The sequence below is a fragment of the Malus domestica genome, chromosome 11, assembly GCF_042453785.1.
Source record: "Malus domestica chromosome 11, GDT2T_hap1".
Classification (NCBI taxonomy): domain Eukaryota; kingdom Viridiplantae; phylum Streptophyta; class Magnoliopsida; order Rosales; family Rosaceae; genus Malus; species Malus domestica.
In genome coordinates, this window is record NC_091671.1 from 18,455,669 (window position 1) to 18,527,757 (window position 72,089).

The 72,089-nt window shown below is 38.3% G+C and overlaps 4 protein-coding genes and 1 long non-coding RNA gene across 6 annotated transcripts; all 5 read left to right on the forward strand.

The window, feature by feature from the left end:
* Positions 1-2,070: 2,070 nt before the first annotated feature.
* Positions 2,071-4,322, forward strand: LOC139189117 (uncharacterized). Of its 2 annotated transcripts, XR_011572649.1 has the most exons (4): positions 2,071-2,230; positions 2,354-2,404; positions 3,112-3,170; positions 4,064-4,322. It is a non-coding gene; the product is annotated as an uncharacterized lncRNA (long non-coding RNA). The 2 variants fall into 2 exon arrangements; XR_011572648.1 differs by lacking the exon at positions 2,071-2,230 and having other exon boundaries at positions 2,277-2,404.
* Positions 4,323-35,842: 31,520 nt separating this feature from the next.
* Positions 35,843-36,394, forward strand: LOC139189465 (leucine aminopeptidase 1-like). Its single transcript, XM_070808421.1, has one exon. The coding sequence runs from the start codon at positions 35,843-35,845 to the stop codon at positions 36,392-36,394; it is 552 nt and encodes a 183-aa protein (XP_070664522.1).
* On the forward strand, positions 35,928-37,355 carry LOC103439241 (leucine aminopeptidase 2, chloroplastic-like). Its single transcript, XM_070808614.1, has one exon. It carries the CDS (start codon positions 36,491-36,493, stop codon positions 37,016-37,018), a length of 528 nt encoding a protein of 175 aa, XP_070664715.1. The 5' UTR covers positions 35,928-36,490; the 3' UTR covers positions 37,019-37,355.
* A 7,694-nt stretch (positions 37,356-45,049) lies between these two features.
* LOC103439183 (uncharacterized) lies at positions 45,050-49,293 on the forward strand. Its single transcript, XM_008377729.4, has 4 exons — positions 45,050-45,628; positions 47,149-47,405; positions 47,667-48,118; positions 48,834-49,293. Exons 1-4 carry the CDS (start codon positions 45,507-45,509, stop codon positions 49,104-49,106), a joined length of 1,104 nt encoding a protein of 367 aa, XP_008375951.1. The 5' UTR covers positions 45,050-45,506; the 3' UTR covers positions 49,107-49,293.
* Positions 49,294-50,312: 1,019 nt separating this feature from the next.
* LOC103439184 (uncharacterized) lies at positions 50,313-60,897 on the forward strand. The gene is made up of 17 exons (XM_008377730.4): positions 50,313-50,791; positions 50,904-50,994; positions 51,100-51,218; positions 51,500-51,690; positions 51,798-52,008; positions 53,449-53,686; positions 53,941-54,365; positions 54,908-55,028; positions 55,332-55,537; positions 55,698-56,044; positions 56,261-56,357; positions 56,440-56,658; positions 57,581-57,820; positions 58,878-59,087; positions 59,310-59,579; positions 59,736-59,939; positions 60,431-60,897. Exons 1-17 carry the CDS (start codon positions 50,519-50,521, stop codon positions 60,593-60,595), a joined length of 3,627 nt encoding a protein of 1,208 aa, XP_008375952.1. The 5' UTR covers positions 50,313-50,518; the 3' UTR covers positions 60,596-60,897.
* The last annotated feature ends 11,192 nt before the right edge of the window (positions 60,898-72,089 follow it).

Here is a 72,089-nt window from a genome sequence, read left to right on the forward strand (position 1 = left end):
TACCCTCTATCATGTTACCTTAGTGTCCTGCAAGAACTACCACATAAATAGATTTTGTTTTTTACTTCGGGATTACTTAGAAATGTTTCTTTAAAATAACACATGTTCCTAAGGAAATACATGTTTATCTGAAAATGCTTTCTGAAGTACGATTAATGTTTTTTTTACCAAACATTATTAGAAACGTTTTTATTACTCGAAATCGTTTTTAGTCATTTTAATCTTAACTGATATTAAAAAAATCATGTTTAATGACTTTAATTACTTGTTCCCATTCTTTCTATGATTAATTTGGGCATTGGGTGAAGTGAACACCCTCTCCCGATCAATGATTAGAGTAACAAATGATGAAACTATAAATAAAAAACAAATTAACATTTGATTTAGTGATAGCCCGTATTTGGGTGAACGCCCTCTAAAAAATATTTGCGTAATGGTCTATTTAATCATTTGAGTCCACATCGTACATCAAGATCTCTTTCATCGTCCCTGTCACCGTTCAAATATTTGAGTTCAGGCTTGCTTTAGTAGCCCTTTGAAACTCAAACTTAACTCTTTCTCTTTGTAAACATGAAATTCTATAACAAATAAGACAAGACTACTTGTACAAAGAATATTTGTATTAATGTTATGGTATGGTTACAATCTCATTACAACTTGATCCTTTGATTTGATCTCCAAAATGTCTAGATGTGTGATGTAGGGGTTATTGATTTAAGGGTCGTGATGACTTGATCTTGGATGAACAATTTCATCCAGGATTTAGCTTGTGGTGAAAGAAGAACCGGCACGTGTGGTGGTGTTTGATGACTCTCCAAAGGTTTTGGTGAAGAATGTAAATGGCTTTATGAATTCTTCTGAGTATTTGGGAATTTGGGTGTTTGAAAGTTTTAGAGTTTCAAAACTTCAGCGTCTGGGCGTGAAATGATTTCTGAACCTAGGGGTGGGTTCCGTAGTCACCATACCAAAACTTTCGTACCAATTACCGTACTAAACTTTCGGTTTGGCAAATTCTATTACCATTACCGTACCAAACTTTCGGTATACCGAAGTTCGATATTGTCAAATAATTCGGTTGGCATGGTATGGCAATGGTAATTGCCACTTTGTTTTGGGACAAAATATGTTTTTGTTTTTTTTACCCAATTCAAGGGCAAAACTTTTTTTTTGGGTACCTTTATCTCATACATTGTAGCTTAAATTTATCTATTATTTATCATTCACAATTTACACACACAATAATTCAAATGATGCTGTTTGGACCCGATTTTACACCATCGACCCGAGTAATCGAGGCCGTTGAGTGAGCATGGTTCTTAACCATCGGATGAGAAAGTTAAGATAATTTTCCATTGTTAAAAGATAATATTGTGGTTTTTAATCATAATAATTATCTCGATTTTCTTGTACAAAATAAATGTGATAAAAATCATAGCCCCAACGTAGAGACAGACAGAACAGTCCAATTTAATTTGGATTTGTTAGTAGTGTACCGTGTAGATTAGAGCATCTCGGCTTGGATTCTTATCACGTGGCATAGCATGAGATTTGCAAGGCTTGGATAATAGTGAGATAGGAGACCTAAGTAGGATAGGTTATTTATGGATGTTGTCAGATGAATTGAATTGATGATGGACTTGGCTTGCATGCCGTGTGAAATGTCACAGCCCGTCCCGGAATTTTAATTCCGAGGACGTGAAAAGACCAAAATGCCCTTAAACGGGACTAAGGGGCGAAAATTTAATAATTGGATTTACATTAGTATGTTTAAAGTTGTGTTTGGGATTTAAGTAGGGCCTCCTACCCTGATTCCCTCCCCATTTCCCGTATGTACTCTCTCTCTCATCCTCAGACCTCACTTTCTCTCTCCCTCTCCTTCGAACTCACATGGACCACCACAAAACCACCCTAAATCTATACCAACGTCAAGTTTGAGACCACCATTGGAATTCTGAGGACTTCACGATCACGTTGGTATCCATTTCAGGTAAGTTTTGCTTCGGAAAACCCCTAGTTTCCAAGTTCCCGTGAAGAGCACTGTTCATGATCTTCGAATTGGCTTTGTTTTAGGTGAAACCAAGCTCACAGTGAGCTTAAGGAAGTCCCAAGGAAGCTCGGAGTGCTTCGTTTGAAGTTTTTGGACGTAAGAACACGGAGATCGACAAGTTCAAAGTTTGGCCGGAGCTTTCGAGGCTCTTTCCGGCGAATCCCCGGCGAGTTAGGAGTTGAGGTAGGTATCAATCTCTTCGTCTCGTCAAGTACTACAACTTTCCTTTTTGTTTCACTCAATTTCGTTGAGTATTGAAGAAGTTATACTCATTTGAAAAATACCCAATTTCCGGCGACCTCCGAGGCTTTCGAGGCAGTTTCCGGCCAAACCACGGCGAACTAGGTGTTGTTCAAGGTACCATTCTCTTTGTCTCTTCAAGGGCTACAACTTTCGTTTTTGAATCACTTGATTTCGTTGAGAAATGACAAAGTTATGGCAATTTGAAAAACTGCCCAGAAAACGGCCGCCGGAAAAACCAGTCCGGCGACCCAAGGAAGAAGATGATGCGCGTGGGGGCGCGTGGGCCGTGCTTGTCTTGGCGCGTGGGGGAGCGTGCTACAGTAAAAATTATTTTAAAAATATGTCGACGTCCGTGACGTCGAGTAGATCACTGTGGTATATTCATATACCTAAATTGAACACCGTATGAGAAAGTTATTAAGGATTGTTGGTTAGGTGTTCGAATAACGTTTTATAGTTTTCACATTTAGGTAAAAATGTGAATTGACGATCCGACCGTTGGATCGTTACCAAACTTTGATACGTTGTAATACGTAATATTTGAGGATTATAGGAACTTACGGATTGGGAATCCGATTTACGGATCTTCCGGAATTGGAGTTGTAAGTCCATAATATAAAATGTTAACCGTCACTTAGTTTTGGAAATTGACGGAGATCCGACCGTTGGATGGTGATGAAATTTTAGGATGTTGTCCTAGAGATATATTGTGGACCTCTGAGTGGCAGATCTTCCGGATCGATCTACGTAGGGACGTATTTTATATAAGTTATATATTCTATCGATATGAATTCTGAGGTTGGATTTGATTACTGTTCTAGGCGGCGATCGTCATGACGCCTTGATGTGTGGTGCTAGGGAGTTGTTGGACGAACTCCAGGTGAGTGGGCAGTTTTGTTTTCCGTATATATATATACTTGACGTTTCCCAGAAATTGAATTGAAATGAAAATATGTTTAAAATGAAATGCATATGAGTTATGTGGAAAAACGGGAAGTGAAATACCATGCATAGAATTGATATGAAAAGTATATAGAAATGTGAGTTGAAATGCCATGCATGAATTAATATATGATGCATATGTATGAATTGGTGTGGTGGACGCACAGGTAAGAATTGATTTATGATGCATATGTATGAAATGGTGCGGTGGACGCACAGGTGAGTATTTATTTTTGTTATGATGATGTTGATGTATATTGAGCTCAAATCCTGCACCATAGTTTAGTGCTTATAGTATTCACCGCATCGCACGCTCGTCTTGGATCCAAGTAGATGCTAGTCGTACAGTCCACGCGGAGTGGGTACGACAGGCCAGTCGCGAGAGTGTTAGTGAGATTCCGACTGGTGGGTGACCTTAGATTATGTGCACAGATGATTGATGAGAAAGCACTAGAGCGTAACTTGTGTGCAGAAGGCCGAACAGGTCACGCGGAGTGACTCCGGCAGAGTGTGAGAGTGATAGATTTTGAGCTCTAGGTTCAACCGGGCTAATAGAGGGCCTCCGGTTGATTACTTTATTGCACCTGATATGATTTATGTTGATGCATTCATACCTTATTAATGTTGAGATGATGTGGCATGGCATAATTATGATGAAAATGTTGAGTTAATGACTTGAAGTCTTGAGAATATATATGTATATTTATATTTTACATTTCTGGGAAAGTATACGGGTTTTACGGAGAGGGGTTACAACGTTTTGAGAAATGTTTGGATTTGGAAAAGAATGGTTTTACTGACCCACTCAATTTTGGTTTTGCGCCCCTCCAGGTTCAGGAATCACAAAGGTGTGGTGACTACGAGGAATTCACGGGGTTCTGACAGATTGGACAAAATTAGGACTCACCTTCGGGTGTATCAACTTATAAATTGTATCTTAAAGCTTCCGTACTGTGTAAATGGTTACGTCACTCTCACGTGACGGCCAGCATGCCCTCCTTCGGGACGGGGTGTGTCATGAAAGGCTACCATCTATATAATTATATATATATATATATATATATATATAATTGGTGGTTGTTTAGATGAACGTTATTTGTTCAAATCCAAGCATGCAGGTTATCTTGGGATTCGATGTGATAAGACTAAACACAAGGATCGAATTTGGTTGCATTTTTGACTAAGTTCAGAGTCTTGGGAGTAGTAAGGCTTATCCAAGGCTCAGGTTAGTGGAAGAGTTTTAATAGCTTGGGAGTCTTTATCAGCTTATCAACCAGCGCATACTCGTCCCTATAAATACAAGACACCATGCAACATTTCAAACCCCTTAAATTCAACACATAACTTCCCTGCGCAAACCCTCGCTCTACGCAAAAACTCTCAACAACTGAGATTTTTATTTTCTTTTTCTCCCCGACACATCTTCAGTTTAGATAAATAACACTGTGTAGTTAACCGGTGAACATCTTCAGTTTGGATAAACAACACTGTTGCCGTATAATTAGTCCACCGCGAAGCACTTTCAGTTTGGATAAACAACACTATGTCGAGGCCAACTGGTTATCTATCCAAGTCTCGGTCGAGAAGTATTTTCAAATCCTTGTTGGTAGAGGTCATCTCATCAGTCTTCTTTACGAAGTAGGGTGTTACAGATTACTGGGTTAGGCACTTTGAACACCGAGTTGTTTTATGATTGGATACTGATAAGTGGGATTTAGAGTTCGGCATTCTGACGGTCGAACTACATTTACGATTACGACGTACATTTGCTTTGAGTACTTGTGCCAGTATAGTTTGGTGTCGATTAGGCGTGCTTATACTCTTACTAATATAATCACTGTGACCGAATCCGGTGCCGACAATTTGTGAACTTCGCATAATTAGTAGCCTTGTCTTTAGGCTCTAGAACCCGAAGGCCGAGACGTGTTCCTTCCTCGGTTGTAGTCACAAGATTAAGAAGTCAGCAGCGCGCCCAATGCCACACAACACATTCTACTCCTCGGCTAAGCTCGGTCGACGAGTTGGCACGCCTCGCACACAACCGAATGACGTAGTTATCTTATTAATTACTCGGCCTGCGCGCCACATTGGTTTGGTAGATTTTAGGTTATGCATAAAGATTCATGATGAAAATTGAGCTTACAATCCAAATAGATGTTACAAACCAAAACAAATAGAAGTTAAAGTTTCAAACCAAATGGAAAATTGGAACTAAACTTCAAAAAGTAAAATTCATTGATCAATTCTCAATCTTGAGATGTCAAAGCTTTTGGAGGAGGCATTGAACTTGTGTCAAACCTACATTACAAACAAAGAAACATATTAGTTGCAATTAAAGTTGAAAACCATTTAATAACAAATTTACTAAAATGTTTAAAGCATATCTTACTTGTTTTTACTTCTTCCATTTCCTTGTAAAATTGAAGCATATCTTCTGTTGGTTTCTTGTAGAAGTTTACTTCATCCGTCCTAAGCCAATCATTAGTACACACTAGTGTCTCTACCATTTTAGGAGTCAAGGATGCCCCAAAAGTGTCCACAACCCTCCTCCCTAGGCTAAATGCATTTTCATTTGCAACAGTAGAAGTAGAGATTGCAAAGATATCCTTGGCTATTTGTGAAAGAATTGGGAACTCTTTTGTGCTTGATTTCCACCAACTCAAGAGAACAAAGTCACCAACAACAATGCTAATATAAGTAGGGTTTTATTTTCAAACTATTTATAATTATATATCATATAATTTATAAATGATATATTATATTATATTTACGGTACAGTACGGTAATACCGTGGTAATAGTATCCCTTACCAATATTGTACCATGAAATTTCGGTACGGTACAATGACGTACCATTACTGATTGGCACAAAATGGATGGCACAATAGTTTGGCAAAAAAATTCACCCTTATCTGAACCCCTTCCTTTGTCTTGGAGCCTTCTAGTTATAGACTTTTCAAGCTTTGCATATAAAAGAACCTAGACTAGGTTTGTGTCTTGGTTCGTGATTGACTCCATCCATTAATTTAAATCAATTAATTTGTTTTATTTAAATTAAAACTAAATAAAGAATTAATAAATATAATTCTTTAACTATTTTCCGCCAAATGTTGCCACTTGTCCTCTTGATGACTCATCCAGCTTTGATGAGTCACATGTCATTTATGCAATTTGTGAGATGCATGGTACATGCCATGTAAGCCATGGCATGCCGAAATTTAATGCGTTGGTGAACATTTATTTTCACCAAAATTTGCATGTCTACACTCTTGAAGATAAAAATATCACCACTTTACAATATAAAACTTAATTTTCGCTCCACTTTGATTGAATCTGTGTATTCAATAAAAAATTGGTGGAATATGCTGACGTAGAACAAAATTAGTTTAGGTTATTGAACTAGTTTCATCTTTCGGCATAAGTCTAGCCATTTAATTTTCTAGCATAATTTTTTTCTTTTATTAAGGTCAATAAAACTTTTGTTTTAAAAAAAATGTCAATAAAACCAATTCTTTTAGAATAGTATTATGTGTGCATACCACCACCCTTTTTTTATATTGAAAATAATTTACCCTTTAACAAAAAAAAAAAAATACCAAACAAGTTACCCTAAAGCTTATGATAGAAAAGCAGGCACACACTTCCATGGAGGCTGAGAGTTGACAAATTATATTCAATCAATGATTGGTGGATTATGCATACAAAATTTCATCTTATTTAATTAATTAATTTTTATAAAATGGTCATGCATATCGAATTGGCAAATGCATTAATGTGCCCCACTGTATCAGCTTGCTATTTCTTTGGTATTCAGGACCATGTGCTTTGTCCACTTCTAATGTGTGCGAGGTGGAGTTGCTTCTATTAGCATAGCATTTTCGCTACTGAAGTACAGTATTGCAGTGTTCTGCGCAACGCTGGAGAACTCTGATTTGGAAAATGGATTATTCTTTGGATCCTGTAAAATGCGCACATGAAGCTACGGAGACGGATTTTCTCTCCACCTATCTCTCTGTACTCACTCGCTCTCTTTTCTTCCATAGCCGTTTAACTATTCTAAGTTGATTCAGTGCTCCAATTTATCCATGCCAGCAAAAGACAATCGATATCATCTTCTTAGTACTGACTTGCGCTCTCATTTCTTCCACATCCATTCAAACAATTCTAAACTGATTCAGCGCTCTAGATTATCCAGTCAGCAAAAGACAATCGATGGCATCTTCTTAGTGTTGACGCAGAGGCTGGAAGCTTTGAATCAACTTGAAGTTGTTTTGAACATATGTGAAAGCAAAGAAAGCACGGGAGGGCAGAGAGATAGAAGGTGAGAGAATCTGGATCCTCCAAAATAATGTCTTCTTATTAGTGCCGAAAGATGAACATTTATTTACTTTTGCATGCCGAAATTTAATGCGTTGGTGAACATTTATTTTCACCGAAATTTGCATGTCTACACTCTCGAAGATAAAAATATCACCACTTTACAATATAAAACTTAATTTTCGTTCCACTTTGATCGAATATGTGTATTCAACAAAAAAATGGTGGAATATGTTGATGTAGAACAAAATTAGTTTAGGTTATTGAATTAGTTTCATCTTTCAACAATAGAGTATCTCCAATGAGTATCACCAATTTTTTATTGAACATAAAAAAAATGACACATGGAATTCGAAAAAGTAAGAAAATCCAAACGCAAAAGTTGCTAGCACTCCCCTTGTAACAATAGAGTATCTCCAATGAATATGTTAAATGTCAGTCAAAATAAAAATTTATCACTTATATGGGCATTTGAAATTGATGTAAGAAAAAATTGTTCCAAATAAATTGTTAATGTGTTATAAATGAGAGCATTTTTTCTTACTATTCTTAGCTATGGTGTATGGTCACCATTCTCCTTTTGAAGTGCCATGTGTCCCAACACATAACACTAATTTTTTTATTCAATACAAATCTAGACCATCCAACTACCTCCACCCAAACCTATAATTATGGTCACCACTACTCTTTCTTGCATCAAATAGTACCACAGTTCAAGCATAATAATTTGAGGCATTTTGATAAAAGCTGAGATTCTCCCCTCCCACCTTCATCTATCTCAATCCCTTGCTATTTGTAAATATCAGTGATTTGTGAATCTTTGCTATTTTAATCCCTTTTCGCTTCGTGGGTTTCTCATTTGTTGCTAATCCCACAAATTTTGTGTGAGAGAGAGAGAGAGAGAGAGAGAGAGAGAAGGTAGGGTGTAGGGGCGTTTTTAGGAAAGATCAGAAACAACGTTCATAATTTTCAATTCAGAGTTTCGAAATCGAATTGGATCACAATTTCAATATATAAGTGTATGTTTAATATTAAAATAAAGAACAAAATGTATTCAAAACTAACAATAAAATACAAATGTTTTGGAAATAAAATATAGACAAAAAGAATAAGAGAGGATAGAGAACCAATTTATAATACACATTAAACTCGGATATATACAGTGGAATGAAGAATAATATTGCCTCGCCACTGGACCTTGTAGCTTTTGCCGATGAGTATTTATTTGAGCATTTCACGTAAGTTTCTCTGTATAAAGAGTAGGCAGTACCCAAATTAGTTGGTTTTAAGGCTTCATCAAGAGGTGCACAATAGCAATAACCACATCCCTATTGTTTCTTCGAGAGGATGAGAAGGATGGAAGGAGGTTGCGAGCTTCTACCTTTTTCTCGTTTGCTAAACATGAGTGTGTTTAAATATGAGTATAAATCCAACCCATGGTCACATCTCCTCACCCATTTCTTAATAAAAAAATTTGATACCAGTTTTACCCTCTTGTAAAATGACATCTAAGGACCAAAGCAAAAAAAAAAAAAAAAAGAAAAAAGAAAAAAAAAGGATTATCTTTTATGTTCACCACCTTTCTACCACTATCTCAATTGCTTCAAATATTTTCTTCATTTTCTATTACTCTAGTTTAATTATATATAACAGTTGTTCTAAACATTTTAGTAATGAAATAATTATTTAAAAATTTGAAGAAATGAAGGACTAGAAGAAAGAATTGGGCTTGTAGGGGTGTGATAAGAGCATATTTATGTGACTTAGTTAGCTTGTTCTTGTGCATTTATGTTGTTATTTCTTAGTTAATTATGTATTTTAAGCTATTTTCGTGTGTATATAGGTCCATAGGCCTTATAAAGCAATAAGGTGCATTTTGGTGCATTTTGGAGCAGTTTTGGGCTTGGAATGAATATCACATGAATGGAGCAAGAGGGATGGACGAAATTGAAGACCAAAGCATGCTAGGAATCAGCTAAAGAGAAGAAAAATTAATTCAAGTCAAGGAAGGAAAAGGAATCCAAGAAGAAGAAGGATTGACCAAATCAAAGTTTCCTAATCCTAATCTACAAAGGTTTCAGCCATAATTATGGTTCTTAGTCAATTTGGGACACTTTAATCTCAATCTAAGGGGGAGCCGCACCTCTTCTTTCCCTTTCTTTCTTCCTTGCCGTGTAAGGGAGCCAATCCCTTTCCTATTTTCTGCACCATTTCACCTCTCTTTCCTTTCTCTACCATGTGCACAATATTCTTGTCCACTCCATGCACTCATTGCTACATCATCCCCCACCTTTCCCTTCCATGTCGTGCCATCATCATTGTCCCCTCCATTGATCCAGATTTTATGCACCATTGCACTCAATTTCCCTTCCATGCCGTGCACTCATTCTTGTCCACTCCATTGAATCATTGTTGCACCATACCATTCCCTTTTCTTTCCCTAGTTGTGCACTCCTTCTATAAAAGGAAGTGTGTGTAACAGCCATAGGGGAGATTTTGATCCATCATCCACCACCATTCAATAGAACCAAAAACACATCCAAACACTCCTTGCCGCAGCCAACCTTCATCCTTACACATCCATTCATCTTCTCAGCCATTCTTCCATACAAATCACCACCCAAACCTTACACCAAACCTTGTGCCGTGAGTAAAGAAAGAAGGGAGCACTCTTGGATGTTCAAGCTTGATTGTTGAAGCATTCTAGGTGTAATTCGTTCTATATTTACAATGTTTAAATTCTTTTTCTTTAGTTTTACTGTGAACATGAGTGGCTAAACCCCTCTTGGCTAGGGGTGATTTCAAAGCCATGATTATGTGTGTAATATGAGTTGATAAATTCCAGTTATGAAGTCTTGAATCGTGAATGCAATTGGCTTAACAGTTTGATTGATAACTTATTTGTATTTGTTGATTAAGGGTCGACACTTAATTGGCATGCATAAATTTAATGCTAGAGTATAAGGAAGTTTCACATAATCGTTACAAACTTATATTCATATGTAGTGAAGGTCGTTGGTCACGATCGCGTTAAGTTTAATTCCTAGCATAAGTGACAAGATGTCACAGTTGCAAGTGCTTTGTCAATGCTTATGATTTTCATTGAACGTAATGATCTTTGATTGTATCTCTATTATGATGTCATGTAGGGAACTTTTGAAGAATACTTTGGGTTGTCGAATGATGTCATCCAATCTAATAAAACAAAGAAAATCTGAGGGTTAACTAGTGATGTCACAGTTAATTTAGGGCATTGTCGTTCATAATTCAATGAAGTAGTACCTAGAAATCGAGTTGTTTGCATACATGTCAGGTGTGGAGGAAAAGCCTCTAGCTAGCCCATCTAATTTCCTAAAATTGTCTTTAAACATGTTTTTAAGTTACAATCTATTTTGTTATTTTAAATTCGTCCAAAACAAAACCCCTCTTTACTTTCTTGTTTCAAATTGTTTTTAACTTGTTTTGTTTGTGTTTTTAAGTGTTTTGAGTCAAGCCCAAACCTTATTTTCGTCCAAAATTGTGTTTAGTGTCAGAAACTACCTAGTTGGTGTTTTTAGCTTATTTTGAGTCTTGTGAATTAGTTTTGAGTCTTTTGAATCTATCCTATCGTTTTTAAGTTTGATTTTGTGTCTTTGAGTCAATTTAGAATCAATTAGCAATCCCTCTTAATCCCCGGCATAGAATGATCCCTACTTATACACATACTACAATTGCCAAAAGAGGGTTTAATTTGTGTGTTAAGTAAAATTTCGCATTAGGGTGGGATTGGGTTGTCGTGAATTTTGAAATAGGGCATGAGGATGAAATTTTAAAAATGCAGCATGAGGCTTGGTCGTGGGATTTGGAAGGGGGATGGAAGGGGGTTCTGTTGGGGCATGAAGAGAGAAGGAAGGAGAGTTGCATATCGGCTAGAGATTTGGGAAGTGACCGACTCTAGAATTCTAATTGGAATAAAAATCGGGAAATGAGGTCTTGGTGGTGAGTGAAGGCTCGGCTAGGCTTATCAACACTCTAATATTTATTCTTCTGAAAATTAAAAAAGATTTAGATATATATATTAATGGTCATTTAGGAATAATAGTGAGTGGAAAATAGCATTTTAATTTTGAGTGCTGCTAGACCTACCCCCATTGTCTTATTTCTCCACCCAAATTATAATTCCACCCTCCACAAAATTAAAAAATTGAAATGCTATTTTTAATGCGTACCTAAATTCTTTTTTAATTGTTCATGTTGATGTGGTGCTCCTAGTCGGTGAGGGCAAGGACCTCGCTCTAGTCAACGTAGTTGACGCCGATAGCTTCAAGAATTGGGTCTCGACAAAGTGGCCGATGCTAGATTTGGCCATGACGGGGATAGTGACAGAGCACTTGATCTCCTCAATGAGCTAGGGGTCGGACATTTGGGCGACGCGACCCTAGGATTGGATTTCTGCAGGGATGCACTCAAGGGCCATGATGGAGCAAGCGCCACCCTCTTAGGTGATGCAGGCCTTTTTTTGTCCTTAGTTGTCAAATAAGAGGGTAAAATTTATATCAAAATTTTTATTAAAAAGTGGGTGGAAATATAAGATAATGGGGTGGATTTATCGACATTCTTACTTTTTAACTTTTCTGATAGAAAGTAACTGGGGAAATAAGATATTGGAGTTGGTCTAGCAACAATTTTAAATACGGGTCTAGTGGTATTTCTCTTCACTTGTAAGTGAGAGGTTTTAGGTTCGATTTTCACCAAAGACGAATTTGAACCACATTATTGCTAGCTCATTGTGAGGCTAAGTCCACCCTCTCCCCTTAGCATAAATAATATCATTTGTTCAAAAAAAAAAAAAAGGAAATTTAGTATTTGGGTTTGGGTAGATGAAGAAAACCCTCATCATGTTAATTATATTACAAACCTGAAAACTCAATAACAAGAGAATTCATAGAGCTACACCGGATGATGTGGTACTTTTTCGTCAATTAATTTATTAATTCTAATGTACATTGTTTTTCTTTGAAAACCAAAAGATGAAGTTATTGAGAATCATTCTATTGTAAAGGATAAAACATAGTTTTTTATTTGTTGAGATATTTTCTTGTATTCTGTTTTTGTAGTTTAAGTTTGTTAGATTGAGTGAGTGATGACAAAGCTTTGTATATATACCTTCGTAATCTTATCATTGAAGTTAAATGAAGAATATTTCCTATTGTGGCACCCATCGACTCTATCTATCGACTATCTCTTCGATCCTAGCCTTTGCTTCCTCTTTCTTCAAACCTTCATCTGCAACAATGGCAGACTCTACATCTCCCTCTGAATCTACTTCGCAGCTGAATCCATCTTATTGCAGCAAAAACTCTTTTTCTACTATCTGTGTTGGCACTTCCTCTGCACAACCTACCTGGATTCTTAACTTCAGAGCAACCTCACACATGACAAATTCAGCTGCAAATATGCAAAATTTAAAAGCTTATATTGGACTTGAGCAAGTCTACATTGGTGACAGCGAAGTTTGCCAATCTTTCATTTTGGATCCTCTCGAGTTTATACTCCTAATCATGTTTTTGAACTTAAAAATGTTCTTCATGTGCCTAATTTACAACAAAATTTTCTTTCTACAAATAAATTTGTTTGTACCATACTTGACCAATCCCGAAACTACTGAGCACCGGTCAACGTTATACCGTTAAGGACCCAGAAGAGTTTCCCTCCAACCAAAAGGCCAATCACAGCGCGACACGTGTTGACATCAGAAGCCAATCATAGCGCAACACGTGTCAACATCAGAAGCCAATCACAACACGACACGTGTCAATGTCAGAATGAAACTAGAAACTCTCTTCTATAAATATAGATCATTCTCTCACAATATTTCCGAATGTCATTTGTACTAAATCATTCACTTGAACCTATGTACTTGTGTAAATCCTTCACAATTAATGAGAACTCCTCTACTCTGTGGACGTAGCCAAAATGGGTGAACCACGTACATCTTGTGTTTGCTTCCCTATCTCTATCCATTTACATACTTATCCATACTAGTGACTGGAGCAATCTAGCGAAGGTCACAAACTTAACACTTTCTGTTGTACCAAAGTCCTCACTGATTTTGTGCATTAACATGTGGCGCCGTCTGTGGGAACGACACTTATTCCCACTCTCTTCAGCTTTGTTAAGCTGGTTTCCACCGTTCGTACACTCTCTTTTGACCAGGCATCCCTTTCCAACATGGGGAGCGAAGGAAGCCACAACACATAGAATGACACCCCTTTTACACCTAGTGCGAAGCAACGAAAGAAGGAAGGAAATAGGGTTGCTCTTCAAGCTAAAATCGATGAGCTAGAAGCTCAAAACAACAAGATAGCAATGAAGAATGAGGTCCTCTATGAGCAGTATGAGAAGCTCTTTGAGACGCTCCATGAAACTAGGCGTACTCAAACATGCAAGCTTGTTACCCTTGTGGACATCAATCATCACTTGGGTGCCCCCCAACATGGAGGGTCACCTTTCTTCGACATGGGTATCCTTGATGAGGAGCGAGCTAATCATCAAAACATTGATCAACATGAGACTTCTTTTAACCCAGCTGCTTCGACCCGAAGCAGGAGAAATGGAGGAAACACCTCATTGCAGAAGGGTTGGAAGGATCGAAAGCCGTTTATTGTGACTGCTGAGACTTCCTAAAGCAACGTTGAGAGAATCCCCTCCACATATGCTCGAAGATCAATGACCCAAGGGTTTCTGAAAGACTCGGTCCCCTCCCACGACCCAGGCCAGCTGCTAATTTAGGGAAGGAACGACAGGTCCCAAAGGAACATGAAGGTATAGGGGACTCTGAGGTATTCCGACAGACTCGCCCTAGAAGTCAGTATGGTGAGTCCAAGGAAAAATCACATGCCCTTGCTCAAACTTTCCTACTTCCAAGAGGCGATGGAGACTTACGAAAGAAAATCTCAGTGGTACATGACTCCACTCAGGACCCTTTTGTCCTACAGCTCATTGAGGAAGTAAACAAGTTGAAGGCCGAACGTGAGGCCGAGATACCTGACTGGAACCAACCCAAGCCTGACCCTCTCACAAGAAGGATCCTCGACACCTCCTTCAAGCGAAGACAAAACAAAAGCTTTTACAACTCAATACTATAATGGAGGACCCAATTGAACACTTTAACCTTTTTGGGTCCACTATGGCATATTGGATGCACACCGACTAAGAGCGATGTCTTCTCTTCCCCTCCAACCTCTCTGGCGGAGCTCTAAACTAGTATTGCCTTCTTCCATATGAGACAGTAGACTCATTTGAGGAACTGAGAAAATTGTTTGTCTCTCAACACATCTTCTAGACCGATCGCTTGCATTCTGCAGATAACTTGTACACTATTCGCCAGAAGCCAGATAAGTCATTACGTATATATGCTGGCCGCTTCAGCCATGAGTATTCCCGTTGTGCCGAGGTAGACGATAAGACTGCCTTCAAAACCTTCACGGCAGGCCTACGTGACTGTTTTTTCAAGTACATAATTAATGCCAACACTTGGAAGACTTACTCTGAGGTGATGGCGCAGGCTTACAACCATGCCTCCGCCGAGGCAAGGACATATCAAGGGAAACCCCCCACAGCCACCCCTTATCAGCAAGTAGGGAGTGGAAGCCAGATCCAACCAAATGAGAAGACTTCGACCTTCCAAACGGCAGCGGTGCCTCCCCTTACCTTACTTAATATTTTGCCAAGTCAATAGACATATCAATCTCAGGGCAAAAGAAAAGATTTCCATCCTTACTAGTCTCATTTTAGTAAAAGGAGTAAGGGACACTACCGCGATAACCAAGGGTATCACCATGATAATCCCCGACCCTAGGCAATCAACACAGTGGGTCAAGCACGTGTCAGGAGAGCCCCTACCCAGAGGTATGAGGCATACACACCTTTGAACGCCACATGCGTGGCCATTTACCCCAGCATAGCACACTTGATATCGAAGCCAAAGCCAAGGCACCCGAATTACAAGCCCACGAAGAACATGGGCACGTTTTGCTGCTACCACAAGCATAATGGCCATGACGGCGAGAAATGTATCACCCTTCGTGATCATATTGAAGTTTTAGCACGTGAAGGAAAAATTGATCAATTCCTTCTTCACCCTCCAAGGGGTAACCGTAACCAACGCCAGGTAAGTGTGATATATTCCATAAGTGGTGGCACACCCATATCTAAATCTTTCAACAGGGCCATGAAAAATAGTGAACGAGCTTTAAGGTCTGGCCACCAAGTGTTTCACGTGGAAGACATTAGGGGAGGTAAGTATCAAAAGCCTAACTGGGATCCAATATGTTTTTACCCTGAGGAAGAAAGAGGTATCATCTACCCTCATAACGACCCACTGATCGTGGAAGCTCACATAGCCAACTTTGAAGTACGACGAATCCTGGTAGACACGGGGGCTTTCGGTCAATATCATGTTTGCTGAAGCTTTCAAGGCACTTAATGTAGCTGAACACGTGCTCGATAGCTCGATTTCCCCTTTGATAAGCTTCTCCGGTGATATCGTGCAACCTTTGGGGAGCATACACTTACCTTTCACCATTGGTACAGGCCCTTACACAGCTACCATTATCACTAACTTCCTGGTGGGTGATTGCCCAACAGCATACAATGTCATCTTCGGATGCACATGCATCAATGATCTCAAGACCATGGTATCCACACATATGTTGTTGATGAAATTTCCAACCCCCTATGGCAATGCTTACATCAGAGGAGATCAACTTAGTGCACGATCATGTTACAACACTTCGGTCAAGCAACAACACCTGCCTATGCCTAAGGAAACCCTTTCTATACATGACCAAGTCATAAAGACCAGCCCAGAAGAAGCCAACTTGGATCTTCATGGGGGTAACAGTCAACCCGACGATCCTCGAGATGACTCTTTCACCCAGCAAACACAACCCACTGAAGAGTTGGAGAAGGTCTCTATCTTAAAAGATTATCCGGATCGCATGGTAAAGATTGGCACCACCCTGTCACCACCCATTCGATTGGCATTGATCTCTTTTTTGCAAGAGAACACTGAGGTCTTCGCCTGGTCATACGAAGACATGCCAAGCATCTCTCCCGATATCATCTGTCATTGCTTAAGTATTGACCCCAAGACCTAGCTAGTGAGATAGAAGCGAAGATCTTATGACGCTGAATGGTACGAGGCCATGAAGGCAAAGTTGAAAAAAATCAAAGGCATAGGCTTCATCCGTGAAGTCAATTATCCAACGTGGGTAGCAAATGTTGTCCTTGTTAAGAAGAATTCGACCAAGGAAAGTCTCCTGCTCCAAAAGGTCTTGTGGAGAATGTGTGTCGATTACACCGACCTAAACAAAGGATGCCCGAATGATAGTTTTCCTCTTCCTCTCATAGACAGACTTATAGACTCTACGGCAGGGTGTGAACTTCTGAGCTTCATGGATGCTTACTCAAGATACAACTAAATCCTCATGAACCCTTCGGACAAAAAACACACAGCATTCACTACTGACAGATGACTATATTGCTATAAAGTCATGCCTTTCAGCCTAAAGAATGCAGGAGCGACTTATCAGAGACTGGTCAATTCAATGTTCGCCGAACAGATTGGGAAGAGCATGGAAGTTTACATTGATGATATGCTAGTCAAGAGCAAACATGATGACCAACACATCACAACCTATCTGAAACTTTCACCATTTTGAAGAGGTATCGAATGAGGTTGAACCCCAACAAATGTGCCTTTGGCGTAGGCTTTGGCAAATTCTTAGGTTTCATGATAAGCCAACGAGGCATTGAGGCTAATCCCGAGAAGATCAGAGCAATCATCGACATGAAGGAACCAGTAACTTCAAAAGACATCCAGAGCCTTACTGGCAAGGTGGCAGCCTTAACTAGGTTCATCTCTAAGGCCACAGACAGATGTGTTCCTTTCTTCAAAGCACTTAAGGGAAGTAAGAAGTATATTACATGGACAGATGAATGTACTGAGGCATTCAAGAACCTCAAAGACTACATGAGTAAAACCCCTTTTCTCTCCAAACTTGAGGTTGGTGACACTCTCATTATCTATCTGTTGGTATCGACTTCAGCAGTGAGTTCCGTTTTCATTCAAAAGGATGGTAATGTTGAACGGCCTTTCTACTACGCTAGCAATCCTTTACAAGATGCGGAGACACGATATTCCAACATTGAGAAATTAGCTCTAGCATTGGTCATGTTTTCTCGAAAACTTCGCCCTTACTTCCAAGCACACTCTATCATCGTGCTTACCAATCATCATCTTTGATAAATACTCCAAAGTTCTGACACTTCCGGGCGAATGATCAAATGGGCAATAACATTGGGTGAGTTTGACATCTCCTACCAACCAAAGGCAGCTGAGAAGGGCCAAGCAGTGGCAGACTTCATCGCTGACTTCACATATCCTGTTGCCATTGTTTCTACGCCTAAAGAAGTGGTTTCATTACCCTCAGATGCTTAGAAAATAGAACCAACAACCCCAGCATGGAGTCTATATGTTGATGGCTCGTCCAACCAACATGGTTGTGGAGCAGGACTAGTCCTTACGACCCCTGACAAAGTGGCGATGAAGTATGCTCTTCGTTTCAAATTCAAGGTGTCGAACAATGAGGCTGAATATGAAGCCCCCATAGCAGGCTTACGTTTGGCCAAACACCTTGGGGTTAAATGAATTGATATCTTCAGTGACTCCCAATTGGTGGTTAACCAGGTCACCAACAACTTTGACGCTAAAGATAGCTCCATGGCAGCATATCTGGCACAAACACAATTGTTGCTTAAGTACTTCCACTACCAGATTACCCAAATTCCTCGAGCTGCAAACAGTCATGCAGATGCTTTGGCTTGCCTCGCCTCAACGGTGGAAGACAAGATTGGGAGAAAAATTCAGGTCGAATTGTTGGCAGCACTAAGCACCATGGTTGCGGAAGTGTGCAACTTACAACAAGGAAATAGTTGGATTACCCCGATTTATAGATTCCTTACTCATGGCACCCTTCCAAATGACAAAGTCCAAGCTAAGAAGATTTGATACAAGGCTACCCGTTACTTGATCATTAATGACGAACTCTACAAGAGGGGTTTTAACCTACCATACCTAAGATGCCTTACGCCCGCAGAGGCGGAAACTGTCCTTCGGGAAATACATGAAAGAGTCTGCAGAGATCATGCTGGATCTTGATCCCTAGCACACAAGGCTTTTCGCCAAAGATATTACTGGCCAACACTCTACCAAGATGCCATCAGAATATCCCGCTCATGTGATAAGTGTAAACTCTACGCAACTATTCCTCACTCACCTCCCGAACTGCTTACTCCTATGATCAGCCCTTGGCCCTTCGCCCAATAGGGACTTGATTTGATTGGCCCAATGCCTGCAGGGAAGGGCAAGGTTCGCTATGCAATCGTTGCAGTTGACTACTTCACAAAGTGGGCCGAAGTATAACCCTTGGCAACCATTACTGAGGCAAAAATAGAAGACTTCGTATGGAAGAACATCCTTTGCAGATTCGGCATTCCCAATGCGATAGTCACTGACAACGGGCGACAGTTCAATAACAATAAGTTCAGGATGTTCTGCTCTAAGTTCAACATCAACTTATGTTTTGCCTCCCCAGCTCATCCCCAGTTTAATGGACAAGTTGAAACCATCAATAAAATAATCAAGCGAACTTTGAAAACCAGCTTGGACAAGGCTAAAGATTGTTGGCCAGAATTTGTACCCCAAGTTCTTTGGTCATACCGCACTTCGTATCGGACATCAACAGAAGAAACCCCATTCTCACTTACCTTTGGTACAGAGGCAGTTGTTCCACTTGAGCTTTAACAAGCAACATTCCGAGTCCAAAACTAGGTGCAAAGCGAAAATGACAAACAACTTACCCTCAACTTAGATCTAGTCGAGGAACACAGAAACCAGGCTCATTTGAGGAATGTTGCCTACAAGCAGCGCATCTCCAACTACTATGACTCAAGGGTTAAACCTCGTTCTTTCAAAGTGGGGGACTGGGTATTGAAGAAAAGATTACTCTGCCACATAGTCCCAAGTGAAGGAACACTTAGTCCAAACTGGGATGGACCATTTGAAGTTGTTGGCATCAGTCCCCTAGCTCCTACAAGCTTAGAAGCTCCGATAGCAAGACCCTTGGCCATTCATGGAACGCTGATCACTTGAAGTACTATTACAAGTAAACTCACATTGTACAAATGTTAAGCTTCAGCCATTCGGCATCCTATGTAACGAAGACTATTTTGCATGAATTCAATAAAGAGGTGATTTAGACAACTTTATCCTAATCCTCTTACATTCCTAGCAATGAAACACTCGGGTTCAAAGCTTCAACATGAATGCTTCCAACATGAAACAAAGTCTAAGTATATGTCAACAAGACTATACAAATAAACGAACAGCTTCACAGTATATTCGTTCAATCATGCATTCCAACACATTCATACATAAGCCAACTGTGCTTTGAAAGGGTTCAACATATTTTGTGTCATTCGACACTTGCTACAATATGCCTAGACACCTTGCCCTTATTCTTACCCATCAGGTGATGAAATGTGAAGAAGGAACTCATTTTCATGCCACCAACTAGGTGATGAAATGTACAACCCGTACTCTCCTTCATGCCACTAACCAGGTGATGACATGTACAACCCGTACTTCAATATCATTTGGCAACTTGCCACTCATGCCACCAACCAAGTGAAGAAGGAACTCATCTTCATGCCACCAACCAGGTGATGAAATGTACAACCTATACTCTCCTTTATGCCACCAACCAGGTGAAGAAGGAACTCATCTTCATGCCACCAACCAGGTGAAGAATGAACTCATCTTCATGCCACCAACCAGGTGATGAAATGTACAACCCATACTCTCCTTCATGCCACCAACCAAGTGATGAAATGTACAACCAGTACTCTAATATCATTTGGCAACTTGCCATTCGTGCCACCAACCAGGTGATGAAATGTACAACCCGTACTTTAATATCATTTGGCAACTTGCCACTCATGCCACCAACCAAGTGAAGAAGGAACTCATCTTTATGCCACCAACCAGGTGATGAAATGTACAACCTGTACTCTCCTTCATGCCACCAACCAGGTGATAAAATGTACAACCCGTACTCTAATATAATTTGGCAACTTGCCATTCATGCCACCAACCAGGGGAAGACGGAACTCACCTTCGTACCACCATCCAAGTGATGAAAGCAACTCATCATTCATTCCACCTACCAGAAGATGAGTGGTACAACTTGCACATGTGAACTCCTAGCATTCACAAATAATCAAAAACCCTCAAGCTTGACAACTCAACTAGAGGAGCACTTATGCCCAACAAGAGTTATAGTCACCAACAAAGTCTTATTGCAAGCCAACAACAACTTCAATGCATGGCATACGAAGATCAAGCTATTCAGCCCTCTTGCATCTGCTTCAAACATTTCCCCTCTGTAACAATGCAAACATTACAACTCATAGAAAGCTTCACACACTCTTGATCAAGACACTGTGAAGCAAAACCAATTTATGGTGCCAACAAGAGCTTCATCAATGGAAGGCAACCACAATTCTCAAAAGCTTCACACACTCTTGATCAAGATAGTGTGAAGCAAAACCAATTTATGGTACCAATAAGAGCTTCATCAAAGAAGTTCAACCACAATTCTCAAAACCTTCACACACTCTTGAGCAAGACAGTGTAAAGCAAAACCAATTTATGGTGCCAACAAGAGCTTCATCAATGGAGGGCAACCACAATTCTCTAAAGCTTCACACACTTTTGATCAAGACAGTGTGAAGCAAAACCAATTTATGGTGCCAACAAGAGCTTCATCAAAGGAGTTCAACCACAATTCTCAAAAGCTTCACACACTCTTGATCAAGACAGTGTGAAGCAAAACCAATTTATGGTGCCAACAAGAGCTTCATCAATAGAGGGCAACCATAATTTTCAAAAGCTTCACAAACTCTTGATCAAGACAGTGTGAAGCAAAACCAATTTATGGTGCCAACAATAAGAGCTTCATCAATAGATGGCAACCACAATTCTCAAAAACTTCACACACTCTTGATCAAGACAGTGTGAAGCAAAACCAATTTATGGTGCCAACAAGAGCTTCATCAAAGCTTCACCTATAAAAGCTTCAACACAAAAGCTTCACCCACAAAAACTTCAACACAAAAGCTTCATCTACAAAAGCTTGACCTACAAAAGCTTGACCCACAAAAGCTTGACCCATAAAAGCTTGACCTACAAAAACTTCACCTACAAAAGCTTCACCCATAAAAGCTTGACCCACAAAAACAAAAGCTTGACCCACAAAAGCTTGACCCACAAAAGCTTCACCTACAAAAGCTTGACCCACAAAAGCTCGACCCACAAAGCTTCACCTACAAAAGCTTCACTTACAAAAGCTTGACCCACAAAAGCTTCACCTACAAAAGCTTCACCTACAAAAGCTTGACCCACAAAACTTCACCCACAAAAGCTTCACCTACAAAACTTCAACACAAAAGTTTCACCTACAAAAGCTTCACAATATCTTGATCAAGATAGTGTGAAGCAAAATCAATTCATGGTACCCAACAAAGCTTGACCTACAAAAGCTTGACCCACAAAAGCTTGACCCACAAAAGCTTGACCCACAAAAGCTTCACCTACAAAAGCTTGACCCACAAAAGCTTCGCCTACAAAAGCTTGACCCACAAAAGCTTCACCCACAAAAGCTTCACCTACAAAACTTCAACATAAAAGCTTCACTTACAAAAGCTTCACATTATCTTGATCAAGATAGTGTGAAGCAAAATCAATTTATGGTGCCCAACAAAGCTTCAACCTCAAAGCTTCACCTACAAAAGTTTAAATATATATATATATATATATATATATATATTAATTCTTTTTTTGGAAATTCGAAAATTCAAAAATTCGGAAATTCAAAAATTCAAAAATTCGAAAATTCGAAAAAAAAAATTGCCTAGGCCTCCTCTTTTTTGGGCCTAACAACTTTCATAACAAATATGTATGAAGAAGGAGTTTTGGGCTACCACTTAGCAAGGAAATGCCTTATTCGTCAACTCCCTCGACCGGAGACTTGGGGGACTCCTACCATATGCTACTGCACCTTGATACTTGGAAGTCTCACGACCACTTAGTGACTTGGATTTTTCAAGTCTCCAAACGAGAAGTTTTCCTCACTCGGGAAATTAAGGGAACACTACCTCAACCTACATGTTTCACTCATAAAGCTTCAACATACAAGCTTCAATAAAAGGAAAAATTCAAAGAACTTAGTGAAGAAAGCCTTGGTGTATTTAACACAATACGTTGAAATGAAGCAAAGCTTGTTTATTGATATCTCCGATAAGTTACAAATATGTACATATACATGAATCAAAATAAACAAACAAGAGGGAGCCTTCACAAAGGTTGCTCAGGAAAAGTCTCAGCAGTCGGCAGAGCCTCAGAAAGAGGAGGCACCAGAGGGTGATTATTTGGAGCCTCAGTATTAGGCAGAACCCTAGAAGGAGAAGGCACCGAAGGTTGATCATTTAGAGCTTCATTACACGGTACAACCCCAGAAGACGAAGGCAATAAATGCTTTTGGAACAAACGCACAAACCTCTGATGATCAAGTAAAATCTGACCATCAGATTCTTGCAGCTGGTCGAGCTTCCTCTTCATGTTTGTAGCATAGTCATGTGCAAGCCTGTGCAACTGTTTATTCTCATGCTTGAGCCCTCTGATCTTCTATTTGAGACTTATCACTTCAGCGGCCAATGATTCAACTTGGCGGGTTTGAGCAAATAGGCGTTGGGCCATATTAGACACAGAACCTGCACACTGAACATTGAGAGCCAGATAATCCTTAACAGCCAACTCATCAGACCGTTTGGAAAGTAGTCTGTTATCTTTGGGAGTGAGAAGGTTCCTGGCCACTACCGCAGCGGTCATATCATTCTTCATCACAGAGTCCCCAACAGTAAGAGGACCAGTAGGAGATAAGAAGGATAGGCGTCGTATGTTGTCTTGAGAAGGCATTGCTGCCTCTTCACCAAAGTTCAAGTCAAAACGACGGTCGGATGGACTAGACATTCTCAGAAATGATGAAGAAGAAATGAGGTGCAATAAATCTCTAAAGTAAGGGGAAAATTCCTATAAGCAATAACTCTCTGAATGTACTTCTTGCACACAATTGGTGCCCTTATAAAAGAAAGGGCAACATGGTTGTTGGTTCAAGAATCGAAAAGACACCACTCTCTAGATTCCGAAAAGGCACCACTTTCCACACGCAAAATCAGCTCATTGGGTACCACAGATAACTTTGCCAAAGATCTCTGACAAAGTTTAGGCACATAAATTTTGAAGGTCCAGCTACCCTACTATTACCCACAAGGGTAAAGGAACATCACCACTGCTTGATAACTAGAAAGTCTCAATGTGTGTCAACCTCCGTGCTCCGTGGCAAGGCAGACTGGCAAAAATGCCTAACCTTTACTCACATTCGAGAAAACACACCCAACAAGATTGCTTGCTCAAAAATCGAAGAGGCACCACTCTCCGAATCTCGAGAGCCAGACTCCCAACAAGATTACTTTCTCAAAAATCGAAGAGACACTGCTCTCCGAATCTCAAGAGTCAGACTCCCAACAAGATTGCTTTCTCAAAAATAAAAAAGGCATCGTTCTCCGAATCTCGAGAGCCAGATCCCTGATAGGATTGCTTGTTCGAAAATCGAAAAGGCATCGCTCTCCGAACTTCGAGAATCAGATTTCCTTGGATAAAGCTTATCTGAAATCTTCATACGCAACATCAGCTTTCCAGATACTGCATACCACTTTTTCAAAGCGCTCCAACAAAGTTAAAACATGTGAAGCTTGTAGCTCCCACTACATTGCTATGACCAAGAAGGGTAAAGGAATAACATTATTACTTGCTTAAAAATCGAAGACAAAATTTGATGCGTAAAATAACTAAACACATAAATTAAACCCTCTTTTTATCAATTGTAGTAAAGTATGTAAGTAGGGATCGTTCTAGGCCGGGGATTAGGAGGGATTGCTAAACACTTGAAACTGACTTAAAAACATAAAAACAAAATTTAAAACACTAAACTAGACTCAAAGAATGCAAAACTATACTTTAAAATACTTAAACAAACATAAAACTCAAAACAGCAACCTAATGACTCAAAACTGCCTAAAAACCACTTTCTGGGCAGTTTTGAGAACCTAACAAGAACTTGGACGAAGTTGGATGAAAACTTGAATCAAAACACTTAGAAACACAAATCAAAACACTTTCTAACTAATCTAAGACTTCAAAATAAAGGGGGATTTGTTTTGGACGAAAATTGAAAACAAAACAGAAACTTTAAAACAAAACAGATTGTAAAACGTTTTTGGATGAAAAGGATGGATAAAAGGCTAGTTAGGAGGTTCTTCTCCACACATGACACACTTGCAAACAAAATGATTTTCAGTTGTTCTTTCAATAAATTATGAAACTCAACACCCCAAGTTAATTAGATACGCTTAAATTAACCTTCAAGTTCTCCTTAAGTTAATGAATTGGATGGAAAAGCGCATACAACAATTCAAAGCATTCCTCAAAGGTTCCTTACGTGATGAGCACAATAAAGATACAATCAAGAATCATGAAGCACAATGAGAACTATAAGTGTTGACGAGGCATTCGTTACTATGATGAGCATGAAACTAGTGCCAAGAATTCATTCAACGCGATCGTTTTCAAACGACCTTCACTACTTGTGATTATAAGATTGTAACTATTAGGTGAAACTCCCTCATAATCTAGCATCATATTCATGCATGAAAACTAAGCGTGCACTCTCAATCAACATACACAAATAAGTTATCAATCAAGTAGATGAACGAATTGAATCCGCAACTTATGAAATAACAACTGAATGTAATCAAATCATATTGCAAGCATGTACATGGTTTCGAATCACCCCCCAACTAAGGGGGTTTAGTTCCTCATTCTTGCAATACAAAGATACATAAAATTAGACATTAAAATCAAAGGAAAGAAAACACCTAAAATGCTCCAACTTGGAAAGCAAGTGCATCAATGGATCTCCCTTCCTCCTTGTTGCGGCATGAAGCTTGTGGACAGATTTTTGGGTGGATTTATGGTGTAGAATGGATGGGGAATGATATGGAGGGGTTTAGGGTGAGTGTGGAAGAGTGTTTGATGGTTGGAAGGTGGTGGAGAACTAGGCAAAGAGGGTGGAAGAAGGTGGAGTGGCTGTTATGTTTTCTAGGCACTAGAATGGTGTTTTTGGGGTGTTTTGCTTCCTAGGGTGTGTATGGACGAATTTCTGTGATAAAATGATGAATATGGGGGATTATTCTTTGGCCAAGGGGTGTAAACATGTATTTATAGGCCCCAAAAACCTTAGAAAATCAGGTTAGGCTAGGGATGAAATGCATGGCAAGTTGGTGTGTGTGGTGTGCAATGGTCCAAGGGTGAAAATGAAGTGATGATGCAAAGTGTGAAGGGTAAAATGGAGTGGTGTTGCAACCAAGGGTAAAATGAAAATGGCTTTAAACACTAAAATAACTAAAGAAACACAACGTAAACGCACAAGAACAAGCCAATTAAGTCGCATAAATATGCTCCTATCAAATTCCCCCACACTTAGGTTTTGCTAGTCCTCGAGCAAAACAAAGAAATAAAACGAAACAAAACAAATAAAACACAACCTAAACCTTCCAACATTTGCCTCAGGGATTTCCAATGCACATGACATGTTAAAAATCATTATCCCCACAGATTTGAGTCATCTTTACACTTAAGCACATACTTAATCATAGTCACCACTTACTAGTTCACAATTAATCAATTAAAACAATGTTTTTGATGTAGTAACATGCCTTAGAGAATTCGCTCAATTCCTTACAAGATATGCACTCAATTTTCACTCAGATTTTCCAACTACACACCCTATACTAGTTATATGTGAGAAGATTGATGTAGATATGAAAACGAATGCTCACATATATGTATCACAAAGAAAGCAATTTCTGGAGTTAATAAGCATGTTTAGATATGATCTCATGAATGGAATGCTATTACTTAGACGCGAGAACCAGTGACACCATATGCTCATACCAAATTCAAACTCCACAAATTGAAACACATAACACTCAAGATTGAAGTCAAAGGTTGTAACGGGCTTGGGGTGTTGGCTAACAAATTAAGGATAGGGATAACAAACGTTCTTAAAGCAATAGCAAGAAAAGTAATGAAATGGAAACTTAGAATTCACTTAGATTGCAGTAATCAACTTTTAAACACGAAGGGAAGATTCAAGCAATATTTAGGGCCGAATTCAATGTTTTGGACCCTTTCTTCAACAAGCAACACTTTAAAACTCTTTTTCACATATTTTTCAACTCCTTTTCTTTTCACAGCTCTTCTTCTTTTCATTCTATTTTTCACGAATCTTTCTTTTCTACTCGTGCCTTATGAATGATTTTGGCATACACACACACACAAGAATCACTTCCCCCACACTTGTTTTCTGCCATACATTAATCAAAAGGAATTCAATTTGACTCATACTTCACTATGCTTCAAGAACAAGGGTATGGATGGTCCTAAACTAGGATAGGTAAGGATAATGTGGTTTAACAAAGAATGTAGGCTATCAAGGCTCAATGGGGTTAACTTAAACATATAACGATATGGGATACATGGCAGTTTGGCTTTGGTGGTGGTAACTACACAACTTCATCTTGAATATGTGTTATGCAAATCAATAGCATGCTTTGAATGAAATAGGCATGAGTTCTAGCATTTGGAACTAAATGATGAAACGCCTTCTAAGTAATAACCAAGCAAAGAATAATGAGATCATGCAACGACTTTAGAAAACAATAATGCATAGATTTTAACTCTCCAAATAAACATTTAGGCTCAAGTCTCACAAGGTTGTAGCGTTAGTACCATACTTGACCAATCTTGAAACTACTGAGCACTGGTTAACGTTATACCGTCAAGGATCCAGAAGAGTTTCCCTCCAACCAAGAGGCCAATCACAGCGCGACACGTGTCGACATCAGAAGCCAATCATAGTGCGACACGTGTCAACATCAGAAGTCAATCACAACACGACACGTGTCAATGTCAGAATGAAACTAGAAACTCTCTTCTATAAATAGAGATAATTTTCTCACAATATTTCTGAATGTCATTTGTCCTAAATCATTCACTTGTACTCACTAAAGGAGAGCTTGAACCTATGTACTTGTGTAAGCCCTTCACAATTAATGAGAACTCTTATACTCCGTGGACGTAGCCAATCTGGGTGAACCACGTACATCTTGTGTTTGCTTCCCTATCTCTATCCATTTACATACTTATCCATACTAGTGACCAGAGCAATCTAGCGAAGGTCACAAACTTAACACTTTCTGTTGTATCAAAGTCCTCACTGATTTTGTGCATCAACAAAATTCATTCTTGATAGTTGGTGTTCTGTTCACCTATATCCTTTTCACTTCATTGTGAAGGATCTTTATTCAGAGATGATGTTTTTTTAAAGGTCTAGTGAGGAATGAATTTTATCCTTTTCATGTCTTTCCTTCTCTTGTTAGCAATCATCTATTTGTTGCAGCTACTAAAGACTCCCAAGAAGTTTGGCATTAACGGTTAGGCCATCCTTCATTCAAAATACAAAATCAAGTTTCTCAGTCTTGTACTTCAGTTGCTTCAAGTGCAAATAAGTGTTTCTGTTCAAATTGTGCTTTGGGAAAATGTTCTAAGCTTTCCTTTGTATTCTCTTCTAGCACCACATGTGAACCACTAGAACTGTAACATATTGATGTTTGAAGGCCAACATCAGTTTCTTCCAATGTTCTAAAAATAAGCGTTACATGATGGTCATTCGTCGAGATTAAGCTCAAATCGAGAGGCAAATCGGTCGCCTAAGGGTGCTAGGCAGAGATTGAGCGCTTAGGTGGATGTTGGAGACTTAGGCAGTCTAGAAATGTTTGAGAAAGAAAAAACGCAAAAGCTTTTATTTTCAATCTGCAACTCCATGAGGAATGCAGTTTTTTAAGGAAGAAGACAACTCTATACCCAATCCCACATGATAACGCCTCTTATTTTGTCTTTTTTTTTTCCTGTAATTGTTGCCCAATAAAGATGTGCCACCTAGCAACCTAATTTTAAAGGTCTAACAATATGGTCGTGACACAAATATAAATAAATAAATATGATTTCTGAAAACTAAAGCCCAACCTCCTTTATTTTTATGTGTAGGCCCACCAATTGTTTATAAGATACGGGTTTAAAAAAATCTTACAACACCAACATTTAGAGCCCTAAAATTTATACATATATCTATATCTATAATTATATAATTAAAAAATGTTTTTTTTTAGTTTTTTAAGTGTGCATAAGCACTTACACACACACACACACACAATATTAAATTTATTTAAATTTGCCTATTAAATTTATTTAAATTTGCCTAGTATGCCTAGGCACCTAGCCTACCACTCGACTAGCGCCTAATGTCTTTTAGAACCTTAGTTTCTCAAGCGAGTGATTACAAGTATTACATCATCTTGTTGATGATTATACTAAGTACACTTGGTTCATTCCTCTTAAATGTAAGTTTGAGGTGTTTCCAACCTTTGTACACTTTAAAAATCTTGTTGCAAACATACTAAGTAATAAAATTGTGGCTATTAGATCTGATTGTAGTGGAGAATTCTCAAGTTTTGCTTTTTCCCACTATCTTAAAGTTCATGGTATTCAACACCGGTTAAGTTACCCACACACACCAGAGCAAAATGAGTGTTGTGACTGCAAGCATAGGCATTTGGTGAAAACTGCAAGAACCTTTCTTGCTGCTTCCAGAGTTCCTCATATATATTGGGTTGAGGCTTTCTCCACAACCAATTATCTCTAAAAAAAAGGCTTCCAAGAATCTCGAAATGTTCACCTTTGGAATCTTTGTACAGAAAACCTCCAGATTACACAACCCTCAAAGTATTTGGTTGTAGTTCTTTCCCATAGCTCAGACCCTACACTACTTCTAAGCCAAAGAGCAAATCCTGTGATTTCTTGGGATATAGTTTGTACCACAAGAGAGTGTATATCATACATGTTCTTTTTGTTGAAATTACTTCATTTTTCATCATATTGCATCTAATTCCACCAAGTCATCATCTTAGATTACACCTACTTATCTTATACCCTCTACATTGACCTTTTTTCAGGTTATTCCTTCATCATCATTCATCTTACCATCATCACTAAATCCACCATCATTACCAAGCTCACCATCAACTTCACCACCAACAACTTCACCATCACCTCTCAATCTATCTCCTCATTACTCGCATCAAATCTAACCTTCAACTAATATTCATCTCATGACAACCAAATCCAAGTCTAGCATTTTCAAGCCAAAAAACTATACAACAAGTAAGCATCTCTTACCATCATTAATCTCCCGATTACCTACCATCTACATACCTTTAAGCCTGAAAACACTCTCATTGTAGACAAGCAATGCAAGAAGAGTTCAATGCCCTTCTCAACACATGTACTTGGTCTTTAGTGCCCTTTACACCATTGTAGAACCATGTAGGCTACAAATGGGTCTTTAGAATCAAAAGAAAGCCTAATAGTACTATTGATTGATATAAAGCTAAACCATGTGCTAAGGGTTTTCACCAACATGAGGTTTGGACTACACAGACATTTAGTCATGTAGCAAAACTAGTTACCATCAGAATTCTACTTACTATGGCTGCTCAATTTGATTGGTTCCTTAACCAATTAGATGTCATTGGTGCATTCTTGCATGGCACATTTTTTGAAAGTCTTTTCATGGAGCAATCACCAGGTTTTGAGGACATGACTAAGCTAAGTCATGTTTGCAGATTACAAAAATCTCTGTACGGTTTGAAACAAGCTCCAAGAGCTTGGTATGCAAAGTTACATGGTGTTATTACTTTTCTTGGTTTCACTGGTTCACAAAATGATCATTCCTTATTCACCAAAAAGGATCATTTGGTATTTGTTCTTGTCTATGTAGATGACATTCTGGTTAATGGACCCTCTTCTCAAGCTTGCAAAATTATTATATCACAGCTCGGTGCTAGGTTTCCAATTAAGGATGTAGGACCAGTTCACTATTTTTTTTATCTTGAAGTTAAGAGATCTTATTCTGGAAGTTTTATCTTTCAAACAAAATACATTCTTAATCTTTTTGAGAAAGCCAGTATGGATGGTGCAAAACCATGTTCTACTCCACTGAGTACTTCTAAGTTGGAACATTCCTATCTTTTATTGGAAAATCCCATTGAATATAGATCACTTAGTAAGGCTCTACAATATCTTACATGGACAAGGCTTGATTTATCATTTGTTGTCAATCTTGTTTGTCAGTTTATGCATAGTCCTAGACAATCTCACCTTCAAATAGTTAAGAGAATTCTTAGACATCCCAAATGATCTTTGGTTTTCTAAAAGTTCAAAGCCACTCAATCTTAATGCCTTCTCATATTACATGGACAAGGCTTGATTTATCATTTGCTGTCAATCTTGTTTGTCAGTTTATACATAATCCTATACAATCTCACATTCAAGCAGTTAAGAGAATTCTTAGATATCCCAAAGGATCTTTGTATATTGATCTTTGGTTTTCTAAAAGTTCAAAGCCACTCAATCTTAATGCCTTCTCAAATGCAGATTGGGCAGGATGTCCAATTAACAGAAAGTCTACCAGTGATTTATGTATTTTTCTGGGGCACTCTATTATCAGTTAGAGTGTCAAGAAGCAACCTATAGTGGCTCGATTATCCATTGAAGTTGAATACATATCACTTGCAACCATTGTTGCAAAAATTACTTGGATCTGCAAGTTTCTGATTGATATTGGTTTATCTCTTCCTTGTATTCCCAAGTTTTGGTATGAAAATATCTTAGCTATATCTTTAGCTAAGAATCCCATCTTTCATGCTAGAACCAAACATGTGGAAATTGACTACCACTATATTAGGGAAAATGTTTTATCATATGATATTTCTATGCATTTCATGTGTTCTCAAAATCAAATTCTAAATACTTGCACGAAATCCTTGCCCAAGCCAATATTTCTTCTTCTTAGATACAAACTTTCACTTAGAGTCCCTCAGTTTAGTTTGAGGGAGGATATTGAGAATCATTCTGTTGTAAAGGATAACACATAGTTTGTTATTTGTTGTGATATTTTCCTATATTTTGTTTTGGTAGTTTAAGTTTGTTAGATTGAGTGAGTCACACATGGTGTTGATAAGTCTTTGTATATATACCTTTGCAATCTTATCATTGAAGTTAATGAAGAATATTTCCTATTAGAAGGAATTTTCTTTAAATTAGTTTTCTTTGAAATTGTAGACATCGAAATTTCGGTAAATAAATGTTGACCGATAAATCAAAGTTTCAACGCTCATGTATTACATAAATTTTACACCTAGCGTGTGTCTAAACAAAAAATCGAAATAAGTTGGAAAAGTCATCAAACAGGACACGTGTCAACACCTGGCATAAATGACTTATTTCATCTGGAATATTATATTCAAAATTAGGCCTTGGAAATTTCTATAAATAGAAGGCTAATTCATTCATTTAAGGGGGAACCAAAATCATTAGGCAAAATTCTGAAATTCTGAAGCTCTGAAATTCCGAAGCTCTCAAGCATCCAGGTTCCCGAAGAATCAAGAAAGCGTTCTTCGTTCTTCGTTCATCGTGCTTCCAAGATCAAGCCTCGACAGCCCTTGGATCAACAATCATCCACCTTCAAGATCAAGCCCCGACGGCCCTTGAAGAAAGCGTTATTCGTTCTTCGCTCATCGTTCTTCCAAGATCAAGCCCCGACGGCCCTTGGATCAACAATCATCCACCTTCAAGATCAAGCCCCGACGGCCCTTGAAGAAAGCGTTCTTCGTTCTTCGTTTATCGTTCTTCCAAGATCAAGCCCCGACGGCCCTTGGATCAACAATCATCCACCTTCAAAATCAAGCCCCGACGGCCCTTGAAGAAAGCGTTCTTCGTTCTTCGTTCATCGTTCTTCCAAGATCAAGCCCCGACGGCCCTTGGATCAACAACGTCGACAAATCCACACATCCAACCGTTCTTCAAGATCAAGCCCAAAAGCCCTTGAAGATCCGTTCATCACCCTTATTCAAGATCAGGCCTTAACGACCCTTGAAGAAACACTCATCCTCAAGATTAAGCCCCAACGGCTCCTTGAAGATCCGCTCAAATCCACCTTCAAAGATCAAGCCCACGACCCCCTTGAAGAAACTTCCAACAGTTCATCCAAGATCAAGCCTCGACGGCCCTTGGATTAACGAAACATCCGCAAATCAACACCTTACGGAGATCGAATCAGAGGATCAAAATAGAGAGAGATTGTAACCCCAAAATCATCAAATACAAATATTTGTTTGTGCACATCGTTCTTGTCTCTTTCGTTTCGGGAATTTTTTGTGTTCACAAATTGGCACGCCCAGTGGGACAATCTCTACCTCTCATCTCTTTCTCCATTTAAGAAATTCGAGCACACTTCCAAAATTAATGGCATCAAGGAAGGCTCAAACTGTTCCCGCAACTGGCGCAAAGAACAAGAGCGTCCTCGTCGCAAGTGGTGTCACTTTAGGCATCACGACTCGAAGCAAGGCAAGAGCTACTTCTGCCGCCTCTTTCACCTCTGCATCAACTCTGCCAAAGGAACAAGACCACCCAAGGCACGAGCCTTTGATCACCTTAGCCTCACCAAGGGCATCAAGGGGCAAAAGTCCAAGGAAATACTCTGAATCCATGCTCTCCGATGCCGATTCGAGCGGCAGTTCAGCCATGCAAGTTATGACCATTAGAGCAACTTTAATCGATGAGCAACTGGCTCAAATGAATGAAGCAATCGCAAGGCTAACCCGAACTGTGGAAGAAAAAGACTTACAAATTGCAGCACTAGTCAACCGACTGGAGCCACAAGACGGCGAGAAACCCAACCCAGAAGATGAGCCTACAGTGGAGAGAATCGATGTGAAGCTGGAGCCAGACCAAGCAGCAGCACTCATGGGATCTCTTTCTATCCAGCTGCTACAAGAGATGATCACCAACACCATCAAGGCACAGTACGAAGGGAGCTTAAATACCTCCGGGTTGTACTCAAAGCCTTATTCAAAGAAGATTGATGCCCTAAAGATGCCAAGGGGATATCAACCACCAAAGTTCATGCAGTTTGATGGAAAAGGAAACCCAAAGCAGCACGTTGCACATTTCGTCGAAACTTGTAACAACGCGGGGACGGAAGGAGACTACCTCGCCAAGCAGTTTGTGCGCTCGCTAAAAGGAAACGCCTTTGAGTGGTACACGGACCTAGAGCCTGAGTCCATCAACAGCTGGGAGCAATTGGAGCAGGAATTCCTCAACCGCTTCTACAGCACCCGTCGCACTGTAAGTATGCTAGAGCTAACGAGCACAAAGCAGTGGAAGGACGAGCCAGTCATTGACTACATCAACAGATGGCGCACTCTAAGCCTCGACTGTAAAGACAGGCTCTCGGAAACCTCTTCAATCGAGATGTGCATCCAAGGCATGCAATGGGGTTTGCAATACATCCTTCAAGGCATTAAACCACGGACCTTCGAGGAATTGGCCACCCGCGCCCATGACATGGAGTTAAGCATCACCCATCATGGGAAAAAAGAACCGATCGCCGACTACAAGAACGACAAAGTTTTTGGGCCAAAGTTAGAGAAGATTGCGTGGAAATCCACCAAGGAAGCAATGACGATCAACACAGCTCCCGTCAAAATCCCTACACGAGGCAAGACGATTCAAACAGAAGCTTTTCGTGATCAAGAGATGCGTAGACGCACTTTGAAGGAGTTTGAGGAGAAGACTTATCCATTCCCCGACTCTGATGTGGTTGCCATGCTGGATGACCTGTTGGACAAGAAGGTGATCGGTTTGCCTGAATGCAGACGACCAGAAGAGATGAATCGCACAGACAGTCCAAGGTACTGTAAATTCCACCGCTTCATCAGCCATCCAACAGGAAAATGCTTCGTACTGAAAGATCTCATCATGAAGCTGGCTCAGAAAGGAATCATCGAGCTAGATCTTGACTATGTGGTGAAGTCAAACTATACCACCATCATTTATGGCTCTTTCGACACAAAGTTTTCACCTCAACCGCTGGGGGCATTCTCCAAGACAAGCAAAGTTGAAAGATGGACTCAAGTCACTCCTAAGAAATTGCACAAGAAGCATACGTCTCCTCCACAAGTCTGCCAATCGGAAAGGAGGCAAAGCAGCTATTGTCAACCTTCAAAGCAACGTGAACGTGTTGAAGATGATGAAATTTCGACATATAGATCATCCATCCCCATCACGATGCGTGATTTCTTTCCTGAAGACTTCTTCAATCACTCGGTCAAGATTCCTTGCTATGAAAAATGCAAGGAAAGCCTCTCCAGGATCGTTTAACAAATTCACAATGCTCCTTGTTCGCACGAGCCTAAACTACACGAACCAAAGCTCCTTGTTCGCACGAGCCTAAACTGCACAAACCAAAGCTCATCGCCTGCATGAGCCTAAACGGCATGGCACAACGCTCCTGGTCTGCACGAGCATAAAAGGCAACACCAAAGCTCCTGGTCCGCACGAGCATAAAAGGCGACAACAAATGCTCCTTGTCTTCACGAGTTGAAACTGTAAACGACACCAACACTCCTTGCCTGCATGAGTTAAAACTGCAAACGGCACAAAAAGAAAATACCAAAAAAATGTATGTATTTGAACTACGTTTTGACTTGATTTCTTTCTTTGGAAGGGTACGTAGGCAACTCGAATATTCAAAATTTGAGTTCAGTCACACCAAAATAAGGAATAAAGATTTAATTAAAAGTTTTGATGCTATTACAATTTCTTTGTACAAAAAAAAAAGAAAAAAAAAGAAAAAAAAATATACATATGTTTTATGTCTTAAATATATATATATATGTAAATGTGAAGCGGTTGCTATCATTTGCATTGCTGATTGAGCTTCACGTGAAGAAGGCATAGTCTCTGCTACGCTGTCTCTGTGAGGTCCAAAAGAATCAAGTCATGCTTCTGCTCCTTTCTCATCCTCATTTCAAATCTTCTTCAACACCTAACCCGACAGTCAAGCCCGGCACTAAGCCCACTTGAACCACAGTAGCTGAGGCGCTGAAATGGGCCATGAAGTACACGTCGAGTCATCAAGACCTTTCATTCCTATTTTGGACCCCACCTTCGGAGCACAGTACCATTATCATCCCAGCACCAGCAAAAGCTACTCAAGCAAGTGACATTGCTATTGTGCTTGCCTCTTCAGAGGGGCTTTCTGCGAAATCTAATACAGCTTCTGCAATAGCATCTGGAACTGTGTTGGGGATATATGAAGATGGCAGGTACAAATCAGAGTCAAAGAAATCAGCTTTGAAATCTGTGGACATTCTTGGTCTTGGAACTGGAGCTGAAGTAGAGAAGAAGCTCAAGTATACTGAAGATGTTACTTCTGGAATAATTTTTGGGAAAGAGCTAGTAAATTCACCTGCCAATGCTCTTACACCAGGGAAACTAGCTGAAGAGGCCTCAAAGATTACCTCCACATACAGTGATGTTCTATCTGCAAACATATTAAATGAAGAGCAATGCAAAGAATTGAAAATGGGTTCTTATTTGGCTGTTGCCGCAGCCTCAACAAATCCCCCGCATTTTATTCACTTGATTTACAAACCCCCTGGCTGACCTGCTAAGGTCAAATTAGGGTTGGTTGGTAAAGGTCTTACCTTTGACAGCGGTGGCTACAACATCAAGACAGGGCCTAGCTGTTCAATTGAACAAATGAAATTTGATATGGGAGGTTCAGCAGCCGTATTAGGTGCAGCAAAAGCCATTGCTCAAATCAAACCAGTTGGTGTAGAGGTTCATTTCATTGTTGCAGCTTGCGAGAATATGATAAGTGGAACAGGTATGAGGCCTGGAGACATTGTGACAGCATCAAATGGAAAGACAATTGAGGTCAATAACACTGATGCTGAAGGTAGACTTACTCTGGCTGACGCATTGGTATATGCTTGTAACCAAGGTGTTGATAAGATTGTTGACCTAGCAACATTCACCGGTGCTTGCATAGTTGCTCTTGGACCCTCAATAGCAAGTGTCTTCACACCAAGTGATGACTTGGCGAATGAGGTGTTTACAGTTTCAGAAATCAGTGGGGAGAAATTTTGGAGGTTGCCAATGGAGGAGAGTTATTGGGAATCAATGAAATCTGGAATAGCCGATATGCTCAACACCGGTGCTCGTCAAGGTGGTTCAATAACTGCTGCTCTCTTCTTGAAGCAGTTCGTTGATGAAAAAGTTCAGTAGCTGCATATTGACATGGTCGAGCCTGTTTGGAGTGACAAGAAACGCACTGCTACAGGGTTCGGTGTTTCCACTCTGGTGGAGTGGGTTCAGAACAACTCTTCTTAAGTAGCTGAAGCATCCGGCGGGAGAAGCATTACATCAGCATCACCAGCCTGGGTACAAATCCATGTTGATGGGGTTATTTGGCGCCGCGAGTCGGACTTCAGTTGATGAATAAAACGTGCAGGAAAAGAAATGGCAAGGGTTAATGGACCTATGGACATAGTCTTGTTCAAGTTTTTACTGCGAAATCATTCATATCTTTCCTGTAAGGGTCGGTTTAATTTCTCCTTTTGTATGATTTGTCGTACACCACGTCTCCGTCTCGCCATTTATGCGATACGTCAAGACCACCGCGCGCTCATGCGGGCAGCGAGGACGGGATAAATGCAGTCCAGCAAGCATACGGTGCCGGTCAGATCCGGATGTTAGGGGTGTACATGCAGCGATCGTGGATCATTTTGCTAGTAACAGCTTGCGCCATGGTCCCCATCTATGTGTGGCCCCCACCTATTCTCGAGCTAGTTGGAGAGACCACCAAGATTTCTGAGGCCGCCGATAGGTTTGCAGTGTTGATGCTTCCACAGTTACTCGTCTATGCCATCAACTTTCCAATTCAAAAAAAAAAAAATTCTTACAAGCACAGAGGAAAGTTAGTGTGATAGCCTGGATCTCAGGTGCAATACTTGTAGAACATGCATTTCTCAATTGGTTGCTGATGATTAAGCTCGTTGGGGGAGTATAGGGTGTCTTGAGAGATTCCTTCAAGTTCATCATTGCCGTCTCCGCCACAACGGATATGCTTGAAAATTGGGAGGATCGACGAGAGGCTGAGGTCGTCTAAGCTTGTGCGACTCGATTGAGTTGCTGAACACGTGGAAGATCCTCTACTACATCTGCACGTCCGCCCTCTCTGCCCATCTTCCACCGCAGCACCTGGCCTCCCTCGAGCTCGTCACCATGACCACCATGATAGCAAAGAACTTCAACGACCGCCGTCAAACGACTAGCCGGTCGTGAAGCTCGAAGCACCATTTTCTCGACCTCCTTGCTCCGCTCCCTGCAAATCCTCTACCCATCACCTAAATTTATACAGAAAAATATATAATAAAAAAAAGGGATGGTGGAGCAAAGTGGTGCTGCCACCACGTGAAAAAAGAAAAGAAAGAAAAAAAAAGGTGCATCAGGCACCATGTGCAAAGAAAAAAAAATAATAATAAAAATATAATATAATAATATATATATATATATATATATATATATGAAGGGATGGTGCATCTCGCACCATGTGCCAGCAAAAGGAAAAAAATTGAGTGATAGTGGTAGTGCCAGTCAAAAGAAAAGAAAATATATATATATATATATATATAAAATAAATAAAAAAGAGGAGAATGATGGTGTCGGCATGGGCATCATGAAAATATATATATATATATATATATATATATATATATATATATATATATATATATATATATAATGGATTGTGGGTCTTCACCATTCAAAAAATAATAATAATAAATAAATAAATAATATAAAAAAAAATCTTTATGCTTTTCGCACTAAATATATATATATACACACACACACAAAGAATGAAATAAGGCTCATTTATTGATTTCTTTGAAAATTTACAGAAATGTACATTTTACACCAGTCAAAAAAAAAAAAGAACAAACAGGAGGGAGCCTTCACGAAGGTTGCTCGTGTGAAGCCTCATCACTCGGCGGAACCACAGAAGGATGAGGTATCAGAGGTTGATCATTCAGAGCTTCACTACGCGGTACAGCCCCAGAAGACGAAGGCAAATATTGTTGGAACAAACCCACAAACCTCCAATGATCAAGTAAAATCTGACCATCAGATTCCTGCATCTGGTCAATTTTCCTCTTCATGTTTGTGGCATAGTTGTGTGCGAGCTTGTGCAACTGTTTATTCTTATGCTTGAGCCCTCTAATCTCCTGTTTGAGACTCATCACTTCAGCCGCCAACGATTCAACTTGACGGGTTCGAGCAAATAGGCGTTGGGCCATGTTGGACACAGAACTCGCACACTGCATACTAAGAGCCAAAGACTCTTTAACAGCCAACTCATCAGACCGCCTGGAAAGTAGTCTGTTATCTTTGGAAGTGACAAGGTTCCGGGCCACCAACAGTAAGATGACCAGTAGGGGATATGAAGGATGGGCGCCATATGTTATCTGGAGAAGACGGGACTACCTCTTCACTAAGGTTCAAATCAAAACGACGGTCGGAGGGTTCAGACATTTTCAAAGGTGTTGAAGAAAGAAGAGGTCGGACAAATCAAGATCTTAGAAATGCAAGAAGGGAGTTTCTACAAGCGAAAATTCAAGTGTGCTTTGAAACGAACTGCGTGCCTCTATAAAAAATCAGCACTCGATGGGATTTCAGAGATCGAAGAGGTGAGCTCAAAGTTCAAAAATGCCGATTCAAAAATCGAAGAGGCAAGCTCAGAAATCAGATAAGCATCTTGCTTTTCCAGATGCGTTAGCACCCGTCACACGCAAATATCGAAGAGGCGCCAGTCTTTTTTCAGCCTCGTCAACACCTGTCACATGCACACTCAGCTTGGCAGAAATTACGGACAATTTGCCGAAGATTTCTGATAAAGAAGAAAGCACGTGAAGCCATACCGATCAATCACGCATTGGTTACCGACACGAGTGAAAGAATAATACCTCTACAAGTATTAAAAGACTTCCTATAACTGTCCACCTTCACCTTCCATAGCAAGGCAGATATACAAAACCTTTCTTCATCTCCGAGAACCTTTCTTCATCTCCGAGAATGCCTTCCCAACGAAGCCTCTCGAGTCACTCAATGTTTCTTATTCCTTGGGGTACCTCTGCAAACAAATGACACCAAAGCAAAAGTATCTCATATCACCAGGGAAGAAAGCAAGAGTATCTCATATCATGCGTTCTCCCTGTCCTTTCCTTTATCCTTGTTCTTACCTACAAAGACAAGGATAAAGAAACCAATATGCCGGAACCTCCACTCAAACTCGGGTAAGGAACCGACTGCTTGGAACCCTTCCCTGATTGCCTACCTAGCACTGCTCTCGAGTACTCATCTCCCACTATTGTTGTACTTCCAAAGAAGCTGCCACATCTGCCTGAAGAACAGATAAGGCAAGTGAAAATGATACCTTGCAGCATGTGGAGACAACGTGCAGAAGAAACAAGCAGAGAAGAATGCAGTCTTCACAGTCAGCTCAGCAGAAGGAGTTCGAGCTGAGGAACTCAAGAAGCTACCACATCTGCCTGAAGAAACAAACAGAGAAGAATGCAGCCTGCACAGTCAACTCAGCACAAGGAGTCTGAGATGAGGAACTCGAAAAGATGCCACATTCTGCCAAGAAGAGTAGATAAGGCAAAGGAAAATGATACATTGAAGCATGTGGAGACAAGCACAACAAAGCACGTGTTGATTCATCCACAACTTATTCAAAAGCAAAAGTACCTCATATCATCAGAGTCGGAAGCAAAGATATCTCATGGCGTGCTTTTCCTTTACCCTTGCTCTTGCCTGCAGGACAAGTAGAAAGAAAATAATCGGTCGGCACTTGGAAAGATTGAAGAAAGAAACGGACTAACACCTTCACCTCGTGCCTGCTTGTCATGTGTTCGAGTCAACCTTCAAGAATCAAGCCTCAACGGCCTTTGAAGAAGTTTCCAGCCAAATTCAAGATCAAGCATCGACGGCCCTTGAAGAAATCACAAGTCCGATTCAAGATCAAGTGTCTACCACTCTTGAATCAAAACCTAGTTCAAGAATAAGCTGTGGAAAATCAACAATTGGAGGAATCCAGAAAATCCTCCAACCCAGTTCAAGATCAAAGCTGTGGAAAGTCAACAAGCGCAACAAAATACGTACCGATTCATCCACTACCAAAGCCAAAGATCATCTACCACATGAAGCTCCTTATGGTCCAATTTCAACCTTCAAGATCAAGCCTCGACGGCCTTTGAAGAAATCTCCAACCCAATTCAAGATCAAGCCTCAACGGCCCTTGAAGAAATCTCCAGCCCAATTCAAGATCAAGCCTCGACGGCCCTTGGATCGACATCTACATTAAGGGACTTCAAAACACATCTCCTACACGTGACAAGCACATGTATACGACGCGCCTTGAAGTAGGGGCATTTGTAGACATCGAAATTTCGGTAAATAAATGTTGACCGATAAATCAAAGTTTCAACATTCATGTATTATATAAATTTTACACGTAGCATGTGTCTAAACAAAAAATTGAAATAAGTTGGAAAAGTCATCAAACAGGACATGTGTCAACACCTGGCAGAAACGACTTATTTCATCTGGAATATTATATTCAAAATTAGGCCTTGGAAATTTCTATAAATAGAAGGCTAATTCATTCATTTAAGAGGGAACCAAAATCATTAGGCAAAATTCTGAAATTCTGAAGCTCTGAAACTTCGAAGCTCTCAAGCATCCAGGTTCCCGAAGAATCAAGAAAGCGTTCTTCGTTCTTCGTTCATCGTTCTTCCAAGATCAAGCCTCGACGGCCCTTGGATCAACAATCATCCACCTTCAAGATCAAGCCCCAACGGCCCTTGAAGAAAGCGTTATTCGTTCTTCGCTCATCGTTCTTCCAAGATCAAGCCCCGACGGCCCTTGGATCAACAATCATCCACCTTCAAGATCAAGCCCCGACGACCCTTGAAGAAAGCGTTCTTCGTTCTTCGTTCATCGTTGATGCGTAAAATAACTAAACACACAAATTAAACCCTCTTTTTGACAATTGTAGTATAGATGTAAGTAGGGTATCGTTCTAGGCCGGGGATTAGGAGGGATTGCTAATCTATTCTAAATTAATTTAAAAATATTAAACAAGACTCAAGGACACAAAACTAGGCTAAAAACTCTAATAACTCTAAACACACTTAGAATGACTCAAAATAATGGAAACAATCAATTTAGACACTAGGAACTGAAATGGACGGAAATTGAATTAAAAGACTAACAACAATGAACACTAACTAAATAATATAATTTAATAATGGGGGGGGTTTGGTTTTGATGAGAAGTAAATTAAACTTAAATAAATTACAGAATTGACAAAAGCATGAATTAAGGTGAAAGGATAGGTGACGGACTAGCTAGAGGGTTCTTCTCCACACATGACACATATGCAACCTAAATTGATTTTCAGTTGTTCTTTCAATAAATTGTGAATGACAATGTTCCAAGTTAATTAGGTCCGCTTAAATTAACTCTTAGATTTCCCTAGATTCATTGGATTGAATGGAATACGCATTACAACCCAATTATTCCTCATCAAAGTCCCTAACTATGGAATACGCATGATAGAGACATTCAACAAAGATCATTAAGTTCAACGGAAATCATAAACATTGACTAGGCATTCATAACTATGGAATACGCATGTTAATCCAGCCTAGAATTCATTTAACACGATTGTGGATAACAACCTTCACTACTTGTAAATATAAGTTCATAACGATTAGGTGAAATTCACTTATATTCTAGCATCAAATTCATGCATGTAAATTAAGTATGCATTCTTAATCGACATACAAAAATAAGTTATCAATCAAGCAGTTAAGCAAATTAAATCACAACTCAGAAACCACAACTGAAGGTAATCAATTCATATTACAAATATATTCATGGCTTTGAATTAACCTCTAGCCAAAATAAATTTAGTTACACATTATTTTCAAATTAAACCAAAAGTAAAACATGGGTTTGAGAAGATAAAACCAAGAAAAGAAGATCTGCCGTGCTTATGTGCTTCTGCCCTCCTGCTCCGTGTCTATCTCCCCTGCTTCTCCTCGTCACCCTGCTGCGTCTCTCTGCCCTCTGACCTGCTCTCCTTATTTTCTGCCTTCGCACAGTTTTCTGTGCTTCTCAGTTTCTCACGTCTCCCAGTCCGCCCGTGTCTCCTCCCTTTTTTTATTTCTTATTCCTGCCAGTCTCCTCTCTCTCTCTGCGCTCACTGCGCACTCCTGCCCCGTGCGTCCTCTATGGCCGTCTCCCCTCTCTTCTTTCGTTTTCTTCATTTTCTTTTCTTTCTTTTTTTTTTCTTCTTTTCTTTTCTGCTATCTTTCTTTGCCTTTCCTTTTTGTTTATTCTTCTCCATCATTCCATGTCTGCCATGCCATGGATTTCTTTTATATTTTTTTTTCTTTTTCTTAGCAGTAGATGCTTTCCCACTCCCGTCCCATTTATTTCTTTATTTTTTTCTTTGCTGTGCCACACTCCCTTCTTCTTTTCCTTTGATTATTCATGCATCAATCCATTATTTCTGCTCCCTTGTCTTTTATTTTCTTTTCAGCCCATTTTGTTTGAAATTAATCCTACAACAAAATTAACTGTACATTAACACAAGGTAAAGTAAAATGCCACAATTTTAACACAAAAACATCCAAAGGCTTTAGAAATGAATGGTATAAATGCATGAAATATATGACTGATCAATCGTTCTTCCAAGATCAAGCCCCGACGGCCCTTGAAGAAAGCGTACTTCGTTCTTCGTTCATCGTTCTTCCAAAATCAAGCCCCGACGGCCCTTGGATCAACAACGTCGACAAATCCACACATCCAACCGTTCTTCAAGATCAAGCCCAAAAGCCTTTGAAGATCCGTTCATCACCGTTATTCAAGATCAAGCCTTAACGGCCCTTGAAGAAACACTCATCCTCAAGATTAAGCCCCAACGACTCCTTGAAGATCCGCTCAAATCCACCTTCAAAGATCAAGCCCATGGCCCCCTTGAAGAAACTTCCAACACTTCATCCAAGATCAAGCCTCGACAGCCCTTGAATCAAAGAAACATCCGCAAATCAACACCTTACGGAGATCGAATCAGAGGATCAAAATAGAGAGAGATTGTAACCCCAAAATCATCAAATACAAATATTTGTTTGTGCACGTCGTTCTTGTCTCTTTCGTTTCGGGAATTTTCTGTGTTCACAGAAATGTATATAACTTCTTTTATTTTCACTTCAATACTTTGTATTCATTCATGCTTCTTTTATTTCTTCCCACTTCTCCCATGACCTTTCTTTATCACTCATTTTTCTCATCTCTCAAGTAGAAAAAATGTAAGTAAAAAGTTAAAAACAAAATTATTATCTAACATGCCTTTAGAGCATCTCCAGTAAAAAATGCAAATCTTAGAACATCTCTAATGGATTATTTTTCTTTCTGTCACTCACGAAGGCCACCTTTTAAAGATATAAGACAAGATGTAGGTATATTTACAAATATTTTTACATTTTTTGACGAAAATAAATATTTTATATTTTCTCTTCTTTTAAAGAAATTCCCAATCAACAAAAAAGACTTTTTAGCCAAAATGGTCTCTGAGATTTTCATAACACATAACTTTGGTTACTGAGATTTAAAATCAATGGAAGTGGTCATTGAGATTGTTCACCATCCATTATTTTGGTCATTCCATTAAAAAACTCTATTAAGTGGTCCATAAGCTTTTTAATGGAATGATCAAAATAATGGATAATGAATAATCTTAGGGATCAAATTTATGTGTTATGCAAATCTCATGAACTAAAATTATGTGTTATGCAAATCTCAGGGACCAAAGTTATGTGTTATACCCTTAACTTAACGGAGTTTTTTAACGGAATGACCAAAATAATGAATGGTGGACAATCTTATGGACCGCTTCTATTGATTTTTAATTTCAAAGACCAAAGTTATGTGTTATGCAAATCTTAAGGATCATTTTGGTTAAAAAGCCCAACAAAAAATATAAAATGCCTATTTCAAAATACCTTGCATCTCCTTGGAAATGGAAAAGGATCCTCGCCGGATTCTTTTTTTGGGTGATCGTAATTGTTTATTATACACCGTGTGGTTAGTTTTCGTTAGGTACTATTTATATTTAATTTTAAATTTTAAAATTTGAAATGATTTTTGACTGTACGATATATAATGAACGATTACGATCACGAGATCTCTAAGATCCGGCGAGGATCCTATCCCCTTGGAAATGGTCTCTTGAAGACAAGTTAGACATTGGGAAATGGGAGAGAAAACATTACCAATATGTTGACTCTTCCACGTCTGAGTTTGTTGGATCCAAAATTCCAAAGGGTTTTTATCTTTTATTTATTTTATTATTTTGGGTGGGATTATTAGGAAGCTGGGAACTACACGATTCATTCAGAAGTTTGATTGGTCTGCCAAGTGGTGGTACAAAATCTCAGGACTTGGTCTTTTATTTCTCCTCTTTTTCCCTTATTTTCAAGACTATTTCCTTTTCTTTGAAAACCTGAGGAGGACAAGCTGGCCAATTGCAATTGTTTTTCAATTCCATTGAGCCTTCAAATTCCTTGCTTGCTTGCTGCTTATTGAATTCCTCATCATATTTGGAGTTTTGGAGCATCTGATTGAATTTGATAAGAAAAGAAGAGAGATGGAGCTTTCACTGGGAATGGGAAGAGAGAGAAAGAAGGTGGTAGTGGTGGGAGGTGGTGTTGCTGGCTCCCTTCTTGCTAAATCTCTCCAGTTCGTTGCTGATTTCACTCTCATTGATGAGTATGCCTCTCTCGCTCTCTCTCTCTCTCTCTCTCTCTCTATATATATATATTTGTATCTTTCACTGATAGCTGAATACCCTTTTTTTGAATAACCTATTGGAGTTAGTTTCATCAGTTTATTTATAATCTCATGCTTAAATTTTTGGGAAATTGGCTGAAACTAAGTAATGAAGGTTATAAATCCCAATTGGGGAAAGTATTTGACTTTGATCAGTTCAGCAATTGGGATTTGTAAAATCATCGTTTCGCCTGATTTCCCAATTTTTTTGTGTTTTCTTTCTGGTTTGTTTATTTATTTTCCAGCTAAAGTACAGAAACCCGAAACCTGGTACATCATAGATTCTTGGATTGCTGTTGAAATCCAACTGCAGCCTCTTCCAGTGGTAGTTTAGGAAATAACTGCTTTGACTACAGAATATGTCGTCAGCTACCATTCCTGGTATATGAACTATCATGTTATTTGCAAAATTATAAGATTATTAGTTTATAATTACGAGAATCATTCTGGAATTTGCATCCGCGCATCGTTCTTGTTGGTCCTTGAATCTCTTGATTTTCTAGGACTAGTAGCAAAATGCAATTAACTGCGGTTGTATGATTGACTTGTGGACAGAAATACCTTTTTTATGTGTTCTGGTGTGCGAGTATAGCCGCACGGGAATTGAAAGCTAACAAAATAGACTCAGCCAGATTTCAGTCAATCTGGTATTTACAATTTCAAAGGAGTGCCAACTGTGGAGTACCATCCGCTGATCCTTCTTTCTTGTTTTTGAGTAACCATTTCCAATAGAACCCGGAAGAACACATTGGAGGTATTGAATTTGGTTAGGGTAGTGAAGGCGATTTTGTGCACTCTGCATTCAATTTCTACTTGTCTGTCTTCCACAGTAAGTGTACAGATGAAGGCATTGAGAGGGAATGTTAAGGTAGAGTGAAAGCCTAAGCAACCTCTGTGATGTCCTCTGAATGTATGTGTGAGTGTGTGTCCGTGTATCGGCCTGCAGGCGTGTGTTGGGCAGGGGGTAAGGTTACTCGATGATGCAAATGTAGTTTCTTGATGTAGCGAATCAGCTAATCTGCTCATAATTCTTTCCCTTCTGCTATTTTTTTATCAGGTGATATAGTTGTCATTACAAGAGTTAATTGGAATGCTATTTGCTTAAAGTGTATTTATGTATCGTCTACTCAATCCAGTTAATTGGAATGTTTCCTCGATTGGTTACTGTAAACAGACCCATGCTCATAGGACCTGTAATATAAGTTTCTTGCTTGACATTTAAATGCATGTATTGTCTTTTGGTCATAGAAGTTTTCAAGAAACATAAGCATGATATCCGGTAGTTGCCATTTCTTGATTGATCTCGCTCTCTCCCTCTCTCAGTCTCTCTGAACTGAACTGAACTGAACTGAAGTGCTTCTTGTTGAAGTCGTTCAATAATCAATATGACATCTCATACAACTTTACTTGTATAGAACTCTCTGATCCTAAGTGAAAAAAAAAAAAAAATCTGAAATCAGGAAGGAATATTTTGAGATTCCATGGACAAGCTTAAGGACCATGGTTGAGCCAACATTTGGAGAGAGATCGATAATCAACCATAGAGATTATCTCACCAATGGCCAACTTATTGCATCCAGAGCAATCAATGTCACAGACACGGAAGTGCTGACCGCAGAGGGTCGTCTAATTCCCTATGATTATCTTGTCATTGCCACTGGTCACTCAGATCGTGTTCCCAAAACTAAGACTGCGAGACTTAATCAATTCCAAGAAGGTAAAACTACATGGAGATCTGTTTTCTGGTTTATTTTTTTATTTTTTATATTTTTTATCAATTGTCAAACAGAATGCTGAGATAAGTAATATCGCTTGTAATAAAAAAGAATCACACTTCACAATAAATTGAACTTTGAACATGTGCTTTTGTTTCCTATGATTTGTTTAGATCTAGATTAGCCGTGTTTAATCATAAGCATGCCTTTTTCTTGTACTTTTGTTAATTGTGCTTGAGTTAACATTAATCTTTCAATGGCAGAGAATCAAAAGATAAGGTCAGCTAATTCCATTTTGATTGTTGGAGGAGGCCCTACGGGTGTAGAACTCGCGGGAGAAATTGCTGTTGATTTCCCGGATAAGAAAGTAACTCTGGTGCACACTGGCACAAGGTTGTTGGAATTCGTGGGACCAAAAGCTGCAGACAAGGCTCTGAAGTGGCTTAAATCAAGGAAAGTTGAAGTGATATTGGAGCGATCAGTCGATTTAGATAATATCTCAGATGGATGCAAAACATATAAGACTTCAGAGGGAGAAACATTGACAGCAGACTGTCATTTTCTATGCACGGGCAAGCGTGTGGGTTCAGCATGGCTCAAAGAAACGGTTTTGAAGAATTGCTTGGATGTTAATGGGAGGTTGATAGTAGATGCAAATCTTAGAGTCAAAGGTCGAAAGAACACCTTTGCAGTTGGAGACATTACTAATATTGCGGTAAGTGCTAGCTGCAACCTTGTTATATTAACATTTTTATTTGCTTGGATAGTTTGATTCTATGTATCATGCATAAAAGAACTCAGTCAGTTTTCGGTGTCTTAATTCTATGAGTCACTATCTGATTCTGACCCGAATTTAGACTGGAGATTTTTGTCGACGAAACGATGCCAACTTACCATTTTCTTAATTACTAGTAATTTACTTGTTGACTGGGTTACATTTAATTTAATCAAGTTCAGAAATTAAGAAGTGTTAAGACTTGACTTTTTTTTCGGTTACAACACATAAGTAATTAATTCTTGTTGACATGAGTTCCAAAAAGTGTTTTCCATATCATGCTGTTCTGCTTCGTTTAGGTGCGATCTTACTGTAAACATCATGTATTTCTGGTTTCATTCCATCCTTTCGAGTAGTCTATTTTGCCATATTCAGTCTGCATAATTTGAAGAGTGAGGAATATTTCGATAATGTTCAATCTCGATCCTGGATCTGCTTAACGATTCCTTATGCATATAGTTAGATATCTTGTATTCTGAGGCACCGCTTGCACTAAAACGCAATGGGAGAAAACAGAAATGAAAAAGGACAAGTATATATATAGACGATAGATATATGAATATGTTTGATTAGAGAAGCATTATGCTGGCCTTTGGAATGTTTATGCTTGGGGATCAATAGTAATGCATTTTCTGTGTGAAAATGCATGTAACAGGAAATCAAACAAGGGTATCTGGCGCAAAAACAGGCGTTGGTGGCCGCAAAGAACATAAAGCTATTGCTCGCAGGCGGAAGAGAGAGTAAAATGGAAGCTTACGAACCTCATGCGATAATGGCAATTGTTACACTTGGGAGGAAGCATGGGGTTGCACAGTTCCCCATCACGACCATTGGCGGCCGCATTGCGGGACTGATCAAATCTGAAGATCTTTTCGTGGGGAAGACGAGGAAGCAGCTGGGCCTCGAACCTCACATTTTGAAAGACTAATTTGGTTTGGTGTGTGTTGTATGTGTGTATGTATATGTATGTGTGTATGTGTGTATGTGTGTATGCAGATAGGCGTTTTACCTGCATGATTGGAACGCGTCGTCCACATGCTTTCATGACCGGTAGACTTATTGTTCTTCCTATTCATATTTAGTCTAAAACTATAAAGATGTGTAACGTTTTATAATCTCATGATCCGAACATATCATTTTTAGAATTTTCATTTTTTTTTTGGGTGAAGAACGGGGAGTGGAATACAAAGAGAAAACTACAAAACAACAGCAAAACGAGCCCGAGGGGCTTCAGCAACATTCATCGATGAGGGCTGGTCTAATCCAAACGAGAGACTCATCAAATATAAGAACGCCAATTTCCATATTAAAACTCCACTCAGATTCGCCACAATATTCTTCTTAGCCTTTTCATTTTGGCTTTGTTAGAATTAACAATTAGACGCCTACTCCATTTCTGATACCAAAGTTTTTTGTGAACAATCTTTTATGGTAGTTCTATATAATAGATGGTGGTTTGGAATATGAGACTAGGTGTGGGTTCGGTCCAAATGATTTTGTGTGCCGTATTAAGTTGTACCCAAGGAGTTAATTTAGTGGAAGACAAGCAAAAGTTTGAACGATTTAACTTGAGTTTGAATGCCTACGGATACATTCATTTGAGCTATTGGCTTTGGTTTGACATACCATTTGACTTGATGACCAAAAGTACGATGCCTAACAAATTTGGTCATATTTGGTTAGCCATGTTTTTTAACCTAACAAACTTACCAAGACATTTTTTTAACAACATTGTAAGGTTACGGTCATATTTAGTTGCTTATTGCAATGAGCATTCACACCTCAATTTACAACAAGATACGTTATAAAACAAAATTAAAGTTTTACAAAAGTAAAATATAATTTTGCATGCTACCACCACCGTCACAATCGCTACCAACACAACATTCTCCACCACCATCACACACACCATGGCCACCACTACCTCCACGGGCTCACCATTGTTACCACCACCATTTTCGACACCACCACCACATCCTCCACCACCATCACCCCGGCATCCGCTACCACCGTCCTCGTCTCACCATAAACACCACCACTTGCATGGGTTTAGTTCTCTCTGTTTTTTTTTTTGGTCAAACGTTTCTCCCTTTCGGGTATTAAAACCCCGGTTAAATCTCAGCAGCCCATCCAATCCTACGGCTCATATCAATTTCCCAAAACCCCGTACTCTCTCTCTCTAGGGAGAAAGAAACGCTTTTAATAAGGTCGGTTCACAGCACTAGAAACCAGAGAGCAACGATAACTATCAGCCGCCATACCACTGCGGAAGCCCCGCAGCTCGAAGCACACAACCACCCTACCTCTGGCCCGCCGTTAGGGTTTCTCAATCAGGTCGCCATGGCGATAGACAGCGGAAGCAAGGAGCAGCCGCACAAGGAGCACAGGTCCCGGCAGTCCGGCGCCAAGGCCGAGAAGAAGAAGAAGCCGGACGCCTCCCAAAACGGCAATAAGCGAAACCCTAAGGCTTTCGCTTACCAATCAGCCGGGAAGGCCCAGCGTCTTCACTCTCGCGATGTCGAGAAGCAGCAGCGCCGCCTTCACGTCCCTACCATCGATCGTTCGTACGGTGAGCCGGCTCCGTATGTCGTTCTGGTTCATGGACCTCCCAAGGTATCTATAATCACTGCAATATATTTCCTGCATTGTGTAATTCTCACTCGAACTGCTGTTAATTTGTTCGAATTGTAACTTTTTTGTCGAATTTCTTATTGTTGATTTGTAGGTTGGGAAGTCTTTGTTGATTAAGTCGCTTGTGAAGCATTATACCAAGCATAATTTACCGGAGGTTCGAGGCCCGATTACCATTGTTTCAGGTGCCGTGTTTCGTCCTTTACTTCTGATATTGCAATGTTTTTTTATTTAATTTGATGTTGGATTGAGGACTGTTGTTTAAATGCTTGATTGATTGATTGTGTTAGGGAAGCAAAGGCGGGTACAGTTTGTGGAGTGCCCAGATGATATCAATGGTATGATTGATGCCGCAAAGTTTGCAGATTTAGCATTACTTCTTATAGACGGAAGCTACGGTTTTGAAATGGTGAGACTTTTGTTAGAATATTTATGAATTCAACTCGTCTCATGCGTGCGTACACACACACACACACACACACACACACACACACACACACACACTCACTCACTCATAGTTGGCATATGTATAGGACATGACTCTACTTCGATATTGATTCGGTGGAATTCTTGGTTTCTTGACACCTCTCTTTTGTTACTCGGGGATTCATTAAGCTGGTCACATTATCCATCAATATGCTATGAAGATATTTGTATTGTAATATTGTATCGGCTTCATTTACTTTGCAGGAAACATTTGAATTTCTGAATATATTACAAGTTCATGGTTTCCCAAAGGTTATGGGAGTTCTTACTCACCTTGACAAGTTTAAAGATGTAAAGAAATTGAAGAAAACAAAGCAGCACCTCAAACATCGTTTCTGGACTGAAATATATGATGGAGCTAAATTGTTTTATTTATCTGGTCTCATTCATGGAAAGTAAGTAGTCACTCTCTGCTTCCGATGATCCAGTCATGTGGGAAATTTGACAATTATTATGAATTCAATTCATTTTTTATAATTATCTTCCCCCTGCTTTAAAACAGGTATGTCAAACGTGAAATTCACAATCTGGCACGTTTCATATCCGTTATGAAGTTTCATCCTTTATCTTGGAGAACTGCTCATCCTTATGTTTTGGTAGATCGTTTTGAAGATGTCACTCCACCTGAAAAAGTGCGTTTGAATAATAAATGCGATAGAAATGTCACACTGTATGGTTATTTGCGGGGATGTAACATGAAAAAAGGAACAAAGGTACGTGTTTGACTTATAGAGCTTGTATTATTACCTTTACAGATTTGTGTAGATTAATTTAGAGTTTGGATGGGGAAAAAAGGACCCTGTAATTAGGTTAAGAGAGGTTCTTCAATGCTCTCCTTGAATTCCAAATGAAGGCATGGAGCCAGGAATTCATTTAAGTGGGGACAACTTCTAAAGAAAAGCTCCTTGTTTTGTTCAAACATAGCAGTCTAGATGATTTTCCGCCAGTACACATATTTGGGTTGGTTACTTGGTGGCTCCTGTAACAGGCCCATCTCCACCAAAAATATATGAGAGAATACATTAGACTATATGAGTATTTGGGTAACTTAGGATTGATTGCTGGAATGCCACTGAATTAGCACTCATTTGGGTTAAGTTATCGGCATATAGAAGTAAACAAACTTAAACAACAGTAGGGCTTCACCGCTTGGTTGAATCAGGTCAGATCAGCTGGGGCAAGTATTAAGTGGATAATCTTACCCATTAAAATTGTATCTTAGGGGTTCAACTTTTTGGGATGATAATACAACATCAGTAGTACACACCATGGTCTAAAATATCCATAATATCCCGATATTTCCATCGAAATTTCCGTGTTTTTGGACTACCGATATTTTTTTGGACTATCGATTTTTCCGATATCATCGATATTTTAGACCTTGCTAAGTCACTAATGTATCTTATCATGCAATGTATAAAGTGTAAAATATTGTACTAATTCATTATATATAAATGATTATGATGTGTTTAAACTTCTTTCATTAATTACTATATATTTTCTACACTCACAATGTTTGCCAGCTCGCTATATAATCAACTTAAATCAGTTATATCTATCATGCAATGTATTTTCTTCCAATTTTTTGTGATAAACTAATAGATAATTGACTAAATAAACATCTTGCAAAGTTTCAATAAAAATTTCCAAGTTTTTCTTACAATTTCCGTGGTTTTTATTCAATTTTTATCGATATCGATAATATCCCAATATTTCCATCAAAATTTCCGTGTTTTTGGACTACCTATATTTCCGATATCATCGATATTTAATACCTTGGTACACACTAGTAACTAAATACTGACACTACGATTGTGTAACTTGATACCTTCTTTTTTCTTGTTGGTTCTTTAAGGTTTCCTTTCTCCTAGTTTAAATATTGGGAAATTACAGGATTATTTTTTATACTCACTGTAATATCTAGCATAAATTTTTACGCTTCAGATATAAGTAAATATGAACTGTGCATTGTCTATCCGTGTTTCAAAATTCTAGGAACATTGCATTTTGTTTTTGTTATTTTTGCTCAGAATTAATAGAAATTGGAGTCAGTCTCACAGGAAAGAGTCAAGGGACAGGAAATTAAGAAAATATGACTCTTACGCTGTTTATTTTTATTTATATATAGTTGTCTGATGTACATTGTGTATCAGATTCATATTGCAGGTGTTGGGGATTACAGTTTAGCTGGTATGACAGGATTAGCTGATCCTTGTCCTTTACCCTCAGCTGCCAAAAAGAAGGGACTGCGTGATAAGGAAAAGCTGTTTTATGCACCCATGTCTGGACTTGGGGATCTCCTGTATGATAAAGATGCTGTCTATGTAAACATAAATGACCACTTTGTCCAGTTTTCAAATGCTGATGAAAAGGGCGAAGCAACAAAACAAGGTTTTTATATGTTTTTTAATTATTTTTGTATGAATATTAGTGTATGTGGTTGAGCATTTCAAAGATGCATATATTTAGTTTTATTCCATTATATGTATCTTTCACAATCTCTCCCTTGTGTATTTTTTGAAGAAGATAATCTCTTTTTCCCAATTACAACTTTGATTTTTATTTTTAAAGCAAAAGTCAAGTTTCATTTTCTCCTTTTGCTCCCATCAATTTCCTCCCGTGATACTCGTGTTCTCGTGTAACAGGAAAGCCCCAAGATGTGGGTGTGGCTTTGGTAAAATCTCTTCAGAACACAAAATATTCAGTTGATGAAAAGTTAGAAGAGAGCTTCATTAATCTATTTAGCCGGAAGCCTAATTTATTATCGAATGCTCAAAGTGATGGAATAGATACTGATGAATCTAGAGAACAGAATCGTATGATAGAGCCTTTAGAGGAATATCACTGTGGGGAAGTTATCAAAGGTGATGGTTCTGCTGAAGAAAGCAATGCAGAAGATTCTGATGGTTCTGAATCAGAATCTTTAGATAAGAATGAAGCGGCTCATAAAGATGCATCAGATCAAGATGCTACTCTTAAAGATCACTTGAAGGAACATGTTGAGATTCATGATGGAAGGTCAAGGAGAAAAGTTATCTTTAGAAATGACCTTGATCATAACAATATGGAGGTGAACAAAGTTTAACTTATCATGCCTGTTGAATAGAAATCATCATTTGGAGAAGAAAAAAATATGATGTTGTGTGTGTGTGTGCGTGTGGTTACACGCAGAAACTTGAAGTTCACTTGTGGAGGCTCCTAGACATTCAGATGCTCTGATTTTTATTTGCTACTTTGGTGTTTGCATGTTTTTGTTTGCTCACTGGGCTTTTTAGTTTGCTAGAGTTGTTCGATAACTTCCGTTATTATTGAATATAAATAATCTAATATTTTTTCTACTCCGTTTACTTTATTAATGTCTAATCCTCATAGGTTGCTTGGTCATAGTTCTCCGAAACTAAAGCACTAAAATTTTGTTCTGGTGAACTTTACCATCATGTAAATTCTGGATTGAGCATTTGATATATATGTATGATAGATGTCAGTTCTTCTAAAGAACAACATTTCTGATTATGGATGTGAAGAATCAAGAATATAAGCAGTGAAAAGAAATCTGTATACACATGAAACCAGAAATCTTATGCTCATGTTCTCCACATTATTCCATTATAGGATTCAGCTGAAGAGACTGAAGAAGAAGATGATTGTGATGATGACAACAACAATGATACTAATAATCAGGATTCTTCTGGTTCAGAGTCTTCAGCGGAAGATGAAGATTATCATGAAACAGGTGGTAAATTTATTCCTAATTTGCAAAATTGTTGTATGTTGTGGTATTCTTATTTTCTATGCAAGAAGTACTATGCTCATATTTTCTATATTAGATACAAGTATACAACATTTTTGGTTGTAAGGATTGTGATGCCAAACCCTATATTATGTATGTTGATAGAAGTTAAAAATATATAAGAAACTGGTATACAATTGAAAATGATGTCAATCATTTTCCTACATATTATAATGTCCATTTGTTAGGTTTCCCAATGTATTCTGTTCTCTAATTCTATCTACCCCTTTTTTCGCCTCATACTAGATGAGACAGGAAACATTGCAAAGTGGAAAGAATCTTTGGTGCAAAGGGCTTCATCAAGACAAACTATTAACCTTATGCACCTTGTATATGGGAAATCTACGTCAATGCCAACAACTTCTAGCAACGAAGATCACAATAGTAGTAGCGCAGATGATGAAAGTGACGAAGATGATGACTTTTTTGTGCCAAAAGGAGAAGGAAACAAGGTTTGTTCTTGAACTACTAGTTCATATCTCACAGTAGCTGCTGCATGCTTTTTACAAAAGACAGAATAATATACCTTTCCACTCTGAGGTAATTTATTGGGATAACCTTCATAACTGAAGAGAGCACTGTCATATTATTGTTTTTGCTTTATTTATGCAGAAACATGGAGGAATAGAAGGTGGAAACTGGGATGTCGAGGACTGTTCCAAATTCACAAATTATTCAAATATCAAAGACTGGAAAGAGGAAAAGCTTAGAGAGGGTATTCGTGATCGTTTTGTTACTGGTGATTGGGCGAAAGCTTCTCAAAGAAATCAACCCACAGAAGCTAAAGATGAAGATGATGATGCTTTCTATGGTGACTTTGAAGATTTAGAAACAGGTGAGAAGCATGGTGGGAACCATACAGATGACTTAAGCGTTGGTGCAAACCACAAGGAAGATGATTCGGCCAAAGAGGAGAGGAGGCTGAAAAAGCTAGCTCTTCGTGCAAAGTTTGATGCTCAATATCCTTTTCACTTGAAATATCTTCTTAGTGTATTTTTCAAAGAATTACATGTTTCTCTTCCACCACCAAAGACCAAGGAACATTTTTGTTATGGTGATATGATGTTCTATTAGCAATTTCAGTGTGTGAACGTTACTATTTTGTGTTTGGTCATATTTTTTTTATATATGTAGAGAAGTTCTGAAATTACGTTTGTGCCCTTAATTTAACCAACGTTTGATGGAGCTGAGGCATCTGAAGAGGAGCTTGATAATAAACCTGAAGGCAAGTTTGGTCGAGATCAACCCAAAGAAAGTGACTACTTTGACAAGGTAAACTTTCCTGCATATATTTAAGATTGTTTGCACAACACAAGGTACTGAGGTAGTGGGAGCTCACACCTAGTTCTTCCAGTTGAAGGATGAGATTGAACTTCGGAAGCAAAAGAATATAGCTGAACTCAATGAACTGGATGAGGCCACCCGACTAGAAGTAGAGGGTTTTCGGACAGGGACATACCTACGGCTGGAGGTTCATGATGTCCCTTATGAGATGGTTGAATATTTTGATCCCTGCCATCCTATTTTGGTTGGAGGAATTGGTCTTGGTGAAGAAAATGTCGGATATATGCAGGTTAGTGCAAAGTAATTTTACTGCTTTTGTTTTTCATTTTATACTAGCCCTTCCTGCTGCATGTGTAAGATAGCTTCCCCTATTTCATGCTCTTGAAGAATCAGTGTGTGGTTGTATTTTAATAAAACTATTATGATATTTGTTGGTGGTTTTAGACAATTTAGGTGCCAAGAGATTACACATAGAAAGAGGCACCAAAAAAGTGATTTACACATAGAAAGAGTCGTATTATAATTTTTTGCATCATTTGCTTTAACATGAAATGCTAAGAGACTGTAAAAAGTTAAAAAGGGAAAATTGCATAAGCACAACCTGAACCATCAGTGGTGTTCACAAAGTCCACTCAACCTAAATCTTGTCACCTCCTAGACTCATGTTTTAGTGCGAATGTACTTCCATTATTTTCTTGAAAAATTTGTCAAAATGTATTATCAGCAACACATGCGAGCCATTTTTCAAGGTTATTACCACTTGAAGACAACTGGATGACTTAGGGTAGAATTTTAGTTGATTAAAGCTTGTGGAACATATCTTTGCTTCCTTGAAGAGAAGCTGTAGTCAACGAAATTCATACCCCAAGTCGTCTAGGGGTCTTGGGGTGGTCAAATACACATGAAAAAGTGCTCACACACTCAACACATGATGAATTTTGATGGAATTTCTAGCAGAGTTTGACAGAGGTGGTACATTGAAGCTAAAAGTGGTACATTGGGTGGTAAATTACCAAGACTTTTAGTTTGAAACTGAGTGGTACCAGGTGGCGTTGTTGCACATTCCCCAAGTTAAAACATGTCAAGGTCTTAATAGCCAGTCACTCTTAGTGATTGCTTACTCTTTCATTGCAGAGTCCCTTATGAGCTCAATGTTCTTATGTATTTGAAGAATATTTATCTCATCAGATGTTGTCTTCCATTTCTTTCAGGTCAGGTTAAAGCGGCATAGGTGGCACAAGAAAGTACTTAAGAATAACGATCCCATTATTGTTTCTATTGGGTGGAGGAGATACCAAACAATACCAGTTTATGCTATTGAGGATCGCAATGGAAGGCATCGCATGCTTAAGTACACTCCTGAACACATGCATTGCCTTGCAATGTTTTGGGGCCCTCTTGCCCCTCCTAATACTGGTGTGGTTGCTTTCCAGAATTTATCAAACAATCAGGTTTGACAAGATTCGTTTATTTTCTTTTTGGTTTTGTCTTTCTTTATGTTTCTTTCATCTCTTAGAAATTTGTTGCTCGCAAAGGTACTTTAAATATTTTTCATTTAAAACTCATCTAATTAGGACTAACTTGAGGATCGAATGTGAGGCCCACCTTTCAACGTGGTCCCTGCACTCAATTTTTTTCCTTGTAAACTAACTACATGCACCGCATATTGCATGAGGTGAAGTGGCACATAACGTTGCATATTATTTTAGATAAATGAGGTTCAAAGTGGGTCCATTTATATGAACATGAATGTTGCCACATTAGATGGGATTTGAAAAGTTCAAATAACAGTTGGTGCCAAATGAAACAATCGTCCTCTTATTTATAAGTAATAAAAAACTATGATTGGGTTAATAGAATTTTTCAAAGTCGTTCTCATTATTTGGAACAGAGGAGAATTTAATCAATATGTTTTCGCCTCTCCCATTCAGGTTCTCGCTCGAATTGGTACCATTATATATGGGTAGGGTTTCAACTCTGCCGCATCTGTTGGTAATGAAGAGTTAGAAAGTATTACTCAAATTTCAGTGCACAAGACACACCAATCTGTCTTGGTCTAGCACTTAAGTGCTGGTTATGCTATTTTCTACCCCTATAAGTGTCCTTGATGTCTAGTTCTGATTTCATATAACTAGATTTTGTGGAATGGCGTCTACCATAAGTTGACAAGGAAGTAAATGGTGTTCAAATCTGATCTCCAGACCACTTTTACCACATTTTGGATTGATCACTTGTTTACTTACCTTTTGTGAACTCTATCCTTTGGGTTTTCTTGCTTTGTGGGTCTACTAAATCTTTTGTCGTTAGTCTATTATAAGCTCCCTCCTGTAGTTCTATCCACTGAAATAAAAATAAAACACAAAAGAGGAAAATGATAAACTAGTCAATCATAAGCCATTGCGTCACATTATTTATTGTTTTGATTGATTCTCTTATCATTTAATTTTTTTCGAATTTAAAGTCTACACCATGTTCTTTTTTCCTAAGGAATTCTTTTTGGTTTGGCAGGCACAGTTTAGGATCACAGCAACTGCAGTTGTCCTTGAGTTCAACCATGCATCACGAATAGTGAAGAAACTCAAACTAGTTGGTCACCCCTGCAAGATTTTCAAGAACACTGCCCTTGTGAAGGATATGTTCACCTCGGATCTTGAAATAGCTCGATTTGAAGGTGCTGCTGTTCGAACTGTCAGTGGAATCCGGGGGCAGGTCAAAAAGGTATGAACTGGGCTGTCTTTCTAATTGGAATGTTATTCGTTTTGTAATTCTTGAGCTGGCATGGAGAATGAATATTTGCATATATATATATATATATATATATATATTCACAAGTAACAGAAACATAAGCACATTACAGATTGTATTTATTCGTGGGGCGCATTTCATCATATGGCCCATAATGCTAATATAATGGACTTTTATTAATTTTAATCTTGACAGGCTGCAAAAGAAGAAATGGGTAACCAACCAAAAAAGATGGGTGGACAACCAAAAGAAGGGATTGCTAGGTGCACCTTCGAGGACAAAATTAAGATGAGTGACATTGTTTTTTTGCGTGCTTGGACTCAAGTTGAAGTTCCTCGATTTTACAACCCATTGACAACATCCCTGCAACCTCGCGAAAAGACCTGGCAAGGGATGAAAACTACTGCTGAATTGAGGAGAGAACATAATATTCCTATTCCTGTCAATAAAGATTCACTTTACAAGGTAATATATGAGGATGTGAAGCTACTTATTGCAGCAGCACGTGGTTTCTCACTAAATTCTGCCCTGGCCATACTGCATCTTCTCTCTCTTTAGTTTATTTTGTCCTGTTCTTTATTTTTTCAATTGTTTTTTTTTTTCTGTTCTTTCTGTCAACAGCCAATTGAAAGGAAGCTGAAGAAGTTCAACCCCTTGGTGATTCCCAAGTCACTGCAAAGTGCTCTGCCATTTTCTTCAAAACCTAAGGATATACCCAGTAGGAAAAGGCCGCTTCTTGAAAATAGAAGAGCTGTTGTCATGGAGCCTCATGAACGTAAAGTTCATACTCTTGTTCAACATCTCGGATTAATACGAAATGAGAAGGTATGCACCTTAAGACAACATTGTGTTTGAACCCTCATCCCAAGGGCATAATTGATGGTCAAATTTGTTAGAAAGCAAAATTAGTTGTGCGACACTAATATAGAGTCACAACTTAGAGGTGCTCACAGTGGTAGACATATATCTGTTTGACTATCAGTTATGGTTTGGAAGTGTTTGTTTAACCGTGGTAAAATTACATTTAGGAGAGGATTAATTTTTACTTTTGACACATGGAGCTTACGTAAACACCTTTGAAGCAAAACCAGAATATGCATGAAGTGTGACCGATTTAATATTTCCCGGTATCTGAACTTGTTTTAAAGCTATCGACTGTTTGCTAACCATTTTGTTTTTAGCTTTTAGTTTTAACTTTTTGGGTAGAAATAAAGAGGAATTTATTTTTTGTTTTTGTTTTGAAGAGTCATGTATGCAGTTGTTTAGCAATTCCCAATTGAAATTGGAGTTTTTCCTATTCGATTTTGCTTTTGCAGATAAAGAAGCGCAAGCTAAAAGACGATAAAAAGAGGAAAGAAAATGAAGCGCAGAAAGCCAAAGAAGAGCAATTGTCTAAAAAGCGCCAGAGAGAAGAACGACGGGAGAGATATCGGGTGCAAGACAAAATGAAGAAGAAAATTAGGAGAAGCACAGAGGACTGATGGATGCACAAATGTTTTCACATACTGCTGCTGTTGCTTGGGATACTAGGCCGTGAGCTGCCCGAAAAGAAAGATAAGTGGTACAGCGAGACTAGGGAAATTGGTTGCAACTCGCCGCACTTAGGATTTGATACTGTCTCAGAAACATGGCCCTGATCGGTGAGATAAAACGACGTGCCATAATTGTTGATGTGCATTTTCGTGCATTCAATGTTTGTATTATTTTGGTACATTGGACGGAATGAGACATTATCTCCTCATAGGTTTTAATTGCTAATTTATAGGAGCATTTACTTTAAACACTTGAAGTCTTAAATATCTTTCTCTCTCGTATGGATTTACAACCACTAATCTTCTATGAGAAATTTCGCGTGCGTAGAACTCCGGCTGGAGTGTTCGCACTACCTCCTTCCATGTGTTTGCCTTCGTTGGAACTGTTGCTTGTGGATTGCTTCTTTCCGTTGGCTTCTTTCCCTTGGTGGCAATCCTAGTGGTGCTTGTTGGAGGATGCTCGAGTCTTCTTTTCATCCACTTCTAAGGACTTGCTTGGCTTCATTTCAGGCGGTTGTTGGGGGCTTGATATGCCTCATTCTGGCGCAAGGGGTGGCCCAAAGCGGAATTGACCAGTGGTGGTTGGTCGAGGCGGCAGTGGATGAAGGCAGCTAGGGTTTGTTTTTGGATTTTTTCTGTTTTGGACTCTTTTATTTTCTTTAGGGTCCATTTCTTTGTTGTACGTTTATCTTGTAATTGGGCTTCTTCTTGTGTTTACATAAGCGTCGTTTGATAACCATTTATATTCAATTAACTTTTTTTTTAACTGAAAATTAAAATTTTATTTTGTAATTACTTTCAGTTTTTAGTTTTGAAAAATAAAAATAAAAAAACAAAAAAGTGAAAACTCAATATCAAAATTTGAAACTAAAAAACAAAAAAGTGAAAACTCTGTATCAAATTTTAAAAACTCAAATAATAGTTTTCAGTTTTTTTTCTTCTCTTAACTGAAAACTGAAAGTACGTACTAAACAAGATATCAGTTTCAGTTTTAAAAAAAATAGAAAAAGAAAAATAAAAACTATAACTGAAATAGTTATCAAATGGCCCTAAAGGTGCAAATAGTTTCCCCTTTACTTGTCTTCAACTTGGGTGGGAAAAGTGGTACGTGATGAGGGGGTGGCGTCCGACCATTTAGGGTCGGATATATTACTGTTAGCACATTTAGAAATTCTAGCGTCAAACGTGTCTTGTTTATATATTTGGCGTCTCTTTTGGTCTTTTTAACCAGCCGCATTTGCAATACGCTTTGATGCTTTGCCTTAGAGAGAGACCAGCGTGTGAGAAACCATATCCCATACGGGTCACTTGTACATGCACTAAACTAAATAGTTCAAGGCTATCAGTGTAACGAGTAACCTACAAGCTGGCTTTTGACAAGTCTGGTAAAATTAAAGGCATGTTTACTTTCTAACAAATTTGTACTATCATGTATGTATGTACTAACGATCAAATGAATGAAAAAGTAGGCAAAAGTAAATATATAAGATAACTACAGAAGAGAGATGTTTATTCTGCAACCATTCATTTTCAATCTTCATTTGTTCTCATATGGTCATATCTATTCCTTCTCATCTCCATATCAAGTTTTTGATAATCCAGTTAACTAACAGATTTACGGGCACCGTCTTAAGATCTTGGAAACTCTTCTAACCACACAACTTGAATAATTCTCTCCCGCAGCAGCATGTATCACTACTGTTTTCTTTTCATGTTTCCCTCGCAACAACTTTTTCTTTGGGTTGAGATTTTGTACCTGTCTTTTCAGTCCTTACTATTTACCTGTCTCTTTAGCTTTTTTCATATAGTAAACATGATCTTAATTACGCACGCAGCGCTTGGAATAATGATTTTATGTCAGGCGTCGATTTAACTGAAGAATATTACAACCATATATCCTTACTTTATTCTATGGCAACTCAGTTCAATCCCACATCACGCACACCTTATAATATAAATCTCTATTAATTAATGAAATCCTCTTTGTCAATAAAAAAAGGATGAAAAAATTATTTAGTCTTCTATCACACAAAAAAAAATGATGGGTAATAATGTAATTTCACAAGTCTAAATTTTACTATTTTTTTATCGAAGCCTCATCTACATATGATGTTAAAATACCTCTAATATTAAAAAAAAAATCGAAAACAAAAACTTCCCATTCCCCCCAAGTTCTCTCTCTCTCCCTCTCTCCTTGTCATTTCTAAAAAAATATGTTCATACACATAAAGTGTGTAGGCAAATACTAGTATTATTTAAACTAAGAGAAATTGTAGAATGGTCCTCAACAGTAACTCAATTAGAGTAATGATCCCTTATATAAAAATTCATGACAATTGGTCATTGACTCATTAAAACGTGCATATATTGTCATTTTCGACAACTTCGTTAGAACTTTTGTTAAAATAAGTCACGTACCGCACACTTCAGGTTGAATTAAGAGGCAAATATGAAAAATTAAATAAAAAAAATTGCAGCAATGGTTCCTCAACTTTAGCCCAATTGTAGCAATGATCTTTTCAACATGAATTATTTTGATGAAATTTTGACAGAGTTGACTAAAAGAACAATAACTGTATGTTTAGACGAGTTAAGGAACCAATGAAGATAAAATTTTAGTAGCCGTACTATTGCTCAATTGTGCTACAATTGAGCGCCTATTTCTACTATTTTCTCTTAAATTGAGGATGCAGCAGGCGAAACCCTAGATATTTGATATCGTATATATCCTAGCCCTACAGCATGCTGTAGATATGGGGCAAGATTCATAAAGCCAGCTGCCAAATCTGGTGTCTTCAGTCAGTCGGTTTCAAAAAAGTTCTTACTTATTGCAACAGCATCTTACTCGTTAATATATACGTGAAATAATATTTTAATTAATTAAGTAAAGCAGAGCCACTAACAGTTAGGGAACCTTTAGCTGAAAAAACCCTATAAAAAATATCAATCATTCACTAGTCCTTATTAGTTTCCACTTTCCATGATTCAATCATGCAAAATCTTTGCTTCTCCCAGATATAATTATACATGACCATCATGATCATCACCACTAACGGAAAGCATATACTGCATGATCGTACGGCTGGCATTTCACAACATTGTTGGCACTTGTTATGACATCATCATCCTGAAGAAGATACCTATTTTGCTGGTGCATGCAGGGTAATAATAAGGAGAGGATTGTGGCACATTATTCTTTATTTAATTAAAAAGAATGACAAGTGGTCACTTACTACAGTGGTGAAAATGAGTTTTGTTCTTACATGACCATGTATGTTTAAACTCCGTCCATAACTAATTTAACAAAATTTATTGTTTGACAAAAAAAAATTTTTTTTGTTGATATTTGCAGAATTGATCTTTAAATGGTGATATAGAAATTAGATGGTTCTTGATGAGTCATTATTATATTTTATTTTATCCTATTTTTAGTTATATTTTATGTAAGTTTTTGAGAGAATTTAACTACTTTCTTTTATGTTTTTTTAATAGGACAAGCGGAATCTACTTTCCTTAAAACGTGATGAAACGATGGAATTTTGGAATGATTCCAATTAGAATAGATTCCCAAGTCATTCAAGTTGATTGGGTCAAAACATCTGCCTTTAATTCTTAGTTTTAATTTTATCTGTTGATCGTGGCGATTAGATGAAGGCATTTGCGATGTGCTTAAAAATTGACGTTCTAGTCTCGTTTGAACTATAAGTAATTGAAGATGACATTTTTGAGGAACTTTCCTTCTGCAAAGTCGAAGCGGATGTTTTATCTTTCCAACGCCACCTTGTATACCTAATTCTCTGCAGATTTGGTCATAGAACGGGTTGACTTTCTGACTACCCAATTTACTAAAATAAGAATAGGAATGTATTTTTTAAGTAATATTATTTCATTTGGTTATCCAAATTTGTTGGGGGAACCTATTTTAGGTAGGAATTAGATTTCTAGGTCTATCTATATTTTGATATTCAATTATGATTATGCGTAACTAATTCTCTTTGCTACGATGAGGTTACGAGCCTTGGCATGAATATGTAGTTTTTCTCTAGTTTACTTAAGATGTTATGCATGCTTGCTTTGAATTTCAATCACAAATTTTAAGCTACCCATATATCTTGATGCTTGATCACCATTATGATGTTTAGACTGGTAATTGGATGCAATTTCTGTTGGAATATCATCTTGAAATTGGTTAATGCTTCTTGTGGTTAGAAATTGTACGCTCACTTAAGGCGAATATCATGCTTTAAGTTACATGATTTTTCAAAGGATTTTTACAAAACTTAATGAGTCTTGCACGTTTATATTTGATCTGAATGTCATAGACGGATTGCATGTTAAATATATGTTCTAGCTTGAATATCACATGTAGAATATGCATAATCAAAACCTAACCTTCAAAGCTTGTATGTATTAACTCATAAGTTATCGGTAGAACTACTTAGATTGGTTAATGGTGACGGCTAAGCCTTAGTACTTCAAAGTCTTGATTATCTTAAACTGTTTATTATAATTGTTCTTTTGATTTCAATATTGTTGATTTTAATACTTTTGGTTATTTGCACTTATGATTTCAATTTTCTATATCTTGTATTAAATAATTAATTACAATTTGTTTTAAGCACAAGTTATTCATAGCAGTTTATGTAGACATTGACCTTGTTTAAATCATTTATACTACAATAATCTTGTTTTCTTAAAAGTTTTCTTATGTGACTTAACCCTAAATATGCAGGTGACGAAAATTCGTAGTTCTAATCATCAAATAACATTGAAAATTGAAAAGAAGAGCCGAAAAAGTAAAATGAGAAGTTTCATATAAGAAGGTAACTAGCATCCACATTAAATATTTGCAAAATCTGAATTGTGGAGTGACGTGCGTGGCTGTGATGATACGATTGAAGACGGCGCTGTCCTACGTCACAGGGAGAAGATCTTATTAGCTGGCTACTAAAGCTAGTTAATCATTAATTTCTAGAGAAATGGCTGCATGAGCAATTATGTGAGGGGATTCAGATTTTACAAGCCCTTATAAATTGAATAATCCCCCCTCTCCAAAACTTCACAATTAATATTTCCAATTTCCTCTCGCTATTCTGCTGCACATTAGGGTTTATTCTTAGCTAGGAAATCCGAAAAATGGCATCAAGATCATCAGTGGCTTTTTGTTTAGTTTTTCTTGTGGCTTCGTGCTTGCTGCGGATGGAGGAAGCTGCTAGCACTGGTTTCTCTTTCTCTCTCACTGTCTCGGACGCAATACCATTTCCTTATGCATAATAGTTTCCTATATAATATGTATCTGATTTTCTATAAATTAAGCGAACTGCTGTAGATAAAATGGAGTTGTTTTTTTTCCCTGTTAAACAGAATGCATGCGCACTGGCCATGGGTGCCTTGGTGGTGAGGGAGCTGGTTTCCGAGGAAATCAAAACAGAAAGGTACATCCACATTTTTTACTATTTCGATTTTTTCCCTAACAATTATAAATAAGATCTCTTCTATAATATTTATAGATTTAAATTATAAATTAAGTTAATTTCATCTGATCATGCTTCGTTTGTTGATGCATATATATGAACAGATGCTGGTTGCTGGCATCGAAGGAAAAAATAATGAGGTTGATGTTGGTACGAGTGGGAAGTTGCTGCAGGATGAAGAAGCTGACGGCGATGATGATATTATGAATGGAAAGAACAAGTTGGAGGTTGGGTCTGAGTTAAGGAAGGTTCCTTCTGGTCCTGACCCACTGCACCACAATGGAAATGCCCCCAAAAAGCCTCGCACTGATCCTTAAAAGTTAGGGTTTTCCCATCGACCGGTCGAGAAAGAGCTAGTTAGTTACGTCTATGTACAAGATCTTAGCTTGGTTACTTCATGCACTAGCTACCAACCAACGGTGACTTTTTGTGTTCAGGACATGGAGGGCATATCACTATGTAAAATATGTTTTATTGTATGGAACATATATATATTTATATCAATGCTCTGCATATTTTGGTAATATATATTTAGCCTTTAGTTAAATTTTATGCTCAACTTCTTGTTACTCTCTGTTTCTTAATAGGTCCTTATGATTTGTTTGGTTAATCATACGACAAATTATAGTTTTGTGTCAAAAATTAAAATTAACATGTTAACTACTACAAAAAAACAAAGTATTTTCCTAATAAGTGAGGTCAGCTGTATGAATTTTAAAAAGTTATTGTGTTTGATTTTGTGCTAATTTCATAAAATTTTATGATGCTCTAAAGTATACAATACTTTTCACATTTTAGTTGTTCCATCTTCTTTTTTATTTTTCTAATCAAACATAAAACAGTTGAAATAAATCTGAATACTCCAAAACATTGTAAAAAGTCTCTATGTACAAACTAAATATAGTCACAGAGGGGAAAATTCCAAGGGCTTTTACCCAGAAGAATCATTTTGTGACATCAGATGGTGTAGGGCATGTCACATTTTCGGCCGTTTTGGGCTTCTCCTGGAGTTGACCCCTGATGAATTGAAACTTTGCAGTAACGGTCACAGTCAAAATTGACTATATGTTCTCAAGGCGTATTTACCGGATTGGAATAGAATCTTGGGATGGTGACATATAATCCCGTATCTTATTTTGGAGAAGGATTTCAATAGAAATGTATACACACATATAACGGTTCTGTGTCAATGATACGTAGTAAAAAATTAGTACATGATATTATATTACTATATGAAACGTCACAACTAACTTGTATCATAAAAATTATCCTTTTCTTTTTGGCATTGCTATTTGCTAAGCAATTATCATTAATTTACATGCTAGAAAATCAATCAAAAACTACTAGAAATTACTATTTGCTTGACAAAATTTTGCTCAATAAACAAAATTTTGTCAGCTAAAGTTACTTTGCCTGACAAAATAAAAAATTTGATCGGGTAAAAGCGGTCAACGTTTAGGGGTTTTTAGACGCTTTAGGTGACGAAAAAGTTACGTTGGGTAAAGAATTTTCATCAGGAAAGTTTTTCACGCCAAGGGAAAAAAATGATGCATATTATGCCAACTTTTGCCTGATGAAAAAACAGTTTGTCGCCATAGATGAGTTTGTCCGACGAACCATTTTGTTGGGCAAAGCATATAATGCGTCAGGCATAGATCAAGGATGACCTATCAAAAACCCCATGGACACCTTTTTTGCTTAATGCCCTTCTTAACTTTGGCCAATTAACCCGTTCGTCGGCCTAACCCCAATTCATTAAAACAAGTTGTGCAACCTCTTTCTCCTTCTCCTTTCTTTCTTCTTCATTCCATACACTGCTGGTCCTCTCTACCAAAAATTCTACTATCTCTCTTCACTCAGACCCATCGCATCCCACCTCATCACCCATCTCTCACTCTCCCTCCCCATATTGAGTTAAGGTTTGTTTTTCATCTCATATTGTTAATATTTTTTGTTAAATTGTATAATTGATTAATTTTCTTTCTTGCAAGTTTGTGATTGAATTGGAAGATAATTAAAGGAAAGGTATGTATCTCTTAATTTAATTTTTTAGGAATTTTAAATTTATTTAATAGTGATATAAATGTATGTTGTAATTGTGGGTTGTGTGAAATTTTGAGTTGTGTGAAATTTTGAGTTTGTGTTTTATTGAAACATATGTAGCTTAGGTGTATTTAATTTGTGCAGCATTAGCCTAAGAAATCATAGTGTGAAATTTGATGAAATTTCATAACCTTTATATGAAGTTAAATATGTTGACTAACTTCGTATAATAAAATCGTAAAACCTTATACCCGTTTGAGAGTATGTTGGAGTGTGCGTAGATGCAGTACACGCCTCTACGATCTAACTGATTCTTGAACTGTCCAGTTAGGATAGTTCAGGAGTGCAATAATATGTGTTTAAGGTTTGTGATGAACATGGCTAAGTTTTGATCGTGAAAAATTCAGTTGTATCCCTTAATGTTCTTCAAGTGCATACTAGATATTTGTTTATAATATCTATGTCATGCACATGGGGAACTCTAGGGAGATGTTGTCGAATTTTTTACGTTGAAAATAGTTGCTTGAATCGCAAACCGCAACACACAAAGTGCATTTTTGAATGGGATGGGATCATCACCGGAGGCATAAGGGGACGAATGATCGTATATCAACTTTTTATGATCACTAAATTCTTTAGAAACAGGCACAATGGACAAAGGGTAGATAAAGTCATGATAGAAGTCATGATGAATATTGGATGGGATCGACACATTTATTGGATTTTCAAGCAACTATGTCAGTGCTCATAATTGTATCAGGTGTCCATGCGTGAAATGTAACAACTGTGTTTGGATGACATTTGACAAAGTCCGATATCATTTGTACGAGAATGGAACGGTAAACACTTACTGAATTTGACTTATCAACGAGAATCGCCTATTAAAGCGTCAACAACTTCTGACAACGACATTAACCCCTTCATCTAGTCCTGTTGATGATGACTAAGTGATAGACATATCGAATGATACTTACCCTAACGCTTAGCTCAAGGTGGACGATGAGCTTCCATAGACCCTGAGAAATACAATAGATTGTTGAAAAAAGCTCAGCGAGAATTGTACTATAGTTGTCAAGATTTCTCGATCCTAACAGCCTTTGTGCAGTTGATGTACATGAAAGTAGAGTGTAATATGACTAATCAAAATCATGATATGATGATGGAGATTATTAAACGTATCATTCCGAAACCTAATGCATTGCCTATAAATCATTCTACCTCAAAAAAGATGTTGAACGATCTCGGGTTGGAATATTGAAAGATCCATGCATGCAAAAATAATTGTGTATTGTTTTATGTTGAATTTAAAAAGCTAGACAATTGTCCCAAGTGCAATGAGCTGTAATATCGAAAGAACTAAATTCCCAATCAGGTGTTGCATCATTTTCCATTGAAGCCAAGATTACAAAGAATAACATGTCGACTCACATTGCACGTAATATGAGGTGGCATAAGGACGAATATTTTGATGATGATGTACTACGACATTCGACAGAATTTGATAAAATGTATCTTGATTTTGAGGCACAGCAAAGAAATGTCAGATTAGGACTTCTTACCGACGACTTCAAATCGTTTGGACATTTTTCAAATGAGCACAACACTTGGCTGATGGTTGTCATGGAGATTCCTTATAACTTTCCCTCTAGTGATGCATGAAAAAAATCAACGATCATGAGTTTTTTTAATACCCGGGCCAAAGTCACCCAATGATTTCATTGATGTTTATATGCGGCTATTGACTGGTGGGTTGATAGATTTATGGAAAAAAAATAGTGTACGAACGTACGACAAGTCCATTGAGAAAATGTTTACTATGTGAACAACAATTATGTGGACAATTCATGATTTCCCAGCTTATGGTATGTTGTCAGGCAGGAGAATCAAAGGTTATATAGCAAACCCTATATCGATGATTACTGATTACACCTTGTCATTTTGGCACTCTTGGAAGATATGCTACTTGGGCCACCGAAGATAGCTCTTCTTCAATCATGACTAGCGTAGGGAGTCTAAAGCATTTAATGGGAAAACAAAGTTTCAGCTTAGATCAAGGGAATGGTCCGGAGATGAGATATTGTCCAAGTTGAATAGTCTTTGATTCGGGGAAAAGACCGAGACTAGTGGAACTACTAAATTGGACGAGAAAGAGTATTTCTTAAATTATACTGGCCAAAGTTGAAAATCAAACACATTGCGGTTCCCATGCATATTGAGAAGAACCTTTGTGAAAATGTGATGGGAACAACTTTATCTATCGAGGGAAAATTGAAGGACACCATGAAGAATCGTATTGGCATGAAAGAAGTGGGGATAATGCTTAACCTGTGAGATGAATGTGTCAATGGTAACTAATTATACTTTCAAACCGGATCATAAGAAAGGTTCCTTAAGTGATTGCAAAGTGTGAAATTTCCAGGTGGGCACGCTGGCAATATATCAAGACACGTTAAAATGGACAGTGGCACGTTGTTGGGTTTGAAGAGTTGTAATTTTCATGTGTTACCACAACGACTCATTTCCATTGGTATTTGACCTTACTTGGACAACGAGGTTGATAAGACGATAACATGTTTGTCTTAGTTCTTCTAGCAATTATGTGCTAAAATGTTGCGAAAGTTAGATGTAGATGACATGAGCAAGGATTTTATGTATGTCTTATGCCAGCTAAAGAAAATATATCAGCGGACATTTTTTGCACGAGAATGGTTCACCTTCTAATACATCTACCAGATGAGGCAAAGCTTGCTGGGTCGGTGCATAATCGTTCGATGTATCCAATTGAGAGGTAATCTTATCAGTATGTTTGTTAATATTCTTCATCTAGAAATTGAAATAAAAATTCTCATAATGTTATTTTTTACTGCTCGTCTCGTACAAGCGGTTCGTCCGCAACAAGGCATGACCCGAATGATCCATAGCGGAGGTGGTCATTGTATAAAAATCACTTAGGTTTTGTGCGATGTATCTCCGAAATGTTGAAACTTCCTTTAATAAGCACCTGCGCAATTTTGACGGGATAAGCTAACCAAAAAACTATTTGTCTTTGCTCAACCTACATGACCATTCAACGAAGAACCTTTGTCTGAACCATTTAAAGATGGCGACTTGAAGGTGGCTCATTAGGTCATATTAAACAATTGCAATAATGTCTGGTTATTCCGCAAACAACAACATGCATTGATGAAAACCTAATATCCTTTCAATCATGGGTTGAAATGGACAGACATTTATTTTCGATTTAGTTTGCCAAACATGTAAGTCTTTTTATTTTTAAATTAATTTGTTTTTGTTTGTTGAAGAAAACTTACATATACAGTGGTATTTGATTAAATTAGATGAGACAGTTGAGAGAAGATAAATCGCCCTTGTTCGACGAAGAACTACTGGAACTAGCATGTGGCCCCATAATAGCCGAAACGTACTCTGGTTGTTACATGAATGGAGTAAAATTCATGACAGCGGAATAATGTGATAAGTTGTACACTAAAACAGTGAAATTTTTGTACTGGGAAAAATGCAAATAGTTTTTTCTTCGACAAAATTATAAGTGTGGTTCAATTGTTATACGCAAACTGTAAGGAGGTTAAGCTGTTCACATGTCATTGGTATGATACAAACCCAGATAACCCAGACAATGTTATTGAAGATAATTTCTTGTTATTCATCAGCATAAACATTCGGTGGTTTGAGGATGATTGCCACATCCTTGGAAGTATGGGGAAACAAGTATTCTACCTCATGATCCAAAGACAAGGGGAGAGGGTTGGAAAGTAGTCCAGTTCATACAATATAGAAATATTTGGGACTTTCTAGGACCACAGAAAGATGACAATGAGGATACATGAATTTGGTAACAAGCAGGATATTCTTTAGTTAAAAAATAAAGTATGCTAGACTGATTTGTCAAGGTCACCAATCAACTA

What these genes read in the sequence shown, in the direction of transcription:
- LOC139189465 (XM_070808421.1), top strand. Translation starts at nt 35,843, where the DNA reads ATGAAGTACACGTCGAGTCATCAAGACCTTTCATTCCTATTTTGGACC.
- LOC103439241 (XM_070808614.1), top strand. Translation starts at nt 36,491, where the DNA reads ATGAAATTTGATATGGGAGGTTCAGCAGCCGTATTAGGTGCAGCAAAA.
- LOC103439183 (XM_008377729.4), top strand. Translation starts at nt 45,507, where the DNA reads ATGGAGCTTTCACTGGGAATGGGAAGAGAGAGAAAGAAGGTGGTAGTG. An exon ending in ACTTAATCAATTCCAAGAAG is followed by an intron (nt 47,406 to 47,666) that starts GTAAAACTACAT and finishes TTTCAATGGCAG; the next exon opens with AGAATCAAAAGATAAGGTCA. An exon ending in GAGACATTACTAATATTGCG is followed by an intron (nt 48,119 to 48,833) that starts GTAAGTGCTAGC and finishes TGCATGTAACAG; the next exon opens with GAAATCAAACAAGGGTATCT.
- LOC103439184 (XM_008377730.4), top strand. Translation starts at nt 50,519, where the DNA reads ATGGCGATAGACAGCGGAAGCAAGGAGCAGCCGCACAAGGAGCACAGG. An exon ending in CGTGCAAAGTTTGATGCTCA is followed by an intron (nt 56,045 to 56,260) that starts ATATCCTTTTCA and finishes AATTTAACCAAC; the next exon opens with GTTTGATGGAGCTGAGGCAT. An exon ending in AAAGTGACTACTTTGACAAG is followed by an intron (nt 56,358 to 56,439) that starts GTAAACTTTCCT and finishes TAGTTCTTCCAG; the next exon opens with TTGAAGGATGAGATTGAACT.